Source organism: Ceratotherium simum, chromosome 7 (genome assembly GCF_057802395.1).
Source record: "Ceratotherium simum simum isolate JZ-2026a chromosome 7, ASM5780239v1, whole genome shotgun sequence".
NCBI classification, from domain to species: Eukaryota; Metazoa; Chordata; class Mammalia; order Perissodactyla; family Rhinocerotidae; genus Ceratotherium; species Ceratotherium simum.
The window spans coordinates 4,543,211-4,615,299 of NC_141906.1; the positions used below are offsets into that span (position 1 = coordinate 4,543,211).

The 72,089-nt window shown below is 43.8% G+C and overlaps 1 protein-coding gene across 8 annotated transcripts; it reads left to right on the plus strand.

Annotated features, from left to right (window-relative positions):
* Positions 1-3,347: 3,347 nt before the first annotated feature.
* BDNF (brain derived neurotrophic factor) lies at positions 3,348-36,883 on the plus strand. 8 transcript variants are annotated; one of them, XM_087433065.1, is made up of 3 exons: positions 5,085-5,328; positions 34,834-34,919; positions 35,989-36,883. In XM_087433065.1, the coding sequence occupies exons 2-3, from the start codon at positions 34,899-34,901 to the stop codon at positions 36,751-36,753; spliced, it is 786 nt and encodes a 261-aa protein (XP_087289191.1). In that variant the 5' UTR covers positions 5,085-5,328; positions 34,834-34,898; the 3' UTR covers positions 36,754-36,883. The 8 variants fall into 8 exon arrangements, with proteins under 8 accessions (XP_087289192.1, XP_004418600.1, XP_087289191.1 ...); XM_087433067.1 differs by lacking the exon at positions 5,085-5,328 and adding an exon at positions 35,413-35,480 and having other exon boundaries at positions 27,791-34,919; XM_087433066.1 differs by lacking the exons at positions 5,085-5,328; positions 34,834-34,919 and adding an exon at positions 3,348-3,452.
* Positions 36,884-72,089: the final 35,206 nt, after the last annotated feature.

Here is a 72,089-nt window from a genome sequence, read left to right on the forward strand (position 1 = left end):
CTTGGTGTGATTTTTAAAATACAACTTTAGGAAGTTCGGTAATTATTTTTTTCTAAATTATCTTTTTGCATATGTTTCTAACTTTCTCCATGACAAATATAAAATTTAGCAGTAGAAAATCTCTCACCCCAATCATCACATAGCCTAAATAGTTGGGTCTCGAAAATAAGGTAATTTGCTCCTTATAATCTGATTTAATGTCCTGAAATCCTTTGGTTTAAACTTGCTGATTCTTCTCGTTGCTCTTCTCCCAATAAAACCAAGAGATACCACAGTCAGCTGTCCTCGTCAGCTCTAACTCGTGTCCACAATCACATCCCTTTTGACCATGCTTATAGAAACATCACGAGTAAACCAATTTATCCTTCACGATTAATTTCTAAATGTTCTCAGGGAAAATTTGGTAACTTGGAGGGTTACAAGTTGATGACTCTCATATGTTTGGGGGTTAGTCTCAGTTGTTTCATGATGGTTTTTGTGCTGTTTTTCTTGATCCAACTAAATATTATTCCCACATGGGATCAGTGTTTGACCTTCTTGTTCTACTCTCCTAATCTTGGCCCTTCTAACATTTTCTTGCTGTAGTTTCTTTCTTTTGTTTGCTACTAATGGCCTTGGCTGGTTACATAATTCCTGAAACAAGTGTTGACCGATTTGGACACATTTGAACATGGCATGGAGCTCTTCTCATGGTTCATGAAAAGCTTACAGAGAAGTACACCTCATTTTAAGGTACCGTCTAATGAATAGGGATATTATGTCTCCCTTAAGATTTTTCTCAGGACAGGCCTTACTTAAGAATTTGGAGGATTGTGAGTGACATAGTTGGAGGCTGGATCGGGCCTTCGAAATCATGCAGCATGAATTTGAAAACACCTTTGCCACTCTGCTCAGCAGGATAGTTTTCTGTTTACTTATTATTTCCCTATGCTAATTACTTACTCCAATTTTCAGCAGTTTTTGAGGTCAATTCATTGAATTCTAGACTTTTTTTTTTTGCAAGGCAGACTGAAAGCAGGAGTAACTAGGAAACTTAATAAACATAATTAAACAAAATGCTTATAGTGATAGTAGAATTTACTTCAGCCAATTAAAATTATTAATAGAAAAAAACATGTCAATGTCAAATCTGAGCCTGCTGCCTCTGTTTCCACTTGAGTAATGAGGATTAGTTTACATTTCCTGACAAGAATAGATGGGAATTCACATTTCTTCCTAACCTTTGTCCTTCTAGGACATTGGGTTAGGATAGTATTAGATCACAACCAAAAATAAAGAAAGATTTTGACTAATTCATAATTAATTTTTAAGCCCCACAGAAGTGAAATAGGGAGGATTTTCTTTTCAAGCAGCGAAATTTTTCCTCCTTTGGGTGGTTAGAAAATGTTTGGATCATAAACTTGGAATCTTTGCTTCTAACATATCAATCACGTCAGAGACCAGTCTTTAAGAAGAATCAGAAATGCATGCTTTGTATTCTCAGCATCACCCTGAGAAATAATAGGAAAATGATTTTGTAAAAACTTTGATCTGAGACCTTGCATATGCTACCTGAATTAAATTAAAAAATTATTCAGAATTCCATGCAAGCACTGGTATGACTTTAGCTTATCTTGGCCTCATTGTTTTTGAATGTAAGAGGTACTTTGAAGGCAAATAGGCAAGTGTTTAAGTCTGGTCTTTTATCGTTTTGGTAACACTATGATCACAAATCAGAAAGTTTGGAGATGCTCAGAAGTGTCAAGAGGTCTGATGATCAGAGGGCTTATCTGCACTGACATTTGGTCTTCTTTTATTTCTAAATATTCCTACCATTTCAGACTCCTCTGTCTTTTCCTCAGTAAAACTGCACCACATACTGGAAAGTAAAGATACAAACATTTATTTGTATAATGTCAAGGGAGAGTAGGAATTAGAAGATTGGCCGCAGACACAGTCAGAGTCTGGGAAATGAGAATGCTTTCCCCTTCCGCAGAAATGCTGACGTGGCAATATGCATTTAGCAGGTAGATTTGCTGTAACTTCTAACCACCGAGCAGCATTGAGAATACTAAGATTCCTGATGTTCACTTGCTAGGTATTTCTCAGGAACGAAGTACATTACAATTGAGCTTAAAACCTGGGGAAATAGCTCATTTTCAAACAAATTTACAGTCGGAAAGTAAGGATCAGTTTGAAGTTAGCATAAGGTAATAAAAAAAAGTTTAGGTTAGAGGTCCTCCCGTACTTTATAAAGTGGTACAAGTATTTGATTTTTTTACTTATAAAACTAGCCTCTTAAATTATTTTGCAATATTAAAAGAAATTGTGTCTGCATTCAGCCTACGCCCCTGGGAATCAATACAGGGGTTCCTTGAGGTGGCCAAGCCCAACTTCATGTCCTCTGTCCTTTGGTGGCTTCTGGTTAGCCTGCATATTTCACATACATGAAATATTCCACAATAAACTCCGCCATCTGTGCTGCAGGGTAGTTTGTATTGGTCACGTGTTCTGTCAAGTTGATAGAGGTGCAAAGCTAAATGTGTGACACTCTAAGAATATGCATATATTTGAATAATTTGACTCTTCAGTCCAACAATTTGCAAAGCTCTGAAAGATCACACATCCTGGTGACACTTCAGATAGCTCCGTTTACTGGGGGTGGGGGAGGCAGGGATAGTTCTAGCTGGATGTCCTGAGTTCATTGAAGTCTTGTCTCTGGCATTTAGCTGTGTGAACTTGGGCAAATTATTTCGTGGCACTGAGCCTCGGGTTCTTCCTTTATAAAATAAGAATAATAATTTCTGTCACTAGTCTTTAGAAACTCTAAAACAGCTAATGTAAGTGAACTAATTTTGTTAACTGTAAACCTTTAGGTAAACGGAACTGAGTATATAATAATATTATATATTCAGTCCAACTGCACATTCTTGACAACCACAAGAGGGTCCAGGAAAGGAAACTGTTTATAAATCTTTCCCTTTCCCCAAATTAATGTTGGAGTGTTTAGAGAAATTCTTACAGCAATGCGTCTTAGCAATTATTAGGTCAAACCCCTTTGAGATTACAGAAAAATGTACATACACGTAAAACTGCCTACCAAATTTTGGGAGGATGGGAGATTCCTCTGACCCCCGTTTATGCATCCCTAAGAAAGAGTGTTTCTCAAAGTGTGACTTCAGATTTTCGGCATCCGAATTGCTTCAGGTGCTTCTTAAAATGCTAATTGCTGGACCCGGCCCCACCCCTGCTAGATCACAATTTTAGGAGGAGAAATCTGCATCTTAACAGGCACCCTGGTGATTTTTAGGCTCGGAGGAGGTCCAAGGACTCCAAGTTAAGTACTGTTGTCTTGTTCCTTATTCTAAATTTTTAGGTCTGTCCTAGTGCGTACGAATCGGTTGAACTAATGGGAAGAAAATTCAGCTCTAAAGCAGGAACCTAAGTAGACGGTTGACAGCGTTCGTCCAATGGTAAATTGAAAATGGTCCTCTGGGCCCTAGCCACTTAAGTTCTCGCCAAGGGTCTTGACTGCCGGCAAATAAGAACCCGAAAGACTGCTAGCTTTCCTGCTTGGGGGCGGGGGTGGGGGCGGGAGGAGGATTAACTGAGCCAACTCCACACACACACGCGCGCGCGCGCGCACACACACACGTTAAACCAGGAGGTTTTTAAATTTATCTTTGCTATCCAGGTTCATTATTAAAAAGGTCGGTTTATGTGTGTAAGTTTGCTGGGGAGGGAAGCGAAAACATCTGCAAACCCATGCAGTGGCCCGGAACAGAACTCTTCTAATAAAAGATGTATCATTTTAAATGCGATGAATTTTGATTCTGGTAATTCGTGCACTGGAGTGTCTATTTCGAGGCAGCGGAGGTATCATATGACAGCGCACGTCAAGGCACCGTGGAGCCCTCTCGTGGACTCCCACCCACTTTCCCATTCAGCGCGGAGAGGGCGGCTCGGCGGCCGCTCCCGGCGCGCGAGCATGAGCCCTCCCCGCCGCTGCCCAGATCAAATGGAGCTCCTCGCTCGGGGGGTGCGCGTGTTCCCTCCGCCATGCAATTTCCACTATCAATAATTTAACTTCTTGGCTGCAGAACAGAAGGAGTACCTACCGGGCACCAAAGACTAGCCCCCCCCCCCTTTTTAACCAAAGGGAACGTGAAAAAATAATAGAGTCTGGGAGTTTCGGGGCCGAAGTCTTCCCCAGAGCAGCTGCCTTGATGTTTACTTTGACAAGTAGTGACTGAAAAGGTGGGTTTCTTTTCTTTCTTTCTCTTCCCGTTTTCTCTCTTGGGTCTGCTGGGAAGCGTGTGGCTTTAGGGAGGTCTGTCATTGCTTCGGTTTTCCGGCTGGAGCAGGTAACTTGGTGTAACGTTATCTGGGGGCGTTCATTAATAAAAAATGCCGTTATTATCTTGATTGAATTCCTATTAGGCAACTCAGGAGAGGTCAGTGCACGAACTCGGGTTAAGCCGGCGTGTTTAAGACGGCGGAGTAAACCAATAGCCCCCATGCTCTGTGCCATTTCATTGTGTGCTCGCGTTTGCAAGCTCCGTGGTGCGGGAAGGTGCGGGAAGGTGTGTCTGTGGCCCGGGAAACGCATGCCCTCTCCCACACAACTTGGGTGCCGGGATGGGGCGAGGGCGTGCAAGGGAGGGGAGCTGAACCCTGGGCGCCGGACTCGCGCTCGCTCCCTCCGGCGCCAGCGCGCGGGGCCGGGGTTTCCGCGGAGGGCGCGGGACGCGGGGTTCCCCGGGGCGGGGCTGGTGCACCCCTCGAGGCGGCGGGCGCGGGGCTTGCGGAGGTACGTCGCGGGGCCCCGGGGACCGGCGGCGTGGGGCGCGCGGGGCGCGCGGGCCCGGCGAGCCCCAGGAGTCCCGGGGGCTGAGCCCGAGCAGGAAAAGGCGCGGCGTTCCCTTTAAGCAGCCGCCCCGCACGGCTGTCGGTGGCGCGGGCGAGCCGGGGGCGGGGGCCGGGGGCGGGGGGCGGCGCCGTCTGACCAATCCAGGCGCAACCGAAGAGCTAAATAATGTCTGACCCGGGCCGAGGCGCAGGCTGGAGCTCCGGTGCCCGCCGCCGCCGCGCCCGGGCGCAGCCGGCCACTCGCCGTCCCGCGCTCCCCGACGCGCCGCGGGCTCCCGGGCGGGGCCGAGGAGCCGGCCCGCGCGCCCCCTCCGCCTCGTGAGGCTTTGATGAGACACCCGAGCTGCAGCCGCCACCGCTGCTGGGGAGCCGGCGGCGAGCGGCTCCGCGACGGGGCCCGGGGCTGCGCGCAGGGGCCGCGGGCGGGACAACGATGTGACTCCGCCGCCGGGGACCCGTGAGCTTTGTGTGGACCCCGAGGTAGGCGAGCCGCGGGCGTGGGGCTGGGCGCGGGAGCCGCCCGTCCTCGGGGAAAGTTGGCTGCGGGGCCCCGAAGTTGGGGGAAGAGACAGAACTCCTTCCTTCCTCTCCTCCAGGAGAAGGGGCATTTGGAGTCGTTCCCGGGGGGCTTTCTCCTCCCACCCCACGGGCCTGTGGGGCAGCCAGAACCCCGAGGAGAGGGATCCGGCAGGGCCTGGAGTAGGGGGGGAGTAAGCCAAGAGGAGACGCGGAGCGGCGCGAAGGGAGCGAAGACGGCGCTACGGGGACCCCCGCAACCCTCCCCCAGGCGAGGAGGGGTCGTGAGAGAGATTTAGGGCGCCAGCTGTCGGGGGCCCTGACTCAGGTGAGGGTGTCGAGGCTGGGATGTGAATCCTTCCCCTGGGCTGGGCGATCCCCGCGCAAATTTTGGGGGGGCCCTTGCGTCCTCAGCCCGCATCCCCGTCCCCGGGATTCAAGCCGTGCTGCTCACGGTCACCTGCTCCCCAGAAGCTGAGACCAAAGCCGACTGATACAGGTCCCGCGCCAATGTATCCCGGAAAACTTGGGACCCCCTTGGCGCTCGGAGCGGAGCGGGGCTGCGGTACTCCGCGGCTGGCTGTGCCCGCGCCTGTCTCCATCCCGCACCCCTCCCTTGGGGCACCTTCTGGGGCAGTGAGAGTTTTGACTTTCGGGGGCTGGGGGGGGATGTGTGTGTGGGGTGTCCTGACCCGGGTTGGTCTCTGGGGATGCAGAGCTGGAAGAAGGAATGGGTGAGTGAGCTGTGCCAGGAATAGCTGACGATTGGGGGCTTGATGCCCGACGGGCAGAGAAGGGCAATTGCAGACTGGGGGCACCCCCAGGGGGGAAAGCCTCGGGGCTGCTGGGGTGAACTGGACTCGCGGTCGGAGGATGCTGTGTTTGTGTGTTGGGGTGGACCGGGCTGGGGGGTGGCGAGGAGGAGAGGGGGCGGGGAGAGCGGCGCTAGGAAGGTAGAGGGTGCCCTCTGGCGGCCGCGCGGCCCAGAGCGGCTGCTGGGGGCGGGGACGCGGTGGGGATGGCTTCGCGGGATCCCTCCGGGAGCTGGTGGGAGGGACTTGTTGAACGCCGCTTGTGACTCCCGACTTGGGTGAATTTTGACTCCTCGCGCCTCTTGGGCTCCAACGCAAAAAGTTTTCCTCGCGCTGGGGGAGCTGTGACAGGCTGCGGTGGGTGGCGTGTTAGGGCTTCCTGGGTCTTATTTTAGGGTCCTGCAGGTATCTTACATCGGCTCCTCGATGTCAGCAGGAACCAGTGAAGATTTTCCGACGAGAATGCAGGAATGTTCTTGGCCAGAAGCAAAGAAAAGCGTATTTCTGAATGTTTATTAATTCTCCTAGTACAGTTATCTTTTAAAGCAAAGCAGTATATGATTGGGAACGTTGGTTTTTAGCGGCATAGAAAACATGTTATGCTATTAAATGAAACCTTCAAACTGGCTCGACTTCTTGGAAAATACTCCCTCTCCTTTGTTTTTATGCAAAACGCTATTTTCATATGAAATTTGTTATAAGGTCCAAAAAAGCCATTTTGGTGTTGATTATATTTATATATACATATATATTTTTTACATTTTTGTTTATTGAGGTATAATTGCAGGTTTAATTCGTCTAAACGTGAGAGCCCTCCCTGTTTCCCTCCTCATGCAACATTATCATTTTTAAATTGGAGGTTTCTGAGATGATGACTTCCGTTATTACATGTAATAGACCACATCTCATGTAGAAATTGCAGGTCAAAGTTTTGGCTCTGGGAACAGCACCCCTTTAAAACTATCACTAACTTCTGCTTCCTGCTTTTGCAAATAAATAGCTTGCTTAAGATTTTTCTTTTGTAAGTTCACCTCTGGACTAGCAGCAGAGGTGAGAAAAGGACAGAGACACTTGTTGAAATGTAACCGTAACCTTTACTGGAATTTAAAACACGTTCGAGTAATTCACCATTACTGGAATTCCAGGGCCATAAAGTCGTTGTCTTTTTTCTTCTACTTCAATTTGCAAAATGTGATAAATGTTGGTAAATATAGACTGGTAATAGGTATTATGACAGGAGAAGCATTATGTATGTAGAGCTATTTTAAGTTATTGCAGAACATTTTCTATTTATAAATGATATAAGCAGAAAGAAATGGTTTCCAGATAAACAAGACTTACGGACATGTTTTGAAGTGTTACAACATTGCAGACACACTTAGACATCACATTTTTTTAGAGCAAAATAACAGATTAATTTTTCACATACCTTTGGAGCCTTTCATAGCCCGTTAGAACTGAGTTAGTAGCTGGAAATCTTGTTTATTTTAAGGTGATATTTAAGGTCATTTAAGATGTATAGTACGTCAACATTTTGAGTATCCAGAAAAAACATTTAGGAAATCTGTTTGGGGATGTCTTTTCAGTAAGTGTAACTTTTACTTTCCAACAAAAGGAACCAAGAAAGTGATCATTTGCCTAAAATGCAATGATCACCTCAAATGATTCATTTATACGATGTGAGTTAATGGCCTAAATCTCATAATGGCCAAAGGGGGATGGGGAGGTGCTGGAATATTGGCTGGTTCATTTTGATTCACCAGGAGGGAGGAAATCCTGTAAATAATGCAAATTTCTAAAATCCTGGCTCAAAGTCCTTGGGTTTCCTGTTTAATAGGAGCCCCATGAGAATGTAACCTATTTCCTTCTTCCTGGAATAGTCGAGAGCCCTGCTTCTCAATAGTCAAAATGCAGATGACTAATAATCGCATTTCTTTCAAACATAAATAGCTCTGGTTTGCAGCTCAGCGCACACGGCAAGCTGAGCACGCCCTCCTGATTGGACAGCAAAGAGCTTGTTTACATTTTTTTACATTTGTCTTTAAAACCTTCTGTAAATATCCCCCCTTCACACACACACTCACACACTCACACACTCACACAGCTCTATATCCGGGTAGTGAACTTGTGGAATGTAACAGCCAGCAGCTTTGGGTCTCAATCCGAGACTGAATCTTCTACTAAGCTTCAAGCATATTGAAGATGTACACAATGGAAAGGTCATATGCAAGTAGTTCATTAACATTATAAGATTTAGGAAGTTAGTCTCAGAGTAGAGAGGAGAACAGTGTTGGACTTCCGGAATGAAAACAGAGAGCATGGAGAATGTACCATAGCTAAACTCTGACTGTCTTTTAAAATGAAAGGCACTCCCATTTCACATGTCCGTAATGCTGAATTTATCTTAACGGTTAAAACATAATTTCCAGCTTACATCTCCCTGTGTGGAAGATTTCAGTTTGCTGGAGGGGGCTTGCTTAGCCCAGTGCAAGTGACTATATCCCTTTAATAGGGTAATTGCTAACTTGTCTCAACTTGTTTTCAGACGATTGTTATGGAGCACTCAGTTTCCACTAATTGCAAAATTGCTGCTTAATTGAAGGACTCTCAGCCATCGAGTGCAGCCATTCAGCCACTGGCGGACTCTGTGATCTCAAGCTGTGAATTGAATTTTAAAAAGGAGTGGAGGAGAGAATTCGGGGGAATTCTAGGTTTAAATGCTGGCTGTTGCTCAGTGAAGGAAGGAATGATTTGCGTTGTGAGAAATTTTCTTTATTAGCATGAATAACATGCCAGATGGGCTTCAAAAGTGAATGAGCAAACTTACTGGTTACACTCTGCATCCATTTACTTTGTTTAGTATGGAGTAATGTTAAGCAATAAATGATGTTGGCAAATGAAATCCGTATGTCGTTTGTGTGTGAGGTTTGACCCTAGGAAACACAGGAAGGCTTTGGTATTTTTAAGCTCAGGCATATATGTCCTCAGAGTCCCCTTAAACTTTTACTTAAGGCATAGAAAGAATTGTTTAATCCTAAATAATTTTATACTTAAAGGTGTCTCCAGCTTTCCAGAATACTTATAGTATTAACGCCTTAGAAAAGTCATGAACCCAATTATTAAATATAGGGAATCATTATTGATGACAGACACAATTCAGTGGAGCTCACTAGTACATTGACTTTGAAAAATTTGGGGAGGTGAGGGAGTGGTAAATGGGTATGTTCTCTTAAGTGGAACGGGAAGGTATTCTTGTTTCTGTAGAAAAACATGAGTATCTGGTCAGATAAGAAGTGGGGAAGCTTTCCTATAAATGGAAGTTCTCAAATTCCAGTGCAAACTCTGAGACACTAATGCTTTTGGTGAAACAAATCTGACCAAATACTACTGGATGCTAAGAAGTGGCCCATTGCCCAGCTGTCTCATTTATACCTTGCCTAAAGTTTGAGGATGGGTGCCATTAGATGAAGTGGGGGGCTGGGTGTAGGGCAGGAGAGTGATTGGGGGAAGCAGAGTAAATTTACAAGCTTCAGTGACAGCCATAATAAAGTAAAAGTTTATTTCCAAAGAGCCCAGAGAGTAACAAATGTTATGCAGTTTTCCCCAAAGGTTCACTTGAAAGAACTTTTCATGGGTTGTCATGGAAGTAATGTCCTGATTTTGAAAGCTTGCAGAGCCTAGTAGCTCTTAAATGTGCTTCCATCTTGGTTCCTTTGGTCTGACTCAAGCTTTATGACGACCCTCTGTGTTTTTGACAAGCCTCTGCTCTTTGGGAGGCAGCATGGCAGGCAAAGGAGGATTCCTTAACTCAAAGACAATGAGTAGGAAATGTAAACTTATATGATAAAAAAAATCACTTTCAAATTAAGGTAAAACTGGAAGGCAACCTGTCATTTAATTACAACTGGTATGTATGAAATCAAATTTATATCATGGAAATTCAAACAAAATCAGTGGGCAGTTTCTAGTACTTTAAGCATCTCATCAAAAGTTGAAGTAATAGTGCCACCTAGAGAACAGATCACCAGCTTACCAGCCAAATGGCTTATTTGCCGGATGAGCTGTTTTCCCAAGGCTACAGTTACTAGGATTTTCTTGCCACCCTGTTCAGATTGGGAGAGTGTGTGTGTGTTGAGGGGCAGGGAGGGTGGTTTAGAATGCATTTGGGATTGTAGTTGAGATTCTAAAACAGGCAGATCCACAACTCAATACATACACTAAGACCTTTTAGCATTTTAGTATAGTCGCCAAATATAGAAGAGCCAGCTAGGAATAAGGGCCTGCCTCCTGTTTATTTATTATTTTCAAGGATATGTACTAAACATTGGGTACAAAGGTTCTGATTTTATTCACTTCCTGCAGGCAATTCACTGCACTTTGTGAGATATAATAGCACCAAATAAATTGAGTAGAGAGACCTTAAGAATGTCTTTGATCTGTGATCTAATTTTAACTTTAATGATTTGAGAAGACTTAAGAGTAAAACAAAGGGTTATATATGTAGCAAGACTTTAAACACCAAAAAAGTAAGGAAAAAAAGGACAAGGAAAAGGAAATTATAAGAATTAACCTTAGAATAGATAAAGATATACATCTGAGCCAGCACCAAAAAGTAGTAATGGAACCAGGAACCAGTAGTTACTAATCAGCTTAGAATTCTGTGATGACAAAATCCGTATTTAATCCATTTTGCATGCTCCCACAATAGCATCTAAACCAGCGCTGGTAGCAGAGGAGGCACTCTAACGAATATTGTTGAATGAACAAATAGATTATTAATAATTGCTTCACATTCCTAGTAGCAATGTAGACAATGAAGAAACTTTATAAATATAGAAAAACATTTCTCTATTTTGCTGGCAGAGAGGAAGAAATTGGAGGAAATAAATGTAATAATACTTTCTTTTTTCTAGTACCTATTGTAAATGTCCTTTAGTTGGCTTAGTTCTAAAATTTCTTATGCACAATTTGGTTCACTCATAAAATTATCATGTTTGGAACATACGAAATGTTAAAGTTGATTTAGACAGTAGCAACTGTAAGCTGACTGGTGGATTTTCATTTAAATCTTTTCAAATTTTGGGATACTGGTTACTGTGCTTCAGGGAATGGAAAACAGTATATGTTAAGTTTGTGCCAATTTCTGGTGAGCAGATAAACAAAGTCATTATATTGTCTGTACTTTGTGTCATTCATAGAAGCAATCATATGCAGAAAACCTATTTTTCAGGAAAAAATACTAAAAAAAGGTTTTTATATATGATGTGTTATACACACACACACACACACACACACACACACACGGAGCGGGGGGGACAGGGGAGAAGAAAGAAAGAAGGAGACTCATGGAGTAAAATTTCTGCAAGCGGGATCTCCCCTCAGTCCTGGTTCTGGAGCTGCTACCATCAGCATTTGCCTCATTTTCCGATGCTTGCTTTCTGCCTCTGTGTGCTTTTGAAAACTGAAACTATGCCCAAATTGAAACAAGTTTCCCTATCTTTTCACATGTTCATTTATTTCTTGAATGATGGGGAGTGTTATTAAACACAGATAAATTTCTTTTACATTGTGCAGAATCAGAAGGTCGAGAAATTTGCTTCTTGCTGTTGGGAGAGATGCTTGGCGGGCGTCCCAGGCCACGTTCCTAGACCCAACTGTCGAAGGTGTTCTCTCTTATGCAACATTGGGAGAGTGCAAGCAGCAGTAACTTGTTGGCTGATAATGTGTCTGAAGGCATAGACGATATGCTTATCATATAAGCCAACAGACATTCTGTTGAAAGAATCTGGATCGTTTACGTTAACTTAAACGTAAAATACTGTGATTAGGTTAAAATCAATTGTATAAGTGTAGGAAAGAATAGGGAGCTGGGACAAGGTTTTGGGGGATGACTTACCAGATTGTAGAAAGGAAACCTAGATGGTTGAAATAACTGCAGGTTCAGTGGGAGCCGGTGGGTCTGACCAGGGGCGGTTAGAAGCATAATACTGCACGGGGAAGCTGGTCCTTCTCCCTTGCTTGTTAAACAGACTGTGTAGAATAGTACCTTCAGGCCAAGGCACTGGAATAGGTTGCTTTGGGTCCCTCATTGACAAATTGGTGTATATTGAGGTCATTGTGCCCGGGACACATAAGGAAGCTAACACTGCGTGTGATGGATGTCGGGGGGACTTGGATGGGCGGCTCGGGGACAAGCAGACTGAGTCTGGAATGGCAAATGGATTTGTCTCTCTTAGAAACTCTCATCACATGATGGTAGCCACCTGGAGTGCTGGATTGAGAAGAATTCTGAACTTGTCCAGGCTCCATGAGAAAGAATGTTCTCACTGAGGGTTCATGCCCACCATGGCTGGAGAGTTGGCATGGCAGCCCGTGTGGTGTGTTTGTGACATCCTTGTTTAGAGGATCGTCTCCCCAGGTGTGAAGAACTGGCATATGGAGAAGGGGGTAGGTTTACTTTCTGTTGCCCCAGAGAGCAGATCTAGGACAAGTGATGTAAATTTAGGTACTGGACATAGCATCTAGAAGAACTTCCAGTTCTGTTTAGTTAAGCAAATATTGAATGCTTACCATATACAAAGCAGTTTACTAGGGGGATTTATAATCTAACAAAGGAAAACAAGAGGCTTCTTTGGAATATGGTCAGTTTCCTATTATAGATGTTTACGCGGAGGCTGAAACCCTTTTAGAAAGGATGCGTGCTAATGTGGGAGGTCGGTGTTAGGTAGACTCTGAAGTACCTTTGTATTCCTCAGTTTTTCAAATATATTGATCATACCAATATATGATATTGATATGCTCCTTATTTTTAGTTCACAAACAGTCCTAATGATGACAGTCCTGTATGTCTTTGAACCCTCTAGCTGAGACATGCGCAGCATCATGAGTTGAGGATCAGCAGTCCTTCCCATTTCTTTGCAGGGGGCTGTGCTTTGACTTTTTTCCATACTTACATATGGATTCTCAAAAGTGGTTATTCTTTTGGATCAGACTGAGCGGAATGTTTAAAAAAAGAGTCCTGATAAGATTCAGATGCCCAAATTGCTTAAGAAATTAACTTTTGACATTAGAGTTTTTAGAATGTTCAGCAGCTGAACTGAAAAAACTTCTCAACATTTACCTTTCCCTTCTGGGAACCATGAAATCTTCAGAAATTCCAGTTTTCCAAAGAGTTTCTCTTTTTAAATGTAAACTATCAAAGAAATTGACCCCTCCTCCAACCCCGTCAGGCTTCAACACGGACAGAGTTACTTTTTTATTATTTATTTTACTCTTTTATAACTTATTTTGCTCTTCTGTAGAACAGTTGGAGGTTAACCAGCATGGAGATGTCATTGAAATGCACGTTTTGACCAGAGGACGCACAGCCCACTCCAAGAACTCATGAATATTCATTCCTTATGATCTCTCATGCTGCTTTGAAGTATTCATGTTGTCAGTCGCAAAGCAAACAATTTCCTATTTACATCCCTGTGAGGACATCACATATTTTATGGTTTATGTTGCTGTGTGTATGTTTTCTCCTCAAAGCTTTCCTTTAAAAAAAGTAAACATGTTATACACAGGAGTGATTCTTGTATTCATTAATTCACCAAGGATTAATTGAGTGTTCAGAGGGTGCCAGGCACTGGGCTAGGTGAGGTTTCTTTGCCCCTCTGGATCCATCCATTTCAGGAGCTACTTGATCAAGAACTCCTTTGATTTTCCCGTATAAGGTTTCCATTACCTCTTCATATACTCGCTTCTAAAGAGGGCTGGTCTAAAAAAATGTATATATTGAACAAATTCTCTGAGCTACTTCAGAACTCTGTGCCCAGACAGTACTTTAAGTTATGGAATATAACATTTTGGAAGAACGTATTTCTTTTTTAAGAGATTGATCTTTTTTGTGCCCCTGATCTTCAGGTATCATTTTGTGTTCACATTAATACAACAAAAATGCTTATTAGACATTGTCTTAAATATTTTGCTATTTGAGGATATTTCATGAGGAACTCTTGTAATAATGCCAGTAGAAGCCACAGTAGAAGCAGAACTTCTGGACCAAAGATGCTGTTCATTTCCACTGACTTTATGACGGATTTTTGCCTTACATAAAAGGACATGTTTGGGCCTCTTAGTATTCAGGAATGTGTCTTTCATTTGACAGTGTTTATAAATCCTGTGTGTTTTCCCCCTAAAGAAACTTAAATTGTGAGAGTGCTTCCATTTACTAGAAGCTGGTTTTATGATTATGCTGAGTAAGGAAAAGAAGATGGAAAAATCAGTTTAGTAAAGACTATCTTGCCCTTAAACATGAGTCAATAACATGTTTCAATTTAGTAATGGTATTTCTTTAAAGTTTACTGAAACTACTTTTTAGTCCATTGGGTCTCCTTTCACTGTGAAGTCAGGAGGTGTTTTTGCTCAAATATGTGGTATAAGTAAGAATCTGTATGCAGAGTTTATGGATCATGTAAATATGTCAATGTAACTAGAGCACGGTTTGGCATCATCAACTAAGAAATGTTTAACCTCTTGATATACAACAAGAAAGCAAATTTTCACATAGTTCCTTTGTGAATCAAAAAAAAAATCACAGGATCAGGAAGTGGTGATGGGTCCCACTTTCCAGTTAATACTAAATCTGCAGCCATGTTCCTAACCTTCTCTCTCACTCCTGAGCAGGGCAATCAGAATAAGCAGTAAGTAAATAGTGCCAGACACCACTCCATTCTTCATTCTTTGAGACAAATCGGCGGTATAGACACATGTCCACTAACCTTCAAATTAGTGGTATAAATGTAAATGAGTAAATTGTAGGACTGGTTTTTTTTCCCCCTAAAAGAATCTGATATGGAACCCCAATGCGTAAAACAAAAGTAAACAGTGCTGCTCCAGTTGAAGTGCAGGTGGAGGATCAGTGCCCAGGCCCCTCGATGCCCTGCAGACCGCCGTGGGAAGACTGGGGCTCTAGATCAAAAGTCAACAGGTAGAAATCCCAAAGTCCTGAAGCTCCCTTCCTTCCTGGTGAAAATGCCAGGCTTCCTGCCCATGCCTGGGGCCATCCTCCAGCACTGGGAGTTGTATTCATGCCCTGTTCACAGTATTCACAAATGGTAACCTGATAAAGTAGATTCTTCTATGTAAAATTTTTCCCATTGCATGTTTTTTAGAAATAATCATAAATGTATAATGGTTGAGAAGCAAGGCAGGATGACCTTATGTTAGACATTTTATTAATGATTAAAATGTATCGTCATTAATAAAATTTATTTGAAAATGCTTTTCCTAAAATCCCAGTATATTTTTCTGGTTTTCACATCCCTGACAAATGACTTTCTTAAAACTTGGAAGTGACGGTTATTCCAGAGCCTCTGATTGTTCTTCAGAGTCAGTCTCATGTAAAAATCCAGGGGAACGCTCACCATCACTGTTCCAAGCAGAATCAGGTTATGAAGACTCCCCTACCGCAGCACCCAGTAGGCGTTGCTACTGGAACCAATTCAATTGGTTTGTCAAAGCTAACATTCCTACATGATTTTACTAAAAGTAAAAGTAATGTAGACGAGATTGTCCATTTCAATAATAATCTTGTCCAAAGGTGTACTGTTCCAAACATTAAAAAATGCATCTGCATGTCTCATTCCAATTGATCCTACAAATAACCCTTTGAAAAAGTTGGGCAGACATTATTCCTACATCCTACAGATGAGGAAACTGAAGCTCCGAGTAGCTAGATAACTTGATCCAAGATACACAGCTCTAGAACCAGAACAAGGATTACAGTCCAATGACTTCTCCTAACCCAGTCCTCTTACCGCTACTCTGCTGTCTACAACCATGACCTGCAGGATTCCAGTAAGAAACCATATTTCACGCTTGACGCATTAATGTGAGTGCCTAGCACAGGTGCGATATCGTCATCCTGACCTAGAGTCCTCTCTCTCTCTAGAGCAGAGACTGGTGATCTTCTGTGTGCCAAGGAAGAAAATGATGATGGGAAGATAATGTTTATCCTAAGGAGTTTTTAAATTTAGTTTTCTTTTATTAAAGAAAAATTCTTGAACAGAGGGAAAATGAACATGATTTTTGATGTCTTATTCCTTGAGCTTCTTAGTTATAATTTTGCTTAAAGCTGAGGATCCTGGTGAGTGAACTTTCAGAGAACACGGCGTAAGTCTATGGTTCCCAAACACGGCGATCATCAGAATTAGCTTTGAAACTTTAAAAAAAATATAGGTATCAGGTCCTAGACCCTGAGATTCATAGGTTTGGAACATATGTTATGTTTAGAAACTTCTACAGGTGGTTCAGATATGCAGGAAACTTTAAGAATTGCTGATCTAGAAGCCAAATAAATTGAATATCCTGTGATTTAGAGAGACTTATCATTTACTTTATTGTTCAAGTACATGGACTGAGCGTGGTTAGAGGGGGTCTGCAGCCTGTAAATAATCAGAAATTCAGAGACTTTGAGATGGGAGGCCTGCTGAAGATATTCCTCTGACTTGAGAAGTATTTCCTAATCAGGAACTTGCATGTGAGAGCAAAGGCCCAGGGCAGCATCCCAGGTCCCCCACTCACTAGGTCTGTGACCTCGTACAGGTTACTTCAGATCTCTCTGCCTCTGCTTCTTACCAGGGTAGTGGTAGGGATTAAATGTGTTACTACAAGTAACGTGCTTAGAATAGGGCTTGGCATAGTAAATACTGAGTGAATTTCAGCCACTGTTGTTCTTGTTGGCACTTTCTGGTACCAAGAGAACACCTTTTATGACTTATTATCAAGACAATTATAAACTTTATCAGCATGCTTCATGCCTAAATTTGCTTCGCTTTGTGCTAAAGTTGACAAGACCAAAACTCCCTTATGTTGTAATCCTTGGAGTCTGATTTGTTTCTTCTTGATTTTCTCCTCCTTTCATCCATCTAAATCCTACTCACTCTTTAAGACCCAGCTCAAATTCTACTTCATCTAGAAAGACTCCTGCCCAGAATAAACTCACCCTGTCTGAATTCCTAAGTCATCTATGGTCTGCTTCTCACAACTTAGTAGTTAGTTATATAAGCAATTGTGCAACCTTTAAATCATTATTGGGTGCCTTCTCTTGTCAGCTTCTGTACTAGGAGCTGTGGATATGATGTTCTAGTCTAGAAGAATATTCTAGAATATCCTATTCAGAATAGTCTTTTGACTTTAAAGAAACGTTTCCTAGGGGCCAGCCCTGTGGCCTAGTGGTTAAGTTCAGCACGCTCTGCTTTGGCGTCCCAGGTTCGGTTCCTCGGCGTGGACTTACACCACTCGTCCACAGCCATGCTGTGGCAGCGACCCACATACAAGATAGAGGAAGATTGGCACAGATGTTAGCCCAGGGCAAATCTTCCTCAATCAGAAAGAGGAAGATTGGCGGCCAATGTTAGCTCAGGGCGAATCTTCCTCAGCAAAAAAAGAAAAGAAAAGAAACGTTTCCTAAATAGAAACTTCACGAGGCAGCCCAGGCCTGGTACCTGCATTTCTGGGCCTGATAATCAAGTTTAATTCCAGGCCCACCGCTTACTAGATCTGTGATCTTGGACAGGTTACTTAAATTCTCTGTGACTAGAATAATGTTAAGGGAAATCCTTTTCCCCCATCCTGTGTTTCCACAAGGGGGCTAGCTTCCTAAAAGGGAACACTATCAGAGGAGCATTCTGGGCCCTTCTCTTTTCCCCATTACTGGGTCTTTTCCGTAAGATGAGAAGTGATTAATCTGATTGCTGGGACCCACTAGATCTGTCATCTACTGGAGTATACAGCATGTAAACCAAAGCAACAGACCACCGTGCTGAAATTGAGCCCACTTCTCTCTTGCTCTCTGGACCACCACACCCAAATTTGTGGGTTCTCGGCATTCTAGCCATTATACAGTAAACAATAAATGCAGGGCTGGCATCTTGCAGGCCCTGCCAAGACCTCTGCCCTCTTGGTTCCCATTTTTCTGCCTCCAATTGTATAGGTCCCAGGGCCTTGGTTCGAGGTAGTAGGAAATGGGCCCCACCATGTTTCCAACACAGCTTTGCTGACGTGAGGCTGACTCTGTATTATGATTCCTGGTTGGCAACTTGTTTCTATTCTGTTCTCAATTCAGAATCCGAAGGAGAGGAGGGCTGGTTACCCCAAATATGAACTAGTAGGAAGTTGAATAAATGGTAATTTTTTCAAAGTTGAATGAGATATGGTCCTTGTCCCAAGCTGTCTTATAAGTTAGCTTTTCTTCACCCATGTATTTTAGTCTTATTTCTACAATTAAAATTGTAAACCCTTTGAAAGCAAAAATTATATCTCCTACATTTTCTTAGTCCCCATAGCACATAGCCAACTGATGGGCATATACATAGTAGGTGGCACCATAGCTATTTGCTAAATAATTCAACATGTCCTTCCCTCATGGAAAAGATAACATTTCAGTGTTGTTATTATCAGCTAGGAAAGCACTCCAGATGGGAAATACATTCTAGATAAGTATCCATAAATGAGTTTTGGTTTCCAGCTTGTATGCCCCGGAAGTTCATCAACATTGAACTCTTCATGGGTACTTCATCTTGCTTTATGGGTTGTAGGTGCTAAGAGGTTAGCTGATCAGACAATATTAGCTTTTGCTCTACAAAATATGATCTATATTGAACAAAAACCTGGGCCAACAGCCCCCTCTTCTCTGTCACCATCCCCCCCTTTTCATCCCCTCCTTTGGGACTGCCCTTGTTCATATGTCAATTACAGCATGTACTCTATTGAACTATAATTGTCAGTTTATGTGTCTAACCTGTTCCCCATCCCCCCTCTGATAGTGAAGTCCCAAAGGCCATTCATTTGGGTGTCCCCGGAGTCTGTGCTCAGAGAATGTCTGTTAAATGAACAAAACTACAAAAGTAAATTTTGGGAGAAAGTTAAGTCACAGTCATCCTGAGCTGTAAGTGTGACAAGTTGACATCCCAATGAAAGGCTTTAAGAGATAACCCAACCACAGAAGGATGGGCGACCTTTGTGTCTCTGAAAGGAGAAGAGGCAGAAATGAGCTTTAAAAACATTTGTAGGTTTTTTTCCTTGTGGAGTAAACATGGTCTACAGCTGAGTTTTCTTCACGTGAGGGAATGACAGAAACACAGCTGGTTGTGGCCTTCAGCTTCAGCCAGCTGACCAGGGCGCTGCTGATGAAACCTGAGCTTGTGGCCCTGAGCCTGGGGGGCTCCTGCAGGCGTCGGCTCCTCGTCCCTGTGTGCCTGGACAGGTTTTGTTATGCACTGTTTTTGATCTTCTGAACCTCTAACTAAATGATTAACCCTATAAAGTTGACCCTATGGGGCAACGCTGAAACACTTCCCTTGAAAGCTCTTGATGGTTAGCTGGGAGGGCACCACCTCCGCAGATGTCTGATTTTCTTGTTATATTTGAAAATCAGTGACAATTTAAAGTCAGGATTCAGTCACCTGAAGAATCTGTTAAGAGTTACCAGGTTAATTATTCCTTATTTACGTGGACCAGCCTTGAAAATGGTTTTCCTGAAGCGAAGTACCTCTAAACTTGGTAAGTTCTTCATACCCAGTGTTGAATAAATAAGTGAATAATTAACTAAAATATAATGCATTCTTATGCTTAATTGGAGGTAGTTTAAGCCTCTTATGCAAGAGGAGACTCTGACTTGAAATAATGTAGGATAGGGCCGGCCCTGTGGCTTGGTGGTTAAGTGCGCGCGCTGCAATGCTGGTGGCCCGGGTTCGGATCCCGGGTGCGCATCGAGGCACCACTTCTCCGTCCATCCTGAGGCCGAGTCCCACATACAGCAACTAGAAGGATGTGCAGCTATGACATACAACTATCTACTGGGGCTTTGGGGGGAAAAAAATTAAATAAATAAAATCTTTAAAAAAAAAAAAAAAAAGAAATAATGTAGGATAGTAAGCCTCCTAGAGAAATTTCTGTAAGGAAACGTGGTCTGCTGTGAAACTTGAAGCTGGAGGTGAGAGGATGTTGTATTTGACCCAAAGTGGCCTCGGAACTTCTCAGCATGGCCTGAAGTCCAGGTCCATCACTTCATTAAGAGGTGGTCTCAGAATTCATCGCATCATTTAGACTACTCAGACCCAATTGGAACCAGGCACCTCGCACAAGGACCTTCCTTAATCAAAATAAAAAGGAGTTCGCTTTCTTTTTCTGAGTTCCATACAGTCTTCTGGTTTCCTAATCAGGCATCTAGATAGCAATACCAAGTTAGGGCACCTCCAGTAAACTTCCTCCTGTGGTTATTTCATGCCTCTTGGAATGTTTCATTTCAGGAAGGTGACGAAAGCAACCTTGGATCTTCATGGGTAGTTTAACATCCTGGTGCAGCTTTGACCATCCAGTTAATGGAAGATCTGCTTTCCAGATGACTGTACATATGGAGATCAGAAGTTTTTTTCTTTTTGCCTTTTTAGAGTGGTTTTTCATTCAGTTTCTAAATTTGGGGTAAAAGGTCCTCTAGGGAGTATTTTCAGAAGTGTTTGAAGTTTGCATCTAATTTTGGAAGAAAGTTGGAGGCCCACCTGTGTGTGATAGGCACATGTCTCGCACATCTATGCCGATCACAAGGAAGGAGGGCCATCCTTTTGGATCATTCATCGACGTTGATCTTGCGTTTGTATTCAAGTCTGTATCCTTAAAGTTTGATCCCAGAGATGTCTCCCTAATGTCCCTGTTAGGCTTATGCAATTTGCAGGATGTTCGATTGCAGGTGACCACATATGGAGTCATTTAACCCCATGTCTTCCTCCCCAAGTCTCTGTCAACCTGCTCTGTTTACGTTTAGATTCCGTCTTTTGGAAGCTTTCTCTCCTCCCACCATCTCGTGTCTCAGAGACTTTGGGGCCGGCTCCTGTTGCCCTCCTGTGGTTGGCCTTGGGTGCCCCTCAGGCTGGTGGGGTGCCCACACCCGTTGTCCTCAGAGTTGCCCCTTCCATGTGGTGAGGGCCCTTGGCATGATGCCGCGAGTCAGGCAGAGCGAAAACTCATCCTCCTCATCTCACAAACCTGAGGCCGCAGGGTCCTTGGATTGGTTTACCCATGAATGTGCCCAATTTGTTGGTAAAAAATGGCCGATTATCAGCATTTCATAGGGTGGACTTAACAGCCAGTGGGAAAGGCAGGACCAGGTATTCAGCCTCCAGCCCAAGGACTGCCCTGTACCCAACTCCCCTACCTTGTGCTGGTTTCTTCTGGGGAAATGTCCCTGAAATTGAGATGGCCCCCACCATACTTCTTGATTGTAGTCACTACTGGGATGCAAGCAAAGGCACTGGGGTAGATCTCTCAAGTGTCTGTTGCATCAGAGGAGTGTGGGAGACTCTGTGATGCCAAAGTGAAGCCACGAGGTTAAAAATGTTTTTAATTGGTTATTTTTAATTTAATTTTTTGATAACATTTACATAATTTAAAAATCAAACTAGTATTAAAAAGTCTACATTGAGAATCTTTCCCCACCCAACACCTACCATCTAGAAGTGATCATTTGTATTAGTCTCATGTGACTCTTTTAGAGTATGTTTTATGGAAATACAAGTAAATATGAATATGTATTATTCCCCCATTTTTAAAACAAAAAGTAGTGTGTCGTACAAACACTATTCTGCACTTTGCTTTTATCACGTACCAGTATGTTTCAGAGAGCTTTCTATCTCAGTATATTGGGAGCTAACCTATTCTTTACAGTTGCGTGGATTCCATTGTAAGTATGTATTACAGTTTATCTATTTTCCTGTAGCTGGAAATTGGGCTACTTCTAGTATTTTGCTATTATATGCCTTGTTGCAATGAGTAACTTTGTATATACATCATTTTGTACATTTGCATCTACCTGTATCTATACATTTATTCTCAGAAGTGGAAGTGCTGGGTCAGCAGGAAAGTTCATTTATAACTTTGATAGGTATTGCCTAATTGTCCTGCAAAGGGCTTGAACTGTTGGCACTCCGACCATCTGTGTATGAGATGCCTGTTTCTCTATGTCCTCACCGACAGAGTGTGTGTCCATCTGGGAGATAAGGAATGGGAGGCGAACTTCTAAGGGAAGTCTCGGTTTCTTACCTTGCCCCTCATTTGCAGTGGGAATCCTGCACAGTTCCCAGAGCTGGTGCAGGTGTCGGTTCCGGTGGAGATAACACCTCGCCATGGCCAGGGGCAGCTTACGCCAGCCCTAGTGACACACATGGAATGGACGCACGTGGCCACTTGCAGAATTTCCTGCAATGGAAAGTTGGGCATGCATTCATTATTCACCTAACGGGGAACACTAGATCTAAAGAGCACACCAGTATTTACTGAAACAGGAAAGGAAATTGTTCCACCACAGCGTACTCTGTACCAGACGTTAACGCTCGTTTCTCAGCTGTTAACCTTATTTCTAGGGGCTGAGTTGGAGAGAGATATCCTAAGTCACAGAGGAAGTCTTGCTAAACCTGGAACTTCCATACCCGAGGGGATACTTTTTTGAGGAAAGATTTTGCACTTGCCCCAAGATTCATAATGAAATAATTAGTACTTTATAGGATAAATTAACTGCCGGGGTGCAATGTCACTGTTGAACTTGGACGCAACTTTGCTAGGCTTCTCCCTTAGAGTTCCAGGCAGTCCTCTGCCTTATACGCGTGATCTGAGCCTCGATAACATCCCCACACTTGGAAAAGCATATATTCCAGGTCATCCTCACGTAACTTCTTACCATTCTCATTGGAAAGATCAACTCTCAATCTTATTTTTCTCTGAGGACAGTGTGCTCTGTTTAGAAGAAATTCCCTTTAGTTCCACTGCCTAGAAAAGTGTGGTAAATGGAGCCTGGCAGGATGGTTATTCAATCCAGATGGACATTCTTCTTTTTCACAGAATTTTTGCCAGGGCCACTTTAAAGGGGAAAGCCACTCCTCTTCCCCTCTATGGACTGGTTGCTTTGATGACTGTGTGACCTACACAAGAAATAATTCCTGGGCATAAGGGTGGACTGCCAGAAGCTAACTGACACGCCACTGACAAATGCACGTTTTCTTTTGTTAGTACCTCTGAAGGCTTTCACGACAGGCCTTTCCAGTTCTGTTCTCAGGCTCCTTGCAGCTGCTTCTCTAGAAGTCTCGTCTCTTCCGAGGGCTGACCATGGCCAGAAGCAAGGTGTTCTGGCTTCTGTGCCATCATCATCCAACCTGCTGCACACAGTCAGAATGTCATCCCAGGTGTCTGTTCTGCATCAACTCTGTGGCTGTGGGCTCCATTTTGCCTGCCATTCAGGCCAAGGGTCTCTGGGTACCCCTTTGGTGGCAGAGAGCCCTCATGAGGTCTCCACTCCGTCACCCTCGTCCCTGTGGCAATCTTGACTCAATCGCTCTAGTCGGCACAGTCTGAGTCCGCTGCTCTGTGCATGCTGGACCACCTGTTCTGCTGTCTTTGGGGCCCTAACTAGGTGTCTGAGTGACTCCCCGAGAATAAATTTGAGGTCGTCTTGCTATACCTTCCTTTTCAGTCACATCTCAGCCCCTCAGCTCTGTTCTTGAGTGACAAGACAAATGGCATGGGTCACAAGTGGGGTGGCCTAGGGTACCAGGCCTCCAGACTTTGAGGGGATTAGCTTAGGGTACTCAAAAGAGAGATTTTCTGTCACAAGTATTTTTTTAAAAAGACACATTGGCACTTGGGTCTTGATTGAAATCATGCCTACGCAAGCGGAGTTGACACAGGTGTGTTTGGCAGCTGCAGTTACTGGTCTGAAAGCAGTCGGTTCTGTTCCAGTGCCTGAAGAGATCTTCTCAGGGGAAAATGTCCTAACGTTTCAAACAAGTTACCTTCATGCCCAGTTTTGACACTGTGTCCTGTTAAGTATGCACGTATGGTTGGTACCTTGAGGGAATAATTCAATATTGAGAAGAGGGTAGTAAGGGAGAAACTTTAGGTTTATATTCAACCTCTGTGGAATTAGTGTGTAAACAAACTGCTTATCAGGAATGATCATAAGGGGCTTTGCTTAAATAAATAAGAAATTGGTGCATAAGGTCTGCAGGATCTCTCTGCCCAGTAGACCTTCCTCAACATAGAAGAGACCACATCCACATCTGACCCCATTTGGAAAGAAGCATGCGAGCCAGCCCTGGCTTAAGTTCCATTTCCACCACACGCCGGGCGTGTTATACCGAGCTTCTCTGGGCCTCAGCTTTCTCAGCTGTAAACTATGGATAATTAGATTTTTACCTCAAAACTAATAAATGTTAGCGATTATTTTTAATCACTTTTAATACAAAAAGAAGTTTGATATTACTTACTTATCCAGCTGCCCTGAGCATCTTCCAACAATCCCCCCATACATCGCCACCACCGATACTGTGTTTATTTATAGGTGCTATGTAGAAACCCAGCCTCGTCCTGTTGCGTAGATTAAATGTATTGGTGTTGAGTCTACACGTCTTCTGTAGGAGTTAGTGTTCACTGAAAAGGGATGGAGACAAACACGCTCTCGCAGTCTCAGCGCTCATGGAGCCACAGAATTGGATGTTTCCGTGTAGGTACATTCTGTTGGCTTAAGTGATGTGGCTATTTTCTGACCAGCCATATGGATCTTTTGTCATCTGAGTGAGATGTTAATATTTTCCTTGTATTTTATAGTAGCTCTGGCGCACAGCCAGTCTCTTGAAGAGGGTCCACATGGCTCATTATGCACAGGGCCCGGAAACCGGCTTGCTTCAGTATGCCATTCAGAACAGTGACCCTTAGAAGATGTGGGGGCTGGGGTGGGCAGTGGGCAGGGGAACACATTCAAGTATTTTTGCTCCTGCATTAAGCTACAAATAATGAGCACTTTCCCGTGCTTTACAGTAAGTAATTAAAAGAAATTATAGAGTTGGATGCAAAACTAATCCGAAGAACAACTGTGTGTGTGGAACCACCAGTTTTCTCTGCGTGTGCAGAAGGCTAATCCTGGTGAACACTCAGAACGTTGGGTTTCTGCGGAAGGGGTTGCGTGTCCACACATGTTTTGGCGTCTACCCACATGCTTCCACATGGTGCGACTGCACCCCGGAGGAAGAGCGCCGTGCGTGCATGTGCGCGTCAGTGGAATTTAACAAACTGGTTCCTGAAGATGGTCTCATAAAGGTGAGCAGCAGGCAGCTAACAGCCGCCTTCTGCTAATTTTATCTTTTCCCTAGAATTTCTTGATAGTAGTTTTAACAAGAATGCTATTCTTTTGTCTCTAGAAGCATCTTATCTGTCCGGTTTCTCCCTCCACCTATTTTCACCTCTCTTGCTTTTTTAAATTTAATGTTCTATGTACTTCAGAGGAGGGAGTCTAATTTAGAGAGGGCTCTTCATCAGGTGGGAATTGTCTGTCCCATCTTCCATTTTTCCCCTTCTGAATTAATGGCGTTGAAACCTTCCAGTTTGGACCTAAGATGGGTCTAATCATGTACAGATATTCTTTCTATAATGGAAATTGCTCAGATAACTAATTAACCACAGGAATACGCTGGCTGTGGAAAATTTCAGGAGCACCATCTGTGGAAAAACTGAGAAGGGCATGCCTTTACCGCAGCTCTGGGGTCCATTAAGAGTGTGTTTGTGTGGCGATGGTGCCTAGTGGCTGTTGGCTCACAGCTGTCAAAAGTCCCATAGCATCTCATGGCAGGAACTTGGCGTGCCCAGCAACACCCTCAAAGCAACCTGTTGATTTGAATTTGCCAATTCAGACAGAGGGCAGACGGGTCTTACTTTCTTTCTCTGTTTTGCCTTGTTGTTTTCGTTTCTTTTTTTTTTAATTGTAATTGTTCTGGCATGTTCCTGATCTCCATATTATAGCAAACTTTTTTTCTTTAAGGGGGATTCCCTTTATCCTCTGGTTGGAGAGAGTGACTCCATGTTCTCCCCTTAGGGGCAAAGAATCCAGTTGCATCACCCCTGCATTTTTTTTAGGCACAGAGCATGCTTCTTCCCAGGAACTGGAGGACAGTGCTCTGCTTTCACAGCATCCCCTGGTAGTAGGTATTCCTTGTTTGTGATCTGGAGGAGGCTGTCCCTTAGCTGTGTTGACATCTGCGCTATGTGGGGCTCAAGGTGGAACCCAATAATACTGGGCATACTGCCTGGAAAAATAGGGTTCTGTGTCAGCTCAGCCCCACCCATTTGCAAATGATTCCACAGCAACACTATCAGGTTCATTTGCATGTGTACTGGTGAACTGGGTGACTTCTTGGTGTTTGGAAACTAGCCGTCTTTGCAGTCCTTTGTAAAAAGCCTAAACAGTGGACCAGTCTCCAGTTCTGCTTATGAAACCACCCCATCAACTCCCTGATGATGATGTTCAACTCAAAAATTTTTGTACTTTTCTTTGGAAATCTGCCTTAATTTTTACGACTTTGGGTCCTTCAGTCTTAAAACATGATCCCAAATGTTGGAATCCCACGGAGAAATGGGGTTGCCTGCTGGGCACCCCACTGAAGTAGAATCAGATTTGAGTTGGAGAGGGGATTCTGGTGCTTGATACTTACACTAACGTACTCGAGAGTTTTGTTGTTGTTGTTGCTGCCGCTACTGTTGTTTTGTTTATTTATTGTAATTTCATGGTACTTGGTAGGAGATAGCTGGATCTGTTAAGTTTTAGGACAAGTCTAGAAATAAAAGAGTCACCATTGGGTGGTGAGTCAGTTCTTTCTGCCCCTAACTCTATTACACCATTTTGGGCCAGAAGGAACTCACAAGGATCAGAGACATCTGGCTGAAAGTAATATTACTGTGCCTGGAAATCTGCCACCTGCTGTAGCTGGTCGTATCATTTCCAGTATGATTCTGATTGAGTGAGTGATGTTACGCTGTGTAAGAAATCAGAGAGGCCAGTTAAGCTTGCACTCGTAGCATTGAGATAAAAATTAGAGATTGAGTGCAAGTCCAGATTTAGATCAGCAGTACTCTATATAATTCTCATTCAACCAATCACGTTTATAGGTGTCCTGCACTTTATGGTATAAACACAATAGTGGAAAAGCCAGTTGACAGAAAGGGAACCCAGGTTTTACTTAATACCATTACAAAAGCAAAAATGTTTCCCCACATGGTAAATGTCCCCATAAAACAAGTAGAACCAAGAAGGAAAGATGACAGGTAAGCCCATGGAAGGATCCAAATGTACCATAATACTCCAATTGACGTTCACCACTTCATCTCCTTATCTTAAGTAGCTTCCTTTCTCTTTAGCATTTCGTCCAGTGCTTCTCAACTTGAATGAGTATATGAATCACCTGGAAGTATATGAATCTTGTTGAAATGCAATTCTGATTTCGTAGGTGGAGTGGATGGGATGCAGGAGGAGAACTGAGATTCTGCATTTCCTATAAGCTCCTAGGTGATGCTAATGCTATCAGCCCACGGATCACACTTTGAGAAGCGAGGCTTCGTTCAAGTTCAGCCCATGGAAGTTTATCCTTACCTACATTTCCTAAAACTTATTTCAGGCCCCATGAATTTCTCCTTTGTTGTAGTATTTTTAGTAACAAATTTGAATTGCATTAATACACTTAATTTATAAATGTAACACTCAAAAAATTACCTGAAATTTGAGACTTCAGGTTGTATAAAATGATTTTTGTACTTGAAATTTTTCTATAAATTTGAAGTGTGTGTGTAAGTACAATGTAAATGCCTGCATTACAGTGATGTTTGTATCTCCCTACTCAACATTTCCAGAGTCATTTTCCCTTTACCAGAAAATTTTCCCCATGATTTCACAGTGGTTGTAGAGATCAACACCTATCATCAAATGTGACGTATACTTGATAATTTTTCCAGGTCTTTCCTTACAGAGCAGGTCACTGAAACTTCATGGAACCAGGTAGATAGTATCTTCTAATTAACATTACTGTCTACCATATATGGGAATTTGATAAAGAATACATTGTTTTTGGCAGTTTAGTAGTTAGAATATCAAGTCTGAGTTTTGCTTTAGTTCGTCATAACAAATCCCATCTGAAAGTCTGAAGAAAACAGAATCCTCATTAAAGAAGTTAGGCTTTTTAATTGAATGTTAAGTGCCCTTTAGTTCTTGTAATCTAAAAAACAGTAGTTAAAAAACAAGTTTTAGGGGCTGGCCCCGTGGCATAGTGGTTAAGTTTGGCGCACTTTGCTTCGTCGGCCTGGGTTCAAGGGTTTGGATCCTGGGAGCAGAACTACACCACTCATCAGCCATGCTGTGGTGGTGACCCACATACAAAATAGGGGAAGATTTGCACAGATGTGAGCTCAGGGCCAATCTTCCTCAACAAAAAGTAAGCAAATAAATAAATTTTAAAAAACGTTTTTAGACAGTCTACTCATTTGATTTGCAAGTGATTTGTGTATGCTTGTTGCCAAGACTTTCTTATAGAATAGAGACATGCACTGTTGGGCAGTGTTACTCTAGAGAGGAGGCAAAGGAAGAAGGCAGGGCGTGGGTAGGACCACCCGCTCTGGTGGCCCTGGCTCTCAGGGATTTTTCCTGGGTTACAGTAGAACCACAGGTTTCCTAGGACAGTGGTGATGGAAGCACTTAGAGACCATTGGATGGTGGCAGCTGTGCCTGGGGTTGGAATGCCAGGTGGGTGTTCTCAGCCTAGACCTGGTTCTTGGGCCAGGCAGTTTCTACCCCTTATTCCAAAATTCATTCCATCATTACAGCTCACTTTAAGACTTCCTGCTCTTACTTTAATTGCACCTCCCTGAATACCATACAAATATTACCAGCAGGAAGGGAGCTGAGTCATTTAGGTGTGTGAGGACCTAGTTTGTGCAAGGTGCTGTAGAAATTGGGGTAATTCAGAGGAGAATTCCCAGCCCCTATCCTAATGGAGAATATGGTCTAGTTTTACTCTTCAGTAAGGTAGGTCTCTGACCAATAGAAAAATCCTTACTTTTTGAGGAATGGGCTGGGGAATAGAGGGGATTAATAGAGGACCAGTGCTATAGTGCTTTCTATCAAAGATGTATGTAAATTTAACTATCAAATTAATGATTCAGGGAAATATACTTTTTTTTCATGGTAGTTACATGTATGTATCACTCTGGGTTTGAACTAAGAACGAGCAATTTCTCTGGCACTCTTAGTGAGGCCAAGTACTGTCTGCAGGTGTCACCCAACCCCATGGGCATACTAAGGGATCAGAGAGGACTCTGGTATAAGGGACTGTGTTTTGTAGGAAGTGTAATTAGATGCCTTGGACATAAACTACATTATTGTTAAAAATTACGTTTTTAAAGACACTGCCTTCAACGCTTTAAAACATTATCAGATATCATTTTTTGAAATATTTATTAGTTTCAGTTGATTGGTCATTCGGGTAAGTATGACCTGAATGCATCTGTAATGATCGTTAACATTTTTTCTCCTCATTTTTTTTTATGGATTCCCACTACCAATTATTTTCTTTGAAGAATGTGAGGTTTTTTGTTTTAGGGTGTTTTTTAGTCATCTTGGCTGAGCAATATATACTTAAGGGGAAAATAATATAGAAATAATACAGAGGGGTGGGAGATACTAGTCCCTGTATTTGAAGGCCTAGTTTTCCTTTGGAAACTGAGATTCTGACCTTGTTCTATCAGGGGAACCACAGCGAGTGGATGAGTTGATTAAAAACTCTGATCCTCTTTCCTCCTGTATGAAATGGGGATAATTATAGTTACCTGCACCTCTAGGGTCCTATGAGTCTTAATTACTTACTAGTTGCAAAGCGTTTAGAGATCTTTGAATTAAAAGTGCTGAGCAGTGGAATCCAAGTTCAGGGTAATTGTAACTGGAATGAGAGATTATATTCCCACCTTCGCTTCACGGCCCTCCATGCTGTCCTTCAGCCAACCCCAGTGGTACTCGTGGTTACCACACAGCTCCGCACAATTCTCTCTGATCCCTTTTCTTCTTGCAACTCACTTCAGGCTAAAAATAAATAAATAAATAAATAAATTGATGAAATTAAAGGATACACGCAGACCCTTAACCCCAACCCCACACTTAAGTAACTACTTACTATTTGTGTTTCAAGCTCAGTAAGCACCATGAATAAAATCAGTGAATGAGTTTGTCTCTTCCAGTCTGTCATTCTTTCGGGTCCTCCTACAGGTGGTGATAAACTGGGCTTCTCGAAGGCTTCCCCCTGCTCAGAAACTCTCATGGGCCCTTCCGTGCCTGTGAGGCAAGGTCCAAATTCTTTAGCATCACCCTCAGAGCCTTCCAAAGTCTGGCAGTCATCCACTCTGACTTCTCACCATTCCTGTGCCAGAACTCTTCTCTCCAGAAACTTACTCCATGCCGTTAACCAACCTGCCGTCCGTCTGCTGTCATTTCTGGATAAGTGTAAATCCTTTGCAGTCTTCTTCATAAAGCGTTCTTCATTCTCTAACTGGATGTGATCTCCTTCTCCTTGTAGAATTTTATCTATACTTTTCCTGGGTGGTTTCTACCTTTGTATTTGAGTTACTTACATATATGTCCTACCTCCCTCCTAGACTATAAGACTTGAGAGTAGATCCCATGTCTGATGAATGAACAAACAAAAGTAAGGCTAATAGATGCATGTAGTGAAACTGCATACAAAGTAAAGATTATCTTGATTTACAAGATTTTCTTAAGGTGGTCTTTTAGTAGGTTTGCCTCATGTATGTTAGGAATTAAATATTAATTGATAATTTCTTCAACATTATCATTGTCCTTTTTGCTTATAGGACTGTCTAAGATGAGTAGCCATATCATCTTTAAACTGTATTTTCTTTAATTTTATGCTCATAGACAAACCAAAGGGACTGAGAGCAAACAGAGCTTTGCATTTTTTTCCTGGATGCCTGAATTACTCATACTATTGTTTGGTTTTTCTTCTTAGCTTTGACCATGGAAACTTGGTTCTAACATATCTAAATTTTTGCAAAGCTTTGTTTAGAGGAAGACCACATTGTCTAAAATTCCATCCACTGAAGTAATCAGGCCTTAAACTTGAAGAGTCTTGGAGATCATGATTAATCCAATACTCTGAAGTAGTAGCTTAAGGTGCTGCCTTTGGAAAGTTGGGCTCCAGGATACACATAACTGCAGAAAACAGTCCAGATTGTATAAGCTCCTTCTTTGCCCACTCTTAGCAGTGTAGCCTCCCTCCTCCCTGCAGTTAAATGTTCTAAACTGGCCGTATGTCCCGATGACAAGAGCTTAGACAAGGAGACAGGTAATCTATTAGCTTTGTGATATCTGATATGTTACTTGACCTCTCTGAACCATAAATGCTTCATCTCTGTAGTGGGGATAATAATACCGGTCCTGTCTCTTCATAACAATCAAATTAGGGGATACTTGTGAAAGTTCGTAGTCTTTTAAACACATATAAGTTATTACTCCAGCATGCTGTCACAGATATTCATCTGGGTGAATATTTAAGACTTATGAGTCATGCTTAAAACGAAATCGTATTTCTACTTTGTTGATTTTCTTTTAGCCCTCTGTACTAGATTTAGTTTTTTGAGAGCAGGGCTAAAAAAACCTATAGCATTTTATAGATGTGGTTGAGTTGATGGTTGTAAGCCTTGGAGCAGAATTAGACAGTGCCAATGAATTTGTTATGTATAAACAGATATATAGACTAACGATCTGCTTAGCAATATTGCACAGCCTCTTTATCTTTTGTGTAATAAAGACTCATCTGAAGAGCTAAAATGTAAGAATTGTCATGGAAGCTCTTACTTAAACCTTTATCATTTCCTAATACAGTGTATAAAATTATTGAAGAGGTTAACAGAAGAAAAAAGGAAAAGACTGAAAATTCCAAATTTTGCTGCTATGATTATTCCTGACTATTGTCTAAGTCTCCTGTTGATGTGATAGAAACAGAGCTACACAGGGAGTAGTATGGTGTACTGTTATTTGCTTTTTAATGATTAAAGTAAAGTTCTACCCTATTAGAGAAACTCAGGAGGTTGCTCATGGCTGATAATTGCCATCCATCAAATCCCTTAGAGCTGATAGTTTGGGTTTAGCACAGCCTATACTTGACCTAATAATTTCAGTGAGTTCACTGGTGACTCCCAAATGGAAAGGCTTCCCACAAAATTAATGTCAGAACTGTCTTTTCCCGTGGTTTAATAAACCCATCAGTAAGTTTTTACTGAGTACTATTATTATCTTATTCTGTGTTAAGCATTATGGGGGTTCAGACATGAACATTCCCTCAGAGAGCTTATCATCCAACTGAGGACTTACCATAATTAGCAAATACAGTTAACAGTTAACAAGTGAGTAGGGAGTGAAGTACAAAATGAGACGTACGGCAGAACTTTAGAGAAGGAGGGCAGTGTGTGCTGGAGGAATTAGAGAAGGTGGCATGGATGATCTGATGCTTGAACTGGGTCAGGAAGGATAAGCATGATTTAGTCAGAGAGAAAGGAGTTTGCCAGGAGACTAGAACGAGTCACTTCCAGGCAATAATGTGTATAGGGCTCCCAGGACTCTGGCCTGATCAGAGCAGAGGTGATGAAGCCTTGAGTAATATGAGAAAGTTAGCTAAGTAGGGTGGGGCCAGATTTTGGAGGGTGTTGGATACTAGGTAAAAGGAGGTTAGATTTGATCTGGCGGAACAAAAAAGCCATTGCAAGTTTTGTGTAAGAGAGTGATAAGATGAGAGGGTTAGGCAGCGGTCATCAGAGTTAAATGGAGCAGAAAGGATGTCAGATACATTGGGGGGACATTGTAATCACAAAATGGGATGCTGAGGGCTGAGCAAGATAATGGCAGTGGGATGGAGAGAAAGGGATGGACAGGAGAGATGTTTTAAAGGAAAAATGAGCAGGACCCCTCCTCTGACTGGATTTAAAGGCTTTACAAGAAATGTATTGTCGGACTTGATGCCAAGATTTCTAGCCTGCGGCCTGGGTGGTCCAGAGTATCAAGAAACCATTGTCAGAAAAGTTAGGAAGTAACATCTCTCCAACAAGAAGCATTGAGTTTGACTTCAAGGCTCTGTAAGAGTGGGCAGTTGGCCTTGCAGAAGCTTCCCTGGAGGCGGGGCTGGGCTCTGTCACCAGGTAGTGAATGGCTGAATCTGTGGACGGTCAGCTGTGAGGAAGGCCCGCATTCAGGCCTCAGTCATATTTACTCAGATGCCCTTTGTTCCTCTGAGATACTTGCTGTGGAACTGATGAGAAAGTGATATATAAAGAACTAACTATTTTTCTAACCAAAAAGTTATTAATAAAAAGATAAATGAGACCAGTGAAAGGCAGGATAAAGTGCCTTAAGCCAAGTATAGAGAAGGGTATCGTTGAAAGACTCATTACTGTGGGAGTGATAATAGAACCAATTTCTAGCTCTGGTTTAAGATGCCTCGGTACCTTGGGCCATTGTAAGCAGTTAGTGTGGGCACTTAGTAAATACTTGTTAAACTTACTCTGATTCATTAAATCTCAGGTGCACATTTTCTTTTTCATATTTTTAACATCTCTGCAGTTGGGCCATGCCTGACAGTTGATGTCGTTTCATCGTTACTGTTGGCTATGCAGCAGTCATAACACAGTTATCATCGCGTTAGCTCATTTATTTTGCTTAATTTTCTTTTTTACATATGCATAAAAGTTATGTATGATAAAATGTGTCCAAATAAGTCTACAAGAACTCTCTTTAATAAGTATACAAAGCAGTTCTAAGTGATAAAGAAAGCAATAGTTTAATTGGCTGCATTTTTTGTTCGTGGTACTTGAAAGGGTGTGTTTTATAATGATGGTATCTTAGACTTAATGAAATATGGCATTAAAAGATAGCTGATCACAGCAAATCTCTAGCAGTGTGATGTAGATGGCTGGAGTAAAATATTCTAAATTTGCATTCTTTCATCGACCTACATTTGAGGTGTCCCTTGGGTTGTTTTAATTTGGACTGGGAACATGAGGAGAAAGGGTTTTCATTCAATGGTGTAAGTACCGCCTGCCAGGAATAGAAACCTCCTTGTAGGATCCATTGCTTTGATGGTGAGAAGCCAGAACATTCAGAAAAGTTTAGGTATTAGCAGAATGGATTATCTGCATTTTCTTCAAACCAGCGTGCCCTTCCTCATCTCAGACCATGGTGCAGTTCTGAGCATGCTTGCTGTTTGTGCAAAGTGAGAGTGAGTCTATGTGGAAATTTGTTGGTGTTTGCGGATGGTGATAACGTCCCTTAGTGGTAGAAAATGTGGTCTCTTATAAAAGTGGAGCACAGAAACGTTTGGTCCTCACTCACAGGGTCACAGCCATTTCTGCAGTATGAGCTACGGACTGGAGGTAGGCTGCCTTCCTGTCCGTGACACTTCATGGACAGAACAACAGTCCCTTTTCCTGCTGATGGACAGCAGAACAACTATGGCCCGTGTGTGTCTTTTGTCAGTCCTTGCTCCAGAACTGAGAAGTAGCAACCAAGCTAGGGTGTTGGGGCTGGGGATGCTTCTCTTGACTACTAACGGACACGACGCTGCAGGTAAGTGATTGAAGTCCTTCACCATCTGATGGTGGCCTTGGGTTGGTCTGTAGGTATGTTTTCATTCTGCTTATTCATCCACCCTAATTGGCTTCCCAGAGCATGCCTACAGATGCAGAGCCACATTTAGAGTATTGCAACCCTCTGGCAAACAGGAAAAGATTAATTTTGTGGTGTGCTGTTCAGGGACTTCCCAGGAAACTTCAAAAGCACAGGAAGAAGCACTAGCTGCCTATACCAAAAGGTGCAGAATGCCACTCAGCTTTTTAAAGGTATGATCAACTCAGAGCGCGCGCGCGCGCACACACACACGCGCGCGACCACATTTCCAATAAAAAGAGAAGCTGAGCTTTCTTAGATGGGTCTGTATATGCTCCAGAGAAGCCAAGGGGTGAGGGGCTCTGAGAGTTAGTGGAGATAAATGTGGATCCGCATGTGGGAGGCATTTGAAATTGACCCTAGTGCCTTTTAAGGCTGACGTTTCTAATTTTCTCCCAAGCAGACACGTTGTTTTCATGTTATCAGCCCCAGGCATAGACACATCATTAAAATCAATGTGTAGAAAATGATTTCTGTTTGGAAATAAGCAAAACATTTTCAGTTATGACCACCCAGGTGTAGTAGGAAAACCCTAGAGCTGGAGTTAGGAGCCGGATTCTAATAAACTTTCCTCATGACACAAGGCAAGTCTTCTGTGGCCTTTGGTTTCCTTGTCTATAAAACGGGATGGCTCCATGAAATTACCTTTCTTCTTTGCTCTAATAGGTTATCTCTATGGGAGGAAAAAACGTCCACGTGAAGGCTCCTGAGAGCTCCCTGACTTCTGTTTCACTGTATGTTCAGGCCTAGATACCGTATGGCTAGAAAGGCCCACCCAGACCCTCAGGCCACTACTGTTCCTGTCACACATTCCTGCAATAGGAACATGTTGCACACTTGAAAAAAACATTACTATTACACTTGCTGTTGTTGCTTAATAACATTTGTGATTCTGTGTTTCTTGTGACAGCAGAGATCATTAAAAATTAAACTTCCAAAGCTGCTAAAGTGAGAGGAAGGAGAACTTGAAGCCACAATTTTTTCACTTGCTTAGAAGCCATCTAACTGGGGTTTATATACTAAATCTTGGGGCGAACACTGCCCGTCTCTAGTTTATATTAAACCACATACAGCACACTACTGACATGAACTTGTGTCTGGTGCAGCTGGAGTTTATCACCAATACGTAAAAATCCCTGACCCTGCAGAATGGCCTGGAATTACAGTCAGATGGGCTGCGTTGCATCCTGCCAAAGAAAGCCCTAACCGGTTTTGTGTCCTGTCTCTGCTTTCTCCCCACAGTTCCACCAGGTGAGAAGAGTGATGACCATCCTTTTCCTTACTATGGTTATTTCATACTTCGGTTGCATGAAGGCTGCCCCCATGAAAGAAGCAAACGTCCGAGGACAAGGCAGCTTGGCCTTCCCAGCTGTGCGGACCCATGGGACTCTGGAGAGCGTGAATGGGCCCAAGGCAGGCTCAAGAGGCCTGACATCGTTGGCTGACACTTTCGAACACGTGATAGAAGAGCTGTTGGATGAGGATCAGAAAGTGCGGCCCAGTGAAGAAAACAATAAGGACGCGGACTTGTACACTTCCAGGGTGATGCTCAGTAGTCAAGTGCCTTTGGAGCCTCCTCTTCTCTTTCTGCTGGAGGAATACAAAAATTACCTGGATGCTGCAAACATGTCGATGAGGGTCCGGCGCCACTCTGACCCGGCCCGCCGCGGGGAGCTGAGCGTGTGCGACAGCATTAGTGAGTGGGTCACGGCGGCGGATAAGAAGACTGCAGTGGACATGTCGGGCGGGACGGTCACGGTCCTGGAGAAGGTCCCTGTGTCGAAAGGCCAGCTGAAGCAGTACTTCTACGAGACCAAGTGCAACCCCATGGGTTACACGAAGGAGGGCTGCAGGGGCATCGACAAAAGGCACTGGAACTCCCAATGCCGAACTACGCAGTCGTACGTGCGGGCCCTCACCATGGATAGCAAAAAGAGAATCGGCTGGCGGTTCATAAGGATAGACACTTCCTGTGTATGTACATTGACCATTAAAAGGGGAAGATAGTGGCTTTATGTTGTATAGATTATATGGAGACAAAAATTATCTATTTGTATATATACATAACAGGGTAAATTATTCAGTTAAGAAAAAAATAATTTTATGAACTGCATGTATAAATGAAGTTTATACAGTACAGTGGTTCTACAATCTATTTATTGGACATATCCATGACCAGAAGGGAAACAGTCCTTTTGCGCACAACTTTAAAAAGTCTACATTACATTCCTCGATAATGTTGTGGTTTGTTGCCGTTGCCAAGAATTGAAAACGTAAAAAGTTAAAAAAAAATAATAATAAATTGCATGCTGCTTTAATTGTGAATTGATAATAAACTGTCCTCTTTCAGAAAACAGACAAAAAAAAAAAAAACCAACAAAAATCTGAACCAAAACCTTCCGTTTACATTTTAGACAGTAAGTATCTTCGTTCTTGTTAGTACTCGATCTGTTTTACCGCTTTTAACTTCTGATACGTTGGAATTAAAACAATGTCAAGGTGCTGTTGTCATCGCTTTACTGGCGTAGGGGACGGGGAACGGGCGGGGTATATTTTCGTTTGTTTTGTGTTTCTTTTGTTTGTTTTGTTTTGTTTTTGTTTTTCTTTTAGTTCCCATAGGGAGTAGGGATGGGGAAGGAATTCCTTCAGTATATATTCTGATTAAGAAAAGACTCATTTGTATGTTGTAAAGATGTTTGCAATATCAGTCAGATGACTGGAAAGTAAATAAAAATGGAGGCGACTGAACGAGGTGCTCACCGGCTTCCTGGGACGCACCTCCTCGGCGGGCGCCGTGGGCCATGGTCAGGGGAGCTCTTCTGTCAGAGAGACCACCTTTACTTTGAGCACATTCTTTCCCCTCTCCCCCCTTGCTCCTCTCTTTGTTTCGTTTTCGCTCAAGGAAGAAAAATCAGTTATGCGTTCTGAAGTATTTCACCACTACTGTGAACAAGTGAACAGACTCTGTCATATCGTGGCCCTCGTGTAAGCATGGAGAACAGGGATTTCCTTTTTTTAGAAGAGAAAAAGAACAATAAAATAACTCAAAAATAAATATTCTTTTTTATGAGGGGTAAACAGTTGGGTAAATCTTGGTAAGGCTTAAAAAAAAATCACGGTAAGGCTTAAAAATGTCTTGCAAGCAAAAGGGGGAGTTCTGTATGGACACAGAAATGCCTAGCTCAGAGCAGGAGTCCACACTGCCAGTGACATGAGACTGACCAGCCATCTGGAGGCTGTGTGGAGCAGACATGTCATTTCCGGGCGGTGCAGGGGGAATTTCTGAGTGGCCATCCTGAGGTCTAGGTGGGGGTGGGGAATGGTACTTGAGACATTCCGAAAGGGAGGCTTCTGAAGGACCCTTCAGAGCTGGCTCTGGGATGACGTGTCAAGTTGCTTGGACCTCGCGCTTTAAGTGCCTACATTATCTAACTGCGCTAAGAGGTTCTCGCTGGAGGACCACGCTCAAGCCGACTTACGCCTCCACCCTGGATCATTTTGCATAACGCTGGATTAGCCTGGAGCAGGTTCAGAACCAAGTGTGGCATTGTGATCCTGAGATTAACAGATGACATAGAAGATGTTTGCCTCATGAACACTTACTGCTTTGAAATTAGACTTGAGGAAACCAGGGTTTTGTCTTTTGAGAACTTTCGGTAAAGGGGAAGGGGACAGGAAAAGGCCCCAAAACTCAGGTTGGATGATCAAGGCTGCAGATAGAAAATCTTGTCCAGAGACAAGACTTGGGGAAGGCGTCTGCACATCCAGGACGCTGAAGGCTTGAAGGTTCTTGCCAGATGGAAGAGGCCAGGACAGAGCTGATGAAGCTCTGCCCCCCGTGAAGGCCACAGCAACCTCCTGCCATCCTGTCTGTCCAGGGAGAGGTGCCCTGCCTCATCTCTGCCATCCGGGGTTAGGAGAAGTCAAGTTGAGATCCTGGAATAGTGGTCCTGGGAAAAATGGACCCCAGTGAAAATGGGCTAAGCCCATTTAGCCCACTCTCTAAACCTGAAAGTGTCCTGGGCCAGTGTCTTTGAGTATCAGAAAGCCTGGAGAAATTTGCTGCATCTTAGTAGGATGAGGGATAAGCAAAAGAGGATGTCCACCATGACCCGGGGAATGAAGATACCATCAGCAAATAATTTCTATTTGTTCAGTCTTTCATTTAGAATGAGCCTGTCTTTTACAGGACCATCTGAATACCTGTCTTTAAAAGAAGGAAGACTTTATGTAGTATAGTTATGTTTTGTGCTGTTTGAAAATACTGTCTTTGTAATTATTTTTAACATGTAATGAATACTTAGAATACCTGCTATATGTTCATTTTTTGTACCCTCCTTCCCAGGGACAAAATTATAAAACATAAAAAAGTCCCCATCACAACCTCAAAGTAGAGCAAAAGCCAGATCTGTTAAGTGGTTGAGGAGGCGACATTCAGCACTTGCCTGGTCACTGGCTCTCTCTTCCCCAACAAGATACATCACAGTCCCATGCTTGGTGGTTTACGTTGACCTAAGATTTATTTTTGTTAAAATCTCTCTCTGTTGCTGTTCATTTTTTTTCTGTTTTGTTTTGTTTTTTAAAGTCTTGCTGTGGTCTCTTTGTGGCAGAAGTGTTTCATGCATGGCAGCAGGCCTGTTGCTTTTTTATGGTGATTCCCATTGAAAATGTAAGTAAATGTCTGTGGCCTTGTTCTCTCTATGGTAAAGATATTATTCACCATGTAAAACAAAAAAAAATATTTATTGTATTTTAGTATATTTATATAATTATGTTATTGAAAAAATTGGCATTAAAACTTAACCGCATCAGAAGCCTATTGTAAATACAAGTTCTATTTAAGTGTACTAATTAACATATAATATATGTTTTAAATATAGAATTTTTAATGTTTTTAAATATATTTTCAAAGTACATAAAATCTGGGGGTTCTGGGTTTTTTCTCTTCACTGTAAAACAAACATGAAAACGTGTTGCGTTATAAATATGTGTGTTCCTTGTTTTAAGACCCACCTGACTATTTGAGCAATTGCACAGCCCTCCAGAGAGGATGCTGATTTCAAAGTATGGCAGGCCAGTCCTGCAGTCTGTGAGCATCCAGGAAGCTCCAGGATTGGGCCTGTCTTCCACAGGGGAAGACGGGAGTGTCATTTTCTAGGACACTTGGAAGTTTTCCCCTTTGAAGTGATATACTTTCATCAAGTCCCAAACCATGTATCCTAGCAACATCAGGATCTGTGAATCAGGGCTGGCTGGCTCTATTTGATTATAAAATAACTGTTAAAAAAGTCTAAGTAGGTTTACTTAGGGATAATGAGAATAAATTGGCTCAAATTTAGAAAGTCAATGACTGAAAAAAACAGAGAAATTCAATATTTAGAGACAGGTCATGTACCTTCAGTTTGGAAATGGTGCCATTTGCATTATGTTTTGTATCCATTGCACTGATTTAATTTTTGTACATGGAGCATGCAGATTTTATATCACAGTACCCACGATCTAACAGATTGCTAGGATTTCTAAAAGGATTTGCCTCTGTGATGGCTGCCAAGCCGCTGGGTAATTTAGTTAAAGTGTTTAAAGTTATCACTAAATCTTAGGGAAATAAATGGAAGGATTTTAAATTAGAGAAAGAGCCATTAAGGAAAAAAAGCATCTGTTCCTACTCTTCAGGCTCCCCATTTGAACACTGACAACCCATCCCAGAACGTGGTGAACTATATCTGTGCAATGTATCATTCCTATTTCAAACATACACACATGGTTTCCTCTTGTATTGTCTTATAAATAAGGATCAAGAAAGTCATAACAAACATCGACTTGCGTTGTGTATATGCAGGAGCAGATCGAATGAGATGAATTACTCGATCCTGGTCTGTCCAGGGAGCTTGCAAAGTACTCTAAACTCTCAGAGAAGCCCTTGACTGCCAGTCAAGGCAGGAGCCCAGCCATGGAATTAGAACTTGGGTAAACTTCAGGCTTAACCAATTTTCATAGTTGAAGAAGACTGAAATATTTTTCAAAGTGTTGAGGAAAAAGAAGTGAGAATTAAATGTGACATTCAAATTACTTGAAGTTGAGTTTGGTAAACATCACTGGGAGTTTTCATTGGAAGACTAGGTCAGAGAAACAAATAAAAAGGGGAGGCATCTACTAAATGAACCACCTTGGGGTTAATGGGAGGAGCCAACTTGTACTCCATTCATTGGGTGCAAGCTGTTAAACCTATTTACCCAGTAAGATGCCTGGAAAGAACCCAGATTATTGCTTTGATCAATTGTTTTTCACCGTATTGATAAGGCTCTGTGGTCATTAGCTATGTCTATCAAGTTTTCTTTTTATTAACTGGACTAAGTTTATGGATACTATTATCACAGTTCTGAGTGAGAATCCGAACTAAATCTTAGAATCAGCGTTAAATTTCCCCTTATTCGTGTAAGTGGTTCCTAGACTCTGGATAAAATGTCAGACACCTTATGAGCTGCAGCCAAAGGCTTCAGGCCTGGCAGCAGCCCAGCCGGTGTTCCAGCAGCAGGAGGGGCTTAAGCCTGATGTAAACATGCAGGTCTTCTCCATGTTCTCACATCGAGCCTGTTCTGTACGGCACTTCAAGTGGAAGTGGCTGCGTGTTTTGGTAAGCCATTGTTAAGTGAAGAATGTTAATAATTGGGATAAGAAACAATATATGTACATAAATGTAGATAGATAAAGTATTTAACCTGGAAAGAGTCATCCGTGGATTTGATCCAACCTGAGAATGTTGAACAGCAAAATTAGTGATGGAATCTGGGCCATCTTTTTAGCCATGGGTTGTTCTAACTGTTGTTGTAAAGGTTGGTTGGTTGGTTGACTGGGGGAGGGAGGGCTGGGAATCTGACTCTTGTTGGTTACATTAAGCTAACTGGCGGTTGGTTCTGGGGGGTGGGTGAACTCCCCACCCAAGAGCCAAACTTAGTGACTGGGGTAGGAGCAGCCCCTCCAAACCAGCCAGGGTTTGTGCAGTCCAGCTACTAGAGGCCCTGCCCGCACCTCTGGCCCTGGTCTTTTGAGAATGTTCATCTATCCCTTCAATTCTAGCCACCATTTTAATTCTTTACAGATAAAAAAAGGCAAACTCCTTTTTTTTTAATTGAAGTATAGTTGACACACAATATCCTATTAGATTCAGGTGTACAACATAGTGATTCGACACATACATTATGGAGTGATCACCCTGATGAGTCTAGTAACCATCTGTCACCATACAAAGTTATGACACTGTTGTTGACTCTGTTCTCTGTGCTGTCCCTTACACCCCTGACTTACTTATGACTGGATGTGTGCCCCTCTTAATCCTCTTCACCTATTTCACCCAACCCCTACACCAGCTTCCTTGCTTTTGGATATGTGATCAGATGCAGTAAATTGCCTGAAGAACATGTTTAAATATTAACAGAAAAGTATTGTGATCTTACACATTATATTCCTCATCAAGAAGGAGCCATTTATGTGACATTCTATAGGATTTCCATAGGCCTTCACCTCAGGTCTCTAATTACTTGCTGGGCACGAAACACCAGACCAGGAGCTCCCCAGCCTGGCATTTGCTTGTCTGAATAACAACAATTCTGTAGGCTCAGTGTTGTCAGTAGCATGGAATTGTAAAAGCTGGTCTTCCGATTAATTAAATCGCACCACACACACTCTTGCGCACTCACACACATGCACACACACTAAACAGGACCTTTACATTCCCTATATATTTGTGTGCGCTGCTAATTTTTTGTATCTGGCAAAACAGAAGTACTTTTCCTTTGGAAAAATAAGCCCTTCTGTCCTAAAATACTCCACACAAAACACAGTGGTTAAAGACAGCATGTCTTAAACCTGTGAATAACCAAAAACTGTAGGTTGAAAGGCTGAGCTTGAGATGTAAGTTCTACATTTAGAAATCATCGTAAGGATGCTTCTGCAGCACTGCACTTCCGTGCTGTATTCTGTCCCAGGACCCAGTCTGCGTGGAACAGCTAAACCCGGGGGAAATATTTCTGTCTAGCTTAAGTGCTCACGTTTTGGAAAAATCCACGTCAAGTACTGCAGTACACATTCAAGTTAATTTAGTCAAGCTACATTCTCCTTTGAGCCCTAACATGGGGAAAAAAAGTTTCTAAACTAGAATTTGGTGCATATCAAGGGGGGAAAGAGGAAGAAGACAAAATAGAAACCCTCTAAACGTCAGAGACCTTCTCCAAAAGACAGCAGCAGCAGCGTTGACTGAGATGAGCGGTACCCCACCCTCCTCTCATTGGCTGAGGCAGTGGTGTTCAAGCTGTGCTCTCCAACCCCCAGCAGCAGCAGATCCAGGAACTTGTTAGAAATGCAGATTCTCAGGCCCCACCCCAGACCTGCTGAATCAGAGGCTCCGGGCTGGGGGGAGGGAGGGCGGCCAACCTATGTTTTTAACAAGTCCTCCAGTGATTCTGATGCCCCCTCAAGTTTGACAACCACTGGGCTATGGGGAGTAAATGGCCAGCCTGCCATGCATTCTTCTAGATAACAGGAGGGTAGCATAGCCCAAGAAAGGGAACCACGAGCTCCACTCCTAGCCGAGCCACCACCTCTTTCCATGGCCCTGCAGACATCCTTCAAACTGTCTACATTTCCATTTTCTAGACCAAGAGCACGAGTGCTCCTGGGTGGAGCAGTGCTCAGTGCTGGAGATACGCTGATGAGTTAAAAGCAAGCCCGGAATGTGTGCCGGGAAAGCTCACTACAGTTTATAGGCAACAATTATTTTTCTTTCCTTTCAAAGCTACTGCAGTAGTGGCTTCAGGACCCAGAGCATCTAGTCGTTTGTAACACATTTGGAACGGCTGCGAGAAATGAGAAACAACATGCAGCAAATTAATAAGGAAAAGATTATTCCATCTGGGGAGCTGGGCTCCGCACCTGCCAACACGGCCCTCTCTCTGTGAAACAGAGCTCTACTGGTCACAAAATAAATAAGCTTCCTGAATTAATCAGCCATTAACGTCCAGCTGAGGAGTCCTAGGGTCACCCCTCCAGAATGACCAGATTGTAAATGCAAAGGGCTTCTCCAGCCTTGTGGCAAACCTTTTCCCGACTGTAGGAACTGGTTTCTGGAAATGAAGATGGGAGAATGATCCATTCCCACCCCCCACCGGTCTGTGTGTGTGTGTCTGTGTGCAGATCCCTGCACATTTTAGACACTACAAACTGCATTTGAAGATTTTCTGTTTATGGGCTGGGGTGGAGGGTGTCTGAAAATATTACCCATCTATTAGGCAGTATGGAAACCCGAACTCGGACACACCGACATTAGGAGCCAGGAGACCTGGTAGTTCAGTCATCAACGAGGTTGGCCAACCATTTCCGGTCCCTGAGCTCCTGAGCCCTTGTCTGCCATAAGAAGAGACTGGATGGTCTTGGAGGTAAATTCCAGGTTTAAGAGCCTCTCATTCCATTCTTTCTGCTTCATCATTTGTGGTAAAAAGAGATTAAAGGGGTTTCTGAAGCACTTAAAGGCTGAGGAACACTCTGAGGATCCACTGTGCATCTGCTTGGTGCTTGCCTCAAGACAGAAGTCAGGAGGCACCTTGGGTCAGCGTGGGAGTTGGGGAAGGGGGGACCTGCCCCAAGGAAGGTTTTCATCTTGAGAGTAACTGAAAATGTTACCAACTCTTTGACAATCAGGTAGAAAATGCCTTGGGGCAGGTACCCAAATATTCTTTAGGGTGAAAACTTTTTCTGCCTGGCTCTAAACTTACTTTCAAAGGCAGACAGTGACACTTCCCTATGTTTTCGTCACTCTGTATGACGTGGTGCCGGGCAAAGGGAGAGCCCATGTGTTTTGCTGAGTCGCAGTCAGGAAACCCTGGATCAAACCGCAGATTTGCGTCCTGTAGAGTCATTGTTGGTAGAACTCTCTGGAACAAAAGGGGTTTGCATCTCAGTTCCCTTGGGTTTGTAACTTCATCAAAGACGGGCAGGTCTCAACTTGCTTCCCTGCTGCCCCTGCACTCTGGCTGTGTCCTCTTTCTTGAGACAATGGCCTTGAAGACAAGGGTGTCACGTAAGTCATGGCAACCCACAGCCAACAGCAGACTTCTGTAGAGAAGGACTTTAGAGAAGGCTGTTCTGAGTGGAGCTTCGGCCAGCTTAGAAGACAAACTTCACTGGCACAGCCGGGGCTGGAATTCCTTGTTCCAGCCACCCAGCTTTGACTTATTCCTGGCCCAGAGTTCCCTGGGCCTGAATCTCTGAGAAACCTATATTTTCTTTCGAGTTCAATCTGCTTCTACTCCCAGTTCATGCCCATCTTCCCTTCCTGGTGACCGTAGGATTCTGTTTCTTCTGGGATCCAATTTCTAACTTCCCGGAGCGCAGCGTCAAGTGGTAGTTAAGGGTATAGTCTCTGGAGCCTGACTGCTGGGGTCTGAATCCCAGCTCTGCTACTAGACCTGTGTGACTGTGGGCGAGTTACTTAACTTCTCTGTGCCCCAAGTTCCCTCACTTGTAAAGCACAGGTAAAAATACTGCCACCTACTTCTCAGGATTTTATGAGAATCAAATGAATTAATATACATAAAGCACTTAGAGAAGTGATGGGCCCGGGAAAAGTCTCAAAAACACTCAGTTACTATGCTGATGGTGATGAGCTGGGCTGAGCTCAGGCAGATGTCAGAGGCTCTCTACTGCTCTCTGACTCTTAGAGGAGATCCCGTTCCATCGTGTCTCACTGGCATCCAGGGCCACTCTACTTTTTCTGGAAGACTCAGAGGCGACTCTTTTACCCACGAGCGGTACTTCTTGGCAGTTGAGCTGTGGCCACTACCACACTTAGGCAAATGGAGAGGGAGATACACTACAATAAAGGCATTTTTCCAGCTGTACCTTCCAAATGAGGCCCATCAGCCTGACATGTCCATCCCAGCTCAATGGAAACAACTGAAGCCAAGGTGACACGGATGAGTTCACACAGTCTGAAAGAGAAACAAGAAGCCACAGTCACATTTCTAAAAATAGCCATGGCACTTCAGGAAGATCCCACCTCACCGGTCACTGCGTGTCATCCAGGCCGTTTCACAACAGTCATGAGGAGCGCTTACTCTAGGCAGGCCGTGCGCGAGGCTTTGCGTGCAGACGCGCTCACTCAGTCCTCACGGTAATCCAGGGACTGGCTGGCAGTGTCAGTACTCCTATGTCAGAGACGAGGAAACTCAGGCACAGAGAGTTCAATTATGTTGCCAAAGGCCACACACTAGTGAGTAGCGGAGCAGGGGCTGGAACCCACGCAGTCTGGATCTGGAGCCACTCTGTTAGCCACTGCAAAATTGAAACAGTGTAAAGGACATCTGGAAAATGCGAAAAACAAAAGAAATGCAAAATAGCCATGTGTCAAAGAAGATTCGGGCTTTCACCAAAAAGCAAGAGCGCTAGTGCTGCGTATAGTCTTTGGCTTTCCAGAGAACACGCTCGCTGTGTGAAGGGTTAACACTCAGAGAGGCTCGTGTCGCCTGGAGGCAGAAGCGGACACGGCACTGCTCTGTGCTGAGCAGTCTGAGGGCAGGGTTTCTAGAGCTTTGTGCCAGCTGTTTCCAATACCTGGAAATGGGGCAGCTGTCACCCCTTCAACCTCATAGCAGATCAGAAGGGCTTCCTGTGAGTTGCCAGGACTGGTAGACAGGCAAAGTGTTCTGGAACCTCTTGCTAAACTCAGGAATGCCCAATCCTCCTTAGGTCAAAAATCTACAAAGTTATTTTGTGTTTGGGACTGAATGGAAGAGAGAAAGAGCAGTGCCCCAGACCCCGCCGGTCTCAATAGTCTCCGATGCCAGCGTCAGCAGAGGGGCAGTGCACGTGCCACTCTCCCCCACCCTTCCACATGTGGCAGATGTCACTAATAAGGCCTGGCTGAGCTGAGTTTCAGCCTCAGAATCCTTCTTGAGGTTGGGCTGTGTGTAGTCACTGCCAATTGGTTGAAATGATCCAAAGGATGAGCTCCGTTTGCTCTCCTGGTTTTCCCGCTTTCTCGAGAACAGATCCCGCAGGTGGTGGGTTAGATCCAGCAGCAAAGTCAAGGTGCTGAGGACTGGATGTGCCCATCAGGGTGGAGCAGAATTTGGGTGTGAGAGGGTACAAAATGTTCTACAGACGTGTACATAGAGGGTGGTTTCCATGGGCTTCAGACAGATGCCCATGAGGGAGAAGCCCAGTGATTAGGGGTGATTACTCTAGGTGCTGGTTGAACACGAGGAAGAGTTTGGCGGGAGGCACTGATATTACATCCGTGCGTTGTCCCAGATGCTGTGCTAGATGCTTTGCATACTGTCTGAAAAACATGTCAGCCATGAGATCACGTGTAATTTTAGAGACAAGGAAACTGACAGCACACAAGCCTAAATAACTTGCCCCAAGGTCACACAGTCAATAAATGATAAAGTCTGATTTGAAGCCACAATGTATATCTATAATTATACATATAACCCCAAGGCCCCTAATCTTTTTTTTTTTTTCAAAAAAATCATTATTGCTTTTCATTGTTAATATGCTACCTAAAATTCTTAGTAAATTTACTGCTGCCTCTATGTTAATAATCTCTTGGCATTCTCAGTATAACACTATACTTTCTGGCATTTCTACCCCCCCCCGGCTTTATTGAGATATAATTGACATATACATTGGATAAGTTTAAGATGTACAATGTGTTGATTTGATACATTTATGTATTGCAAAATGATAGCTAACACCTGCATCACATCACAGAATTATCATTTCTTTTTGGTGATGAGAACGTTAAAGATCTATTCTCTTAGTAACTTTCAAGTATATAATACAGTATTGTTAACTATAGTCACCATGCTGTACGTTACATGCCCCGAACTTATTCATCTTATAGCTGGAAGCGTGTGCTCTTTGACCAGCATCTCCTCTTTTCTCCCACCCCCCAGCCCCTGGTAGCCACCATTCTAGTCTCAATGAGTTTGGCTTTTTTAGATTCCACATATAAGTGAGATCATACAGTATCTGTCTTTCTCTGTCTGACTTATTTCACTAGCACAATGCCCTCAAGGTCATGGTGCAGCCACAAAGGCCCCCAATCTTAACCACAAGACCAGTGGCTCTCGATCCTGAGGCACACAGTTGAATCACTTAGGCAACTTTAAAACAATACCTTTTCCCAGGCCCCACCCCAGATGAGTTAAACCAGAATCTCTGGGAGTGGTATGCAGGCACCTGTATTTTTCAAAGCTTCCCAATGGTTCTGTTGACCATCCAGGTTAGAACCACTGCCCTAGACTCCTCTTCCTCCAGAGAATTCCGGCCCTAACCCAGGGGCTAGGACTTGGGCATGGGATTCTAATGCTTGGGAATTCACCAGCTAGGACCCTACACCTGGAGGAAATCACATCCAAGTGGGAGCCTAAACACAGAAATAAGAAATTCCAGACACTAAAATCACATCCGGTGTGAGAAGGGGTGACCAGAAAGCTCAGTGTGACACTGAATCCTGAACTAGGGTTCTCAAACCCCTTCAGAGTCCCTGTGAGCAGGACCGGGAGAGCTGCTAACCGCTCCAGGAGGCCTGAGCCTGCACCTGAGGGTCAAGTGGGCAGTGGTGTGGAGAACAGAACTCTGTGAGCCAGAAGGCAGGCAGGCCAGCACCTGTGCCTCCTCCCAGCAGCCTGCCCTGAGCCAGCAGCAGGCTCCCACGCGCCTGTCACTGAAGTTGGGCATGTTCTGCGGGACTCCAAGGACTTGGTAAAATTCAAGCAAAGAGAAGAAAAACAAGTAATCCATGTTGATCGTCTGGAATGTTTTCTCTGTTTTCACAAGTGACCATTAGATTGTTTGGCTTTGTCTTCTGCTCCTTCTAGTATTTCCCTCTCTCCTCTGCCCCTCCATCAAACTGCCCAGCAGCCCATCCTGACTGACACAGTAGGAAACATGTCTGATGGCAGGGCTTCTTTTAGCGGCCATGTGGCACATGCCCGGCTTAGCCAGGCCATGGGGCTCGTCGCAATTGGCACATGCTTGGTGTCAGCAGGCACCAGGGTGCTAATGCCCGGGTCAGCTGTTGAGAGGCTAAGTGGCAAGCGCCTGGCTTCTTCCCCGTGTTTTCAGAACAGGAATCTGAGTCCCAGGAATCGCTAGCCTGTGGGACCAGGGGCTATTTTGGGCCTGCCTTTATCCAATGGAAAGCTGGGGGTGGTGTCACCTGAAACTGCCAAAGAGTGTCCGGTTTCACCCTTATCCAGGACATGTCCCTAGAGGAGGTGGAAGCAGTGTCAAGGCGACCAAAAGGCAGGTGTTAGAACTTCCCTTTGTTTCTATTTCTGTCATTTCTTTTCACCGGTTCCTTCCACTTTCGGCTCACCTTTCCAGCACTCCTGCTCAGGTCTTCATTAGGTCTCACCTGGACCCTCATGGCAGCCTTCTTGTGGGCTCTCTGCCTCCAGTGATAACCCTCACCCCAACCTCTCCTCCCATGATGGCAGAATGATCTACCTGAAGGTTCACTGGGAATAATGAGTGTGAAAATGCTTAGTAACACATCATACAAAGAGCTACACCCACCTACACACAAATTTACTGCCTTGGCAGAGACAGGGCTGCAGTTTTCACTCACTGGTGAAGACACAGCGATAGAGTCCAGTGCTTTTGCAAAAGGATGAACTCGACAAGCTGAGAGGAATGTTTTAGGGCAATGAGGGTATGAGTTGCTACATACGGTGTTGGAACCTTCAAACAAGTCTTCAAGAAGGCACTCAAGGTGGCCTTGTCTGCTCAGCGATCGTATGTCATTGTGATAGTCCTGAAGACAAGCATAAGAGGAAGACCTAATTACACCCACTTCTCAGGAAACTGAGGCTGAGACAGGCCAGCTGATTTGCTGAACATCACTCAGTGAGCGCACAGAAGAACCAGAATATAAATTCAGAGGACACGTGCTCTCCAATGTGCCATATTGATACAGATAGATTGACGTAGATGACAGATGGATGGACGGATGGATGGAGGGATGAAGCATATAGTTTCCCTCCCTTTAACATGACGAAGGGCTCTGCATTGCTAACAGAGCATAAATCACTCAGACTGGCATTCATGGGTCTCTAGGATGTGGTTTTAGATTATTTTCCTACTTTATTGTCCAGACAACTCCCAACACTCCCTATACTGCACCCTAGCCCTCCCTCTTCCACAAAGACACCCCGGACTCTCCCTCCTCTGTGCCTTTGTTCACTTCCTGTTTCTCTCTCTGATTATAAAAATCCCGCCCGACTGTAACTCATAGTAGGATTGCCAGATAAATACAGGATGCTCAATTAAATCTGAATTTCAGATAAACAACAAATAATTGTTTAATATAAGTATATCCAAGTACTTCGTGGGACATACTTATATTAAAAAATTATTTGTGTTTATTTAAATTCAAATTAACTCAGTGTCTTATAATTTTGATAAATCTGACAACCCTACCTGTAAGATGCTGCCCCATATGCACCCTCTGGTTTTATTCTGCCCATCTCAAAATGGTATTCGGCACTTCTTTGTGTTTTCCATACAGAATTCACTCTTACTGAATTATTGGTAAACGATGTGTATTTTACTGAAGGTTTTTTAGTAAATATGAAAGATGAGGTTTACATTCTGTAATAACTAATATTTAATGTCTAAAAAAATTCTTATTAAAAATGGCCCCATGAGCCTGTGTTCTTGGTCAAAAATTCACCAAGTGTTCTTTCGACCTCTTCCTACATAGCATTCAGCCCTGTTCACCTGCTCCCCCTCCCTATTATGCAGAGAAGCTTCCAGCTTCCAGACCCAGGCACCGGCCCAAGGCTCTTTGCACACCATAGTGGACTTATGAAAGCAACTTTTCAATTAAGCATTCCATACAAAGGAATTGTCTACTAAGAAGATAAAAAAATGTCCCCACATGTTATAGGATCTTCAAGGTTCAATTCCGTGAGGCCTTCAGGACTTGCCCAGGAAAACATAGCTCCTCCTTTGCCAGGCAGTAGCTCTTTGCAGAGGAGACTGAGCCCGTGCTTTACCCCACGCTCTAGAGCAGTGGGCATTTTCATTCATCTGTGCACCCACCAGGGTCCGTCCAGCCATATACCAGAAAGCACTTAACAAGTGTCTATTAATTGAATGACACAGTGTAGCACCACATTTTAAGTGCATTTAGCCCTAAGTGGCTACAAATACGTTAGCAGCAGCAGAGGAATGGATCCCAGCACTCAGGGAAAGCTACCGGAGAGTCCAATTGAGTGGTTCTCCACCCTGGTTGCACATTAGACATCTGGGGAGTTTTTGTAAAAATCATGAAGTCCAGACATCATCCCAGATGAAGTGAATGGGAATCTTTGGGGCGTGGGGCTCAGGCATTGATATTGTTTTCAAAGCTGCCAGGTGATTTTCCTGGGCAGGCAAGGTTGAAAGCTGAGTGGTTGCTAGAGCTTTGGACTGATCTTCTCCTCTGTCATGGAGAGAGAAGGGGGTGCTGTGAGGGAGAGTTACGGGTTTCTTTTGTTTTTTCCTTTTGTATGTGTTTTATGGTTTACACAGTGCTTTCACACATGCGTGCACACATATGCACATACCAGACCCACAACACAGCCTGGCCGCTGGGCCTTCGCCGTGTGTTCAGTTTGTGAGTGTGAGGAACGAGGTGGCTATGAAGTGCCACCCAAATCCTCAGTCTTGATTCAGGGTAGGTGGAGCATTGCTTCACCTGTTCCCAATTCCACCTTCTCTCTTTTGGGTTCTGGTTTCACCAAGAAGTCAATAACTGATCCATTTTGGGTAGGATAGGAGGGAGAACTTGCTAAAGCAGAGTTGGCCAGCTTTCCGCACCTCCACCCCCAGCACGTACCAACCTGAGCCGACATCCAGAGGAAAATCGAGGGAATGGCTTCCTCCTGGTTTGGAGACATTCCACTTGAAGCTCTTCCAGGCACTGTGAAGCAGAATTCCTTTCAGCGTATGTGACTGTAAAGAGATGGGTTCTGGAAATGGAGACTTCGAAAACTAAGGCTGAGCATGTGCAGAGAGAAGACGTGGGCCTGGGAGTCAGCAGATTGGAGTCCCTGACCTTGCTCTGCCCCCTCCAGCTGTGTGGCCTGGGCAAGTCCCTCTCACTTCTCTCAGCTTGGTCATCTCCTCTGCAAAAGGAGGACGTGAGATTCGAAGATCTTAAGGTCCCCTCCACCTCTACGTGGTGGATTCTACATCTTGAAGCAGTACATGAGAAGCCTGTTGAGACTCGGAACCGCTCCCAAGAAACTCAACCCTTGCCCCGAGTCCTGCTTACGCACGCGCTCAGACGAGGCACTGAGGTGGGCACTGGGTGGGAGACAGAGGACAAGCTCAGGGCCCAGCCCCACCTTGAGCTGGCTCCATGCTCTTGAGAAAGTCACGCTCCCACTCTGAGACACGGTCTTCTCAGCTGTGACCTGTGTTAGACTACCTCCTCTCTGCCGTCCCTGTGAGCTCTGCCATTCTAAGGATGTTGGGTGCCCTAGTGGCTGAGAGTTTGTGTCACCATGAATGTGACATTTGAGCATAAGACAACATCTAAATCATGGAGGAGAGATCAGAATTAAAGACTGAGGAGACACCAGTCGTCCAGGACAAAGGAGTGAATCAAGCTCATGTGTATGAAGAAGGGAGGAAGGGAGAGAAGGAGGGGAGGAGGGAGGAAAGAATTCACCAATAAAACTTAAATTCTAGGTATATGTTATCCAGGCAGGGGGAAATACCTATAATTGCATTTTACTTTAAACATAGAAACTATATCACATTTCAGAAAGAAAGCTCTTAAAATGAACAAGTATGTTCTTTATAAGATCAGCTCTCTTTGGGGGTGAAAAAAAAGCTCTTTTTTTTCCTGTAAACTGATGTGACTTTTTCAGAAGAGAGCAAATTAGAGAAATAAGCCCATATTTTGCCAATTTTCACCACATCTCAAAGTCTTAGGTCTTATTTTCTATTTTTGTTCTTTTTCCGTTTGTCTTTTTAAGAGCCATTTCAGGGACCTGCGATTTTAGACGCACACCCTTTAGCTAGGTACTTGAGGCCCCTGGAGGCCTGGCTCCACGTGGGGCTGTAGGCTTCTCCCCCCTGCTCTCCTGCACACACCCTAGGACCCACTTTATGGAAACACCCACTGCCCGTTTCCCATCTCTACCTGGCCCTTTGCTTGTCTTTTCTCACTCTTGCCTCTGCATAAATCAGTCCTTCAAGACTCACCTCAAATGCCCCTTCCTCCTTGAAGCTTCCCCTGATTTCCCAGCCTAGCAAGGATCCCCCACAGGCCCTATCCTGGAGTATCCAGCCCACTTGAGTTCTGCCTCTCTAGTAGCGCTTACTGTTTTCAGCCCTGCAATGACACTTCTAGAATACAACTTTCTTGAGAGCAAGATTTGCTTCTGAGGGCAGCACACAGCACGGTGGGTATGAGACTGGGCCCGGCTGTTAGACAGACCTGGGTTTGAATCCTGGCTCTGCCATGGGGTCTAGGTGACCTTGGAGGGGTGACTGGACCACTCAGCTTCAGTTTACTCCCCTCTAAAGGTGGACGGTCCCTACTTCATGGGATCGTGGGAGACTCTGTGAGATTACATGTGAAATAAGACTACATGTCAGATGCTGTAAGCCCCTGATGTTTATTAAACTCAGGAACCTCACAGCAACTGTTAATAAGGCCCACCATACACTTGAGGTGCCTGAGGCACAAAGAGCTTGAGGGTCTTCCTTGAAGTCACAGAGCCGGCAAGTAGCTAGTCTGGCTCCAGGTGCATGCCCTTGGCCACGTGCAGTATTGCCTCTGTTCTATAAATGCTACCTGTTTTTGTCTGTGAGTAAAATTTATCTCCTGATAGAGCCTAGCACACTGTTGGCACGAAGTGGGTGCTCAAGAAATAATTATTTGAATGAAGTGACTCCACATTTAATTTGAGGAAATTCACCTGCAAGATGCATTTTTGCTGCTGTGCCATCAGCCCCTTGGATGGCACGTGGTGGGGAGCCGACAAACACAGTGAGCCTGCAGCCTCTTCTGCTGTCCCTCCACTGCCTTGTTTCTACCAGCCCATCAGGGAGTCTAAGATACATGGCATTGGCCCCTGGGAGACCAGATTTTGTTTTAAAAATTGTTCTCTTTCCAAGGAAACATCAACAACACTGAAGACATCAAAATGTTTCCGAGGAAAAATAATGACATAAAAAGATGACTATTTCACTGTGTGACCTTAGGCAAGTCATTTCATATCTCCTAGACTTAGTCTTCTCATCTGTAAAGTGACAAGCCCAAAACACAATGACCGTTAAGCTCTAATGTTATAACATGATTCCATGTTGTTATACATTTCTTTCTTCTTTCGATATCTCAGTATGTGCCGTAAGGCATCAAGATGCAGAAATGTAGAAATTTGACCAATGTGGGATGTATTTGCCAAATGCAAAGAACAAAACAGGAGCAAAAGCATTTTTGCTTATTGAGTTCTTATTCCCATTACTACTCATAAATTTACATGGTATTAGTAGTAATAGCACCTCCTGTAAATTTAATAACACTTTTGCATTTATACAGGGGTTTTTGAGATTTTCCAAGTCTTTCACCCTTATTGTTAAGAGGTCTTCATACTATTGAAAGACATTGCAACAAAAACATGAAGGACAGGTGCACAGAAAGCCTGAATTCCGTCTGTATCTCTAGCATTTATTAGGCATCCATCATTTCCAAGTTCTGTAAAGAAACTTGAAAGACACACCCTAGACTCAAGACTCACGCCACCTGACAGGTAAGACGTGCAAACGCAGCAGCTTGCAAACTGTGAGGAGGAGAGCACCATGCAAACAGCCTGCCTGGAACCTGGGCCACAGGTTGAAAGGTCGCTCTAGGATTTGTCTGCCTTAATAATCATCTCTTCCAAGTGTATGGCTCCTGAGAGTTTCCAGACCATCTCGCATGCATTTCCTAATTTAATCCTCAGAACAGACCCGCACCTCCACCACTGCCACATCTCTGCAGTACTCTGTTAGCCTTATTTTACAGACGGGCAAACTGTGATTCAGGACTGTGAAAAGACTTGCCTTAGGTCAAGAAATTAGTATAGTGTGGACGAAAGATTCAAATCCAGATCTGCTGACTCCAAATCCTGCTTTCCTGTCATCTTTTAAACTGTACACGTGAGGTTTCATGGAGAGCAGGGGGGTGGCTGGAGGTTTTGGTTGCGGTCAAGCGAGTAAGAAGAACAGGTGTGTGTGGATGAGGTGAAAAAGCCCAGGTACATGAAGGAAAAGAATGATGGTCTTTACTTGCCTGTCTTAAACACTTTGAATTGGAAAGGTAATTTTATCTCCAGTTACAGATGAGGAAACTAGGACTCAGAGTGATTAGTCCAAAATCACGTAGCCGGTGGCGACCTCAAGATTTGAAACCAGGTGTGCCGCACTCTAGACATAAGGATTAGAAGCAGGAGTTTGGGTTTGAGCTCTGCAGTCCACAGAGATCTTGGGCCTGGTGTCCTCATTGTGAAAGGAGGCCAGTGATAACCACTGAAGAGATCCCGTTGTGCGGACGAAGTGAGATGGTTCCTGTGGCACACTCAGTACAGCCTCTGGCTCCTAGGAAACGTTCAGTAACTATTCGCTCCCAGGATTATCTGCTAGCCTTAATGCTTATCTTGAGTACTGTCCCTCCCTTCCTCAACGCCTTCCCAGAAAGGTACAAGTGAATGAAGAAGATGGAAAAAAAAACATGATCATGTTTATAGCCGCCCAGCTCATGCTGACCTTCTCCGTGGATTGCCTTTGGTCCATAGACATACACATGGTAGATGGGGAAGAGCTGATTGGATCACAGTTGAGCCCCGATCTGAGTGGAGACAATCTGGTTCTCCCCTCTGGGGATTTGAAATTGGGAGTGGGAGAGACATGACAAGTTTTGCATGTTCCTGGAACTACTGTATGTAAACCTGAGAGCTATGGGATGGCCGTACACTGTCCTGTGAACTGAGGAGGCCAAGCAGACAGTCTGCAGAGAGAGAGGATGAAACCAGTCTGCAGAGGAAGGAAGTCACAAGAGAGAGTTTACTGCCTCAGTCCCTTCCCAGGACCCAGCTGCAACCCCATCCTTGGGGTCCACTTCCATATCCTCCTGGTGGCTTCAGCTGGCTCCAGGAGTCCCACTGACTGACTGCAGCAGGAACAGCGGCCCTGGAGCCCTGTTACTCAGTCCACACTGTGCAGAGTCAAACCCCAAATCTCCTCTGAGTCATGAGGCTTGCTTCTTTAGGAAAGAGGACACTGAAGCCGCATGCCCGAGCACCAGAGGAATACTTAGGCCAACCTGTGTCTGGATTGGGGCTGTGTAATAAGACTATTTCAGATGATGTGGGCTTTAAGGACACAAGATAATACAAAATACTGCCACCTAAGATTTCAGGGGTCCCAACTGGACCCTGGCCACACCCATCACTGAGATCCAGTCATGCCTAGTGTGGGCAAGATAAAAAGGGTTTGCACAGAAAACTCAGTCTAAGGGAAGAAGGCACTAGGTGGACATTCTTGGTGCAGTAATGAAGCCTTAGCCATCAAAGGAGATGGCTAGCTCAGGATTGTACCTCCCAGCCCAGCTCCCCATGGCATCTCCTCTGGATCCCATGGAGCAAAGTAAGGGCATGTATGGAGGCACAGGGGTGCTGCGATAAAACCAACCGAGCTAAGACTCTCTAAAACCTCGAGGCCACCAGCAGCTTGGCAGCCATGCCAAAACACAAAACAGGAGAGAGAAGCATTTATTCTACCCGCCACTGCGAGGAAGACTTCATGACCTTCACACCTCTTGGCAGTGGTGTGCGTTGGGAGATTGCGGCTCTCCAGGAGTTTTGATAGAACGTGGCAGATGCCATGCGGAACCCAGAGGACCAACATCTGACACACACGCAGCCCCTTCAGGCTCTCGGAGATGCTTGAGAGAGGGAAGACTTTTAAACAATACCAGGAGCACCGCAAGAGCAGTCGGGGATGGTGGGGAGGTGGGAACAGTAAAGCACAGGTTAGAAACGGCAATAATGCCTGGGACATAAATATGCAAACAGGCAACCGCAAAGACTGTGACCACGTGACCTGAAAGAGCTTAACGAAGCTGGAAATTCAGGCCAGTGATGTGAACTGCAGATGGCTGCTGAGTTGCGGGGCTGAGTCATCCAGCCTCTTAACCTTAATCTCTACACCTTAATGCAGATGGTAGCCTCAATGATGTACAAAGCAGTTTCTCCTCTCCTATTTGAATATCACTGTGCACATTCTCATTAGGGACTCAGAGAGCAGAGCAGAAGCAGGAGGAGGAGAAAAGAAGACTCCACTTGGGTTTTCCTGGTATGGAGTATGGTGATTGGTGTAATAGTAACTCCCAGAGGCCTGACAGGGCCCAGGTGCCCTGGATTCAGAATGTGGGGGCTCCTGTTCATGAGGCAGAGGCAGATCTCAGTGAGGCCATTGTGGTGGAAAGGCAGGGTAGGATTTTCTGGTCACACAGTTTGTAGCCAGAGAGCCCAAACCTCAAATTATGGTTCTGCCACTTACAACCATGTGATGTTGAGCGTGTTAACTAACTTCTCCGGTCTCCAGTTTCTCTTTCTTTCTTTCTCTCTTTTTTTTTTTTTTTGACGAAGATTAGCCCTGAGCTAACATCTGTTGCCAATGCTCTTTTTTTGCTGAAGAAGATTGGCCCTGGGCTAACATCTGTGCCCATCTTCCTCTACTTTATATGGGACGCTGCCACAGCATGGCTTGATAAGCTGTGCGTAGGTCCGCACCTGGGATCCGAACCCGTGAACCCCGGACCGCCCGAAGCGGAGTGTACCAACTTAACTGTTACGCCACTGGGCCAGCCCCTCCAGTTTCTCTTTCTGCAAAACTGGGATGACAATATATAAAGGCAATAGTTATAAAGCGCCTTTTGCTTTTCCTATTATAAACTAGGACTCCCTTCTAACCCCATCATTATTTTCCTTCCTAGTCCCTCTTTCAAACTCAAATGCCCAGGGGACCAGGCAGATAACCTAAGTGAGTGTGGGGCCACGTGGGGACCGGGGCAGATGGGACAGTGCCTACCCCATCCGAAGAGGCTGCCTTACATCCAACCTACTCTTGCCGTGGAAATGCCCACCCGGGATTTTTCAAGAGATGCCAGAAATGTGGAGTTTCATGTGCAGTCTCTCATTTTAAATGTCGCAACCAATTTAATTTTTTTTACAAACACATTATAAGGCAAATCCACAATAGGCTGCACTCAGCCTGTGGCTGCAGGCTTATCTTGAGAGGAGAGGTAACCGGGGGGGTCCCGGCCTTCATCTCTCCCCCAAAACAAGTTCAGACCACCCAAGCATCATTGGCTTTCTCCAAATAGAAGCCATACTGAGGGAGAGGGAAGACAAGACCCAGGGATTTTTCCTGCGGCTCTCTAAAGAAAACCTCGGCTATCCACATTGGGCCAAGGGCTCTCATGTCCCACCTTACATCTCCTGGCAGCGCCAGGGTATGAGGCCTCCTCAGGTCCCGTCTTCCGACCCTGGGACTCGGGTGCTCTGAGACAGAAGTCCCTCAATGCACGGGACTCCATGTTCTAGGAAGTGTTCTAATGTCCTGGTTCTCTTCTGGGTGGCCTTGCTGCTCCTGAGAGATTATCCTTTATGCAAAGCGGAGGGATTGCATTTACAAAGCTTGTCGGGGAGTGATTGATTTTGACATCATCTCTCAGGCTGCTCAAGCTCCGATGAGAAACGAATCATCTCGGGAATCAGGTAGAGGAGGAAATGTCACTGAGAGAGACAGCCCTGGACAAGTGCAGGTGGAGGTCCCTCGAGAGACACTGGCGGCAGAGGAAGTCAACACATTACAGGAAGGTCGTGGCCTCGGTGGATTAAGAAGCTATCAGATTCACAAAGAACATGGTGATGGTTCAACTAATCCTAGTCCAGCAGCGAGGGCACACTCTCCCAAGGATTTTATCCTCAATAATCGGATGATTTGAAAATCATCTATGGCTGGCATCGCAGGCAGAGTGAAAGGAGAGAACTCACATGTGTTAAACACCTACTCTATTCCACACATGATGGTTAAATATATTCTCTACCGAGACTCGATTTGCATCTGTAAAATAAGAATGATAGTGTACCTATCTTGTAGGGTTATTACAGGAAATAAGGCACAGTATATGAACGCCACTGCTACTGCGCCTGGTCCATATTTAGTATTCAATAAATCATCACTGTCGTTAATCTCATTGCCCTGCTGATTCTTCACAACAGTCCAGAGTTGTTATCTGCATTTCAAGATGAAACTTAAGTGCACAGTGGTTACTTGTCTGAATTGCTCGCCCAAATTCTTTCAGCTAGTAAGTCAAGGAGCCAGGATTCAAATTTGGGTTTGCTTTTGATTTTTTTTCTGCAAAGGTCTTTTTCTGGTTGAGTGATATTAGCAAGCCAATTTTCTAAATTTTTCTACTCAGAGTTATTTTTCTCTTCAACCAAACTTGAATGAGGCAATGTTAAACACCTGACTAAATGCTCCCAAGGCCCCTTGGGTCCATGCCTTGCCCTGCACAACCCCAAAGAGTCTCACCCATCTGATGTGCAGGCCAGGCCACTCACGCACCATGCAGCTGTCTGCTCACACAGGATGCCCTCCTGGCTGGGCCTGCGTCTCCACACTGGGTTCTTCCCGCCTTCTTGCTGCTCTTACTCCATTCCTGCGCTTTGTCCCCTGTTCCCCTTGTCCTGACATCTGATTTGGCTTCTCCATCCTGACTCTCAGACCTCTGTTCAACATGCTTCAACACAGCTCTTCTGTCCCTTTCCGCTCTCAGGACCCCGCCAGTCTGCCCTGCCCATCCTTGATCCGGGTGAGACTGAAACTCAATGAGACCGGGCAGAATCGGCTGGGGTTGTGTTAGGGGGTATGAGACCCACAGCAGGGGCAAGGCACTGCAGGAAACTGCTTTCTTCTCGCAGAAGACATGACAACTGTTTCCAAGTTATCTTTCACTTTGAGGTCCAAAGCATATATTTCAATTTTAATAATAGAGCTCACCATTTATTTAATAATAGCTTACTTTGTGAAAGAAAGGCAGATGAAACAGTTCAGTGTTAAGACCAACTCAGCCTGACTTCAGAAACATTAAAAAGGGATTTGCATGTGAGTGTGTGTGTGTGTGTGTGATTTAACGGGGCAGTGGTGGGAGTGAGTGTGTGTGTTAGAATAAATGAAGTATATCACTACAGTTTGGTGAAATTTACATTTTACCAGAGTGAGTCTTACAGCAAAGAGCTTACGTGTGAATACGTGAAATCAGAGTCTCTGTTGATTACCTGTTTACAGAAAGGCAGGCTAAGCCCTGCACTACTTGCGAGGGATGCAGACCTGAGTAAGCTACAGTGGTGCCCTCCTGGAACTCACCGTCTGTGGGACAAGACAAACTCGTACATGGAAGATGCCACCATAATGTGTTAAGAAGGAGCCCAAGCCCTTAACCCGGCCTGGGGTTTCAGGGATGGTTTCTTCAAGGAACTCTCACTTGAAGTGGCTTTTGAAGGATAATAAAAATAATAACTGACGTTTATTGAAGAAGTCTTACGTGGTCGGCACTGCTCGAAGTGTTTTCCATTCACCACCATTTAATCTTTTTTTTTTTTTAAAGATTTTATTTATTTATTTATTTTCCCCCAAAGCCCCAGTAGATAGTTGTACGTCATAGTTGCACATCCTTCTAGTTGCTGTATGTGGGACGCGGCCTCAGCATGGCCGGAGAAGCGGTGCGTCGGTGCACACCCGGGATCCGAACCCAGGCCGCCAGCAGCGGAGCACGCACACTTAACCGCTAAGCCACAGGGCCGGCCCTAATCTTAAAAACTGTTCAATGAGATAAGGACGATCACTATGCCTAGCGTACAAACGAGGAAACTAAAGCACAGAGCTTACGTAACTGGCCCAAAGTCGCACAGGTAGTAAGTAGCAGAGGCAGGACACAAACCCAGGAAGGGTGGGGATTATAAATCAATCAGAAAGAGAGGAGAAAGGAGAAATGAGCAAAGGCGTGAAACAGCCTGGAGGGACGGGGGGCTGGGGGAGGCGTGTGGCAGACACCGCTGGTGCGCACCCCTCTCCCGAGTTGTGTTCCAGAGAACTCTTCTTGCGCTCTCCACCCAAGGCTTTTCTCTGAGCCAAGGGAGGCAGCGCCACGTGCACGGCAGGCTCCCAGTGCTGGCAATGAGCACATCGGGGCAGAAACACCCCGGCTCCCGCGCTCTTCAGGTGCCACACCTCTAAGGCGTGTGTTTCACACCCTTTCTCAGCATTTCGTCTCGGGATTAAGCTCCAAACACCCACGGCGACAGCTGGCTTGATAACACACCCTATATTGGCCACGTGCCTTCATAATTTCCCTACTCCCTCACTGGTGTTTCCTGCCTGCCCTTCCCAAATATAAACTCCTTAAACTTGAATCCTCGTCCCGGGGTCTCTTCTGGGGGCACATAAGCTACTACAAACTTAGTGTTGCTGAAATATAAGGTGGGAGCCCGAAGAGGCAGAGCAAGCTCAATATACTCCCAAGTCTGTCCTACCCACAGATGGATGCTGGCTATGCCCTTGGGCCATGTGTATTTATGGACTCAGAGAACACAGGATATCACGGCAGGAAGTCCCTACAAGATCACGTGTTTGTCTCAGCCCCATTTTGCAAACAACACCCCTGAGACCTAGAGAGGGCAGTGACTTGCCCGGGTCACTTGGCAGGTTAGCTGTAAAGCCCAGGTTCTTGTCGGCTGAACACTAACGACGCGAGTCCTGGTCACTGAGGCAAACTCAGGAGCTGGTGGGTATCATTTTTGCACCAACTGCACCACCTGTATCAAACTCACCAAGATTAGGATTTTGAGAAATTCGTTTTTGGGCTCTGTCTTTCTCAAAAACCAGCTTGTGGTAAACCAACTCACCAACCAACTCTGCAGGAAGCGGAGAACTACACGGCAATTTGCAAATAAACCTGAGTGTTTAAGATCCATTAACCACTTGATCAGCCCAGTTGGTTCACTTCTAGGAAGCGATGATAGAAAAATAATAACACAAAGACATGCACCGTACAGCACTGTCTGTAAGAACAAAGCAATACAAACAACCTGAGTATCCGTCAACAGAGCAACACCCAATGTCATTGAATAAAATAAGGTTAATCAGAAAAATATCCATGCTCTACTAAGTAGATAAAGCACGTTGCAACTGCATATGTAAAGCCTGAGCCCTTTTTTGTTTAAAAAAGAAAAGTTTACGTGTAGATAGATATTTTGCTTTGTAAACACAAGAAAATTCTGAAAAGATACTCACCAAACTGTCAGCTGTGTGTGGTGGTGGTATAATTCTTGGAATATTAACTTGAGTTTGTCCTGCCTGGGTTTCTTCCTTTCCTCCATTGTAAGCAGATGGTCAGACCTTTTTGTGGCCTCTTGCCACAAGGGAGATTTTTGTCACAAGGCCAGAAACCAAAGTTGTCTGCAAGACATTTCTGATCCTGATCCGGAATTCTCTAAAACCTAAACCCACTGAGGAATTACACTTGGCATCCTGAAGGAGTAGGAGAAAGAAGGGAAGGCCTTTGGAATGGAAATGGGTTGGAAGTCTGTGGGCCCTGGAGCATTCCCAGGAGGAGGAAGACCTCAGATGGACTGGCCTAGGGAGCTGGGGATTCCAAAGGCTCACCAAAGATATTCCTGGCTTTAGAGAGGCAGCAGAGGAGCCAGAACTGGAAGAGATCATGTGGTCTGAGACCATGGATGCCTCAGAGGTAAATATCATAGACTAAATCCAATGGCTGAAGAGACATCCCCAGGGCTTGGTGCTCCACGAAACCCTGGGACCCTTGCCCAACCCTGAGGGTGACAATAAGGACTGAGACTGAATTCCTAATAACCTGATAGGATGAGAAAGGTGACCATAGGCTCAGCATTATATTTACAATTAAATCATGTAAAATAAAGTTCTATTTCTTGCATATCTGAGTTTGTGAAGTAAGATTCATGTTCACTACAAGTAATGGGGCTGGAGATTCAGAGGGGAGAATGTCACTTCTTACATCATGTAATTCTCAAGTGGTAGGATTATGGGTAGTTTTGATTTTTCTTCTCCACAACCATCCCCCACCCCAACACAGTATTTTTCTAATAAGCCCACTTTTAATGTTCATTAAGTCATCTCATCCTCCCTGTCTGGTGGCAGTCTCTCCAGAGGTACAGGCTAAACTGCATAAGCACCATTTCTGACCCTGAGACATGGTCCTGTTTATTCGTTTAAAAATCATTTGAAAGATGCACTTGCTCAAATCGTCTAGACACTTGCACAAACAGGAATGCTCTCTCTTGGGTCTTAAATTTCTGGTTCTACTGGACTCTGAATTTCTCTACTTTCTCAGAAAGGAACCCTCTTCCTACCACCTCTTCATCCATCTCCTAACTCAAGTATTCCCCTCAATATTTGTCAAATTGTAAATTGACCTTCACACTCATTCTCCAGATTTCCTTGATGTGATTCTTTTACAATTTCTTTGGAGGGCTTCCCCAGAAAATGCCTCTAGGGGCGGGTGGGAAGAACAGAGGATATGATGATGGCTGACGACAGCTGCAGACAGTCTGAAGTGGACTCTGCTGTCAGAGCACTACAGGAGAGATGACTCAGTTTTGAAAAATGCAGTAATTACATCTAAGCCTCCTGCATGGAAGAAAAAGGAAGAGGCTCTTTTCTACCCATCAGTCCTTGGGTCCTACCAATCCATCCAGTCTTAGTATCCACTTCTCTCTAACACGCCACCTCCCAACTGTCAGGCTAGAACTCACCATTGATCCCCTCAAGGACACAGGTCCAATCTCCAGATCTTTGTACAAGCTGGTTCCCCTTTTGGATGAACCACCTCCATCACACTTCTACTAGCTTAATCCTATTTCTCTCTCTATGAAGCTTACTCTGCCTCCTCCTGGCCACAGTCACCTGCTCTGAACCCAGATGTTACATACACATATCTCTATTAGTCAGGGTTCTCCAGAGAAACAAAACCAAAAGGAAAAGGAGAAAGAGAGAGAGAGAGAGATTGATTTATTGTAAAGAATTGGCTCATGCAATTGCGGGGGCTGTGGCAAGTCCAAAATCTGTAGGGCAAGCCTGTAGGATGTAAATTCAGACAAGACTTGATGTTGCAGTCTTGAGTCTAAAATCCACATCTAAAAGAATACCTTCACCACAACATCTAGACCGGTATTTGATCAAACAACTGGGCACCATAGCCTAGCCAAGTTGACATATAAAATTGCCCGTTATCATACCTCTACTATTCTATTATTTTATGTGTTTCCATCATATCTCCGCAGTAGGATTTTAAGCTATTGGAGAGCAGGGAACAGAATGACATCATGAGTTTAGGCAGAGTTGTGTCTATTGAAGGCCCTCATATAGAAACCAGAATCTCAAATACTGAATCTCAGAAACTCAGTTCTGAACACTAGAATCTCAAAACCATTTCCTGTGACTGTGAACTTAGCCATTCAGGGATAAAAAATGTGGGCTTCTCATTCTTTCTGCTACAGCCTTCTGGATGCTTGCTGTGGAAATGGGTTTCCATTGGAGTTTAGTTCGACAAGAGGAAAAGAAGCAACTCTCAGCTAAGCCCTGAGTTAGCAACTGTCATAAAGGGTCAGTGGGGGTAGATTGTTGAAAGTTGTGATTGAAATGAAATTCATGATTATCTCTGGATTTCTTTAAGCCATGATGGAGAGCACACAGGGCCAGTTGGTCAACAGTAGGTCAAATGTTAACTGGGCCATCCTCCTTCTGCCTCCCAACACACACACACACACACACACAGACACACACACACACGTTGATCTGGCTGGATTTTTGCTTGAATTAGCTGAAGTTGACCAATTAATTTAAGTCTGAAGTCTTAATCTTGGACTCTCTCTTCATGGAATCTACTGGGGATCTGAATCAGAGAAAAGGACACCAAAAGGAGAAGCAGAAATATCGTCTGCTTCAGCTTTGCTTCTAGATCTAGCCTCCAGAGTTAACACAATTAAGCAAATAGCAGTGCTTTAAAAAGGGTCTCACTGCAGCTGACAGTGACCAAGAACACAACCCCACTTCTAGAATCTCTGGTGGGTAGGACCGAAATGTCTCCTGCCTGTTCTTGCTCTTTCCCTGAAACCTGTCGTCTCCCAGAGGGATGGTATATGTAATATAATATTTTAATATTTAATACAAAACACATACAAGTAGTACTTCATCTGCCTGTATGGTGTTCCTACAAGTTTATTTAGAATTTTAAGCTGTTCCAACTCTTACACATTTTGCCAAATTTTAGTCATTGAGAGTTGTGTTTAAACATCTGTTGACTGCAGATGTTAAGCAGTGTGAAATATTCTTTTAAGATGCCAAAATGCAATTAAAATCATAATATTTTTCTTAGTAACACATCATGCTTCATCACTGGAAATTCAGAAAGATAAAAACTCAATGAACAATGAGTGGTGATAATTCTCTAAACAAATCAGCCGTAGCTCGCGTCAGGGGAGAATTAACTTTCAACTAGATTACGTTAAATTATTGATGCCAATTTGCCCGGCTCTTGGAGAGAGCTATTTTTTTTTTTCCAATCCACGCAATGGTCAGGTGGAGTGAAATGCAAGGAAGGACATCTTTTTGGCTCAAAGGATAAGGGTAATTGGATAACAAACTTTTTCCTTAGTTTTGGCTGGACCACTAAATCAGAAGATGTCATTGTTTAAAACACTGAAATGCCAACTCTTCTTTTGAATGCCAGCATGGGGGTGTCTGATTTATACCTGGGCTTCAGATTCAGAGGAAGGTGTGTGGAACACCGCCTGGACGTGCCTCAACCTGGGCGACAAACTCCACCCTAAATAGTGGAAGAAACCCATCAACAACATGAGCAGAGAGAATTCTTCTTCGGTACTTCCTGGGGCCGGAAGCTGCCCTGTTTCGGTTGCTGGGTGGGGAAACGAGCAATGCTGGAGCTTCCCGAAGGGAAGGGAGGAGAGGCCGTCTCTTCAGTGTGAGTTAAGCAGTATCAAGAGGCCTCACAGTTCAAAATAGCTCTCTCTCTTGTCTGAAATTCTACTGCTGGAGTTTTTCTTTAGATTTAAAGCCTTGAAAGCTCCATAATGTTCTTTACTGTAGAACAGTAAAGCCATTAATAGTCGATGTCTTTCTTTAATTTTCTTCCATTTCAATTTTAGGTCTAATTTTGTCTGCTTCCTAAAAATATGTTTCATATTTTCACGAGGACTGGGCCTACATATGTAATTGGTTCAAACATCTTAATTGGTTGATTAAATCAGTCCAAAAATCAGTCAAAAAAAATTTTTTGGACAAAAATGAATTCGGCAAATTGGGTAACCCACTATTTCTTAAATTCATCGTTGATTGATTGGGCATCTGTTATGTGCCAAGCCCTGTGCTAGCTCCTGGGACAACAGAGCTGAAGATCCGTAATCTCTGCTTCTGGCATCCTATCAGTCTGATGAGGACACAGGCACATGGCCAGACCATTATTGTGCAGTGTCGCAAGTGGTAGGGAAAGTAGGCATGGGGTGTTTCTGAGCACAGAGCACAGCCAACCTCTTCCTGGCAGTGTGTCAGTGACTTTGTCTTTGAGTTTCCAAATACATTGAAAAGGTGTAATGAGGAGGTGCTAAATTAGTAGAGTATTTATATAAATTTCTGCTATGTTTCTACTCCTGTGCCAAGCGTTTGGGTTGGGGATGGGTGTTGGAGAAGAGAAGAATAGAAGTGGGAAAGGAAGAAAACATCATCTCAGCCATCAAAGTGTTCACAATTTAATTGAAGGAAATAAGATGGAAGTATAGGGAATTATTAGAAATCAATACAATCTACAAATTCGTGAAGTCTAAGCATCAAGCTGTGTGGGCAAACAGTAAGCGACCAGGTGATGAGAAAAGGGAAAGAACAGTCTCAGAGAGGTCCTCAGAGGAGGCGGCTTGAGATAGACATGGAAGGACTGGACAAATTTACACTGGTAAAGGCGAAGGGTCCCAGCGATCCATGCAGTGGGGACAGCAGGGGCAAATGTCCAGAGCTGGCAATGAGGGGAATGTTTTTGTTGTTATATGGGTGTTACGGGGTGGGGTCAGGGGATTGTGCAATAAGGGACCAGAATAAGGGTCTGAAGTTGAGTTTTGTTCAGGGTCTTTTACTCACCCATTATTGAGGGCCATGCAGTGGGCTACATACTATGGATACAGGAACTAATAAGCATCTGCCATCTTGAATCTTATAATCTAGTCCTAAAAAGATACTTAGATTTCTCAGAGCCTTAGTGTGTTGGCGTCTATGCCCCTTTCATTTCATCCTTCAAATCATGTCCACTCAATGCAATTTCCCTGATCTGTTCAGCCAAAATAATTTATAATGAGGATGATAGTAGCTAATGTTATTAAATACCACCTAGACCAGTATACTGTACTAAGCACTTCGCATGCCTTATTCACAATAATAGTTAACATCTAGGTATTTCAATGCACCAGGTACTGTGTTACATTCTTTACAAAGATTATGTAATTTAATCCTTGCAACAAATTTTAAAAGTATGTACTATGATTATCCCCATTGTCTATATGAGAAAACTGAGGGGTTAAATGATTTGCCCAAGGTCACCCTTAACTTTTGCGGGGAGAGGGAGGATGCTTAGAGAGCGGGATGACCAAGGCTGTGTGCCTCCTGATGTGATAGAAGTGATAGAACTTAGGAAGCCACTTAGGAAGCATGCTTGTCAAAAATGCTGAACACAAATCTAGGTGGACCTTTGTATCTAACTTAAAGTTTATTGAAAATAGAGGTATAAAGAATCAGGTTAAATGATACTACAAAGAGGTAAACAGAAAAATTTAGAATTTGTCTGAGTGTAGGAACTGTAGGACAGTTGACTTGATTTCTTCAACATGTCAATTATATACATATATTTAATATAATATAATATGATAGAGAGAAAGAGAGAGAGAATAAGTAGAACTTGGTTTGGATTGAGTTAATTTAATGTTGGGCCTTGTTTGGTTCCTAATTTGAGCAAATCAATTTTAAAAAGCCATTTCTGAATACATGGAAAAATTTGAATGTGGACTGGCTATTGGAAGATACCAAGGAAATGTTCTTCATTTTCTTGGGTGTGATCACAGCACTGAGATAACAGAATAAAATGCTAGTATTTTTTGGAGATATGTACAAGTGAGTTAAAAGGAAATGACATGAAATCTGGGATTTGCTTAAAAATATTTAGCAATAATGACTACAACAGAAAATGATAAATGATGCAAGCATGGCAACCGTTTGCTAATTGTTGAAGTTGGGTGATGGATATACGAAGGAATCTTTGTATTAGTCTCAACTTTTCTGTACGTTTGAAATTTTTTAAAATAGAAACTCCTTTTTAACAATGCATGGCTTAAATAGTCAAGCCAGCTGACAAGGGGTCCTCCTGCACTGCTGGGCCCAGCTGTCTGCCTGTCGTAGGTGCTCAGTAAGTACCCGTGAGTTCCTGGGATTGGAACAGAGAGACAGCCCCAGCACACACGGAAACCGCATCTGAGCTCCTGCACAGCCCATCACAGCTGTGTGGGCGCCAGTCAGGAAACTTCCAGAATGCGGCCTGTTGCTTTTTTATGAAACATCCTTTCTCTCTTTGCTTCCAAGGCTGCCCTCGATGTTAATTTTGATCAAAATTCACATAGATAAAATTTTAAATGGGAGAGAGAAGGGCCTTTGCAGTGCGGTTCGCCTTGTAAGCTGGCTCGCTTGATCACGGAGAGCTTTGAAAGCAGCCTGAGACTTCGGCCTTGTCTCTGAAAATAGCCAACAGCAGCTACAACCTAAACACGAGCATGATGAAGTCAGTGCTTTAAAGAGATCAGTTTCCAGCTCCTCTGCCCAACATTCCTCCAAATCTGCCTTTCACAAAGGCATTTCTGTTGTGCTAGGGTAAAAACACCCTGAAATCGTGACTGCAGAGGAGTGGCGACTCCACCAGGCAGAAAGACTCTGGCCATACTGATCTGCTGCTTTGAACGTGACCAGGCTATTTTTCCATCTCAGATCTGCAGGGAATAACAAACATGACATCAACAAACATTCTTCTGGAAACAGATTTATTAGACCAAATATGAAATTCCTGATACTTTTCCAAGGGGAAACAAGACAGAAAGCTTTGCATATATCCTGTTTATAATGAGATATTTGTGTTTCAATTCCAGAAGCTGGCGATTGAACTCCCAGAAATGAATTGGCGCCAATTCCTATGAATGAAATGACTATGAATCATTTCATTCTTGAAAATTAAACAAAGATGTGACTTAACAGGTGATGAGTTGGGAGAGTGTCCAATATTTCCACAGACACTCAACCGTAGTTCATGCTCGTATTATTGGTATGATTTGGAACCCTTCAAACATTCCCGCATCTGAGCCTTCGGAGGAGAAAAAACTGAGCATGTCTGTTTAAACGTGCTTAACGAATTATTTCTGTGGAAGTCTATCTTTCAGTGTTTCAGATGAGGTGATGTGTCATTTTTGCAGTATGGAATGTCCTACATAGCCAGGACATCCTATTAGAAATGAGTTTCTGCTTTTGAATAGTTTCTTCACCTAAATGAGAAATAAAAGGAGAAGAGATCAGAATTAACAGTCACTTCTTGACTCTCCTCTTACGAATCCACAATCCCATCGTCCGTCACTTTGAGCAAATAAAGCTGTTCTGTGAAATACAGCAGCCACTAGCCACAAGTGACTACATTTATATTAATGAAAATTAAATAAAATTAAGAATTCAGTTTCTCACTCACACTAGCCACATTTCAAGTACTCAATAGCCACACATAACTAGTGCTACCATATCGAACAGCCAAGATTAGAACATTTCCCTTGTTGCAAGGAGAGTGGGGTCATTGACGTCATTCCCATTTCTCTATTTTTTCAAGTTAGAAGAGCAGCCTTTGTCTCTATATTCCTCATAGGAAGCTATCATAGGATCAATAAGAAAATACTTGATAGTAGTTTCTCCAAAATTTGTTCTGAAACTCTGTAGCCTCAGTTTAAATAGTATCAGATTTTGATCAAATAGATCTTTAAATGTTAAAAAAGACTGACCAAATTGAAAGAATTTTGGGGTTTACTTGAACGGCTAATTGGATTTTGATATTTGATAAAAAATAGCATTTTATTAGATCTCATCTGAACCTAAAGGAAAGGCCCAGTTTATATATATCTATATCCATGTCCTACTGATTGCACAAGCCCGGATCTCATGATGTGCTCATGTAATACGTATAATCTTTTATCTTATCTATTGTCCTTGAGAGAAAGAAGACATAGAACAGGACATAAAGTAGCAAATGAGAGTTTCTTCTTAAATGTGATACGGCAGGAATGACTCGCTGGTTAGATGAGTGAGACGGTTAAGGACAGAGAGATGAACCAGAGGGCTGGGAGGAAAGTGACATTCAAAGCACTACAGTTGGTAGTTTATGTCTATTTCCTGGAAGACTTCTGACTCTAATGAAATGATTTGGGTGCATTGTTTCATCCAAAGATAAAACCACTGTTAGATTAAACAGTGCCTGTTAGCCAGTGAGGATTAATGACAAATGCACCACTGTGGGGAAAAGTATCCACCATTATGTATTCAACAAAGAATGGAGCATCCACTAGTACCAGTCACTGTACTAGGTGCTCAGAGAATGTTAGGAGAAATGGGCATTAAAGAGATAACCAAATGAATAAATAATTGCAACTGAAATAAGTATCATCAAGAAAGTGTAAAGGCTTGTAAGAAAGCACGTAACAGCAGGACCAAGCTTACTTTTGAGAGTCAGAGAAAGTTCTCCTAAAGACATGACATTCAAGGAGACGCCTGAAGGATGAGTAGGATTGATCCAGGTCAAGAGGTGGAGAAAGAACGCTGTGGGATGAGGATGTGTGTATAGAATCCCTAAAACAGTAAACAGCATCGGGCATTTGTTGTGTGGCACAGTGTAGCAAGCAAGGGAAACACAAGGCTGGGAGGTGGGTAGGCACCTTCTCCTGCAGGACCTTATACACCACGATCAATGAATAAACTAATCAGTGAAATATGCATTTATATAAATATTGCTATTGTTTGTATTTTAATGAACAGTTATAATGCACAGAATAGGCATAAATACGTAGAAGGACATGGTATGGAATGTTACTTAGTTACCCAGCTCTATGGAAAGGATTTCCAGATGGAAAGAAACAGTGTTTCCAAAGTTGTGAAGGTAAGAAAGAATATGGTGTTTTCTGGAAATAGTTAAGGGGAAGGGCAAGAGAAAAAGTTAAATTGTAGATGAGGCCAGATTGTTGAAATTTTTAAATGACAGGCTAAAGTGAATGAACTTAACCTGTTACGCAGCAGGGAATTATTGACGATTTTCAGTAGGGAAGGAGGAAAATGAGAACTTTATTTAGGATGATCGAGCAAGATGCAGTGAATGGTTGGGGGGAGAAAAATTTAAATGGATATTAGAGTTTGAATTTGATGTTGTGGCCAAAGGCAAGTTATACTAGATTCTTTATTTGAGGAGAAAAACTTTAATGAGCAAAATTATTCAATGGGTAAGTGGAATGAAGCCATTACGCAATGAAGTGAGGAAGGATTGAGAGTGTGTGTGGGGAAGGGGGAAGTTGAGGACGTGTGGTTATGAAGAGCTAGAATCTGAAAACCAATGAGGATGGGATAGCAAGTTGCTGGTGGCCTCTCCAGCCTCCCTTTTCCTCTTCACCCACCAACAGCATCTAAATTTTCCTTTGGAGAACTGCCCCCACTTCAGCTTCAAGATATCTCCAGCCTCTGGTTTTAGTAATTGCCTCAGAATATACGGGCAACCCTATTTGCGCCGATAAGAAACAAGGAGACATTTGCTGGGGCTTCTCTGGAAAAGAAGCTTCCTTGTGGTTCCGTAGGAGCTATCAGAGGTGATGGTCTTTCTCCCTCTGAAGAGAGCAGGATAAGGATGTGGGGCCTGGAATCGCTGCAGGCTTTTTGTACGAGGACAAGAACCAGGATGAGAATGAGCCCGTCACAGGGGCAGCAGAGGCGACTGAACCCCAGAGAAGCAGGCCCAGCACCTGAGGATGTGGAGAACGTCTACACTCCAGTCACGGGAGCCAATAAATTGCCCGTTCTTGTACAGGCCAGTTTATGCAGGAATTGTAGCTTGACACCACCACCACAAGGCTAAA

Coding starts and splice junctions, on each gene's coding strand:
- BDNF (XM_087433071.1), top strand. CDS start 25,248: ATGTGCGCGTCAGTGGAATTTAACAAACTGGTTCCTGAAGATGGTCTC. Junction 25,302..35,988: donor CTGAAGATGGTCTCATAAAG/GTGAGCAGCAGG, acceptor TTCTCCCCACAG/TTCCACCAGGTGAGAAGAGT.